The sequence below is a fragment of the Ipomoea nil genome, unplaced genomic scaffold (assembly GCF_001879475.1).
Source record: "Ipomoea nil cultivar Tokyo-kokei standard unplaced genomic scaffold, Asagao_1.1 scaffold0688, whole genome shotgun sequence".
Taxonomy (NCBI): domain Eukaryota; kingdom Viridiplantae; phylum Streptophyta; class Magnoliopsida; order Solanales; family Convolvulaceae; genus Ipomoea; species Ipomoea nil.
Genome location: NW_017617116.1, coordinates 1,922,014 through 1,982,961, shown reverse-complemented (window position 1 = coordinate 1,982,961; position 60,948 = coordinate 1,922,014). Strand labels below are relative to the sequence as shown.

Below are 60,948 nucleotides of genomic sequence, written 5' to 3'. Positions count from 1 at the left end.
GAATATGAGATACCCTCCATTTCTTAGATAGTAGGGAATGTGAGATACCCTCTAATTTCTTAGATAATCTCACATTCCCTTGTCTCATTACTAATGTTGGGCATTGGACATTTTAATTAATTTATCTTATTACCTTTTGTCTTATTTATCTATCTTAGTTTTAAATCAAAAGAATCTAACATTTTCAGCCGTCTAACATTTTCTAAGATAATCTAACATTTCTTTAAATAGTTAAGGCTATTTAACAGTTAAAATAAAGCGAAACGTTTCCATAAAGCTAAAGTACTTTGACTTATCAAACGTTTATGAGGCATTGAATCAAACTTAAATTTCCACAAATAGCACCTTTATTGAGGCTATTTAACAGTTAATCTTGCCAGCTTCCCACTCGTACAAGTAATTTCAGACTTCGCCCATCATTTCCTTCAAGATTTCAGCTCTGAACTCCATTAGGGTTCGCCATTCGAGTAAACAAAGGTAAGTGGTAGCTCTAAAGAGCAATTTAAAAATGTTAATGATTGGCTAGCTGCGTAGTGTTTGATAAAATGCCCATGTTAAACATATTATGTTTTTTCAATGTAATTTTTTTCAATTCCTTTTTGTCACTAGAATATATGGGAGGGTTCTTTCTAGTTTGATCTCCAAGTGATTAATCTTGTGTTCAATTAGGCGAGTTTGATGGTGCCTTTGTGCTTGAGCAGGTTCTGAAGCGGTGTAGTCTATACAAAATCCATTGGGGTTTAATTCCTTTCCCTTAGTTAGTAGTATGTATCATCTTGCTGTAATTTTAATCTATCTGCGCATTTATTGTTGCCTGGAGCTTAAAGGATTTCTGCGGCCATCAAATTAAGGCATATTGATTGAACATGGTCATCAAATTTGTGCATGAAAATTTCATTAGTAACTTTTCTTGCATTTGAAGTTCAATTTTTAAGTTTCTTTCTGCAAGTCTTGTCTCCAATGATTGACCAATCCAGTGCTGAAGTTTATGAATATTTGGTACTCTGTAAATGGGATACACTTAGAGAGTACTTTGTACATAATTAGAGAACTGCTTATGATATTCTTTGGATTTCAAGACTCTCTATATGGATTATACCTAGGGAATACTTAATTAGATAACTGCAGCTATAGATTATTTGGGATTTCAAATTTCAGCATATACTTTGTACTTTGATGGATTTTTCACAGGAATACTTTGTACTTTATGCAATTGAGTAATTGACCAATCTGCTACCGAGTGTTTAAATGGCACTTGGTATGATTTTTCCTGACAGTATCCTTATGTGAAGGAACTAGGAAGTCTATTTATGTAATTGATTAGGATATACATATGTAACCAAGTCAAGAAACTGCCAAAAGTGTTTCTATGTATTGGAGCTTCAGAGCTTTGTTTTAGTTTCACTATTTTTTTTTTTTTTTTTTTTTTTTTTATATCTCAGCCTTACCCTCTATTCTACAGAGGTCGTTATTTCAGTCTTCACAGAGTAGCATTCCATTGAGAAGAAAATGGTAGCCACAAGCAATGGAAATCTTCAAGAAGATTGCATGCCTGAATATGATAGGAGAAATGAAGTTCAAGCTTTTGAAGATTCAAAAGCCGGTGTAAAGGGCCTCTTTGATGCTGGGCTGACAAAGATCCCACGGATATTTCTTAACAAACAGTCCATCCTGGAAAAGAACTCAGCTGGTGCTACACCTCAATTCGTTATTCCAGTCATAGACTTTGAAGGCTTGGGCAGTAGTGTTGCTAGGCGAGTTGAAATTGTTAACATGATTAGGGATGCCTGTGAAAGCTGGGGTTTTTTCCAGGTGATCAACCATGGTATTCCGGATGATGTCATGGACAAAATGCTCGAAAGTGTGCAGCATTTTCATGAGCAAGACTTTGAGTTGAAGAAACCTTTCCATTCACGTGATGTCAAGAAGAAGGTCACATACAATAGCAATTTTGATTTGCTCGTGGCACCAACAGCCAATTGGCGGGACAGTCTTTACTGTATCATGGCTCCAGATCCCCCTGAACCTGAAGAATTACCCAATGTCTGCAGGTTAGTGGGTTACCTTCTTCTGTTCATTTAAAACCTCTAGTATTCCTATAATCCTATGTCCTACTTATATACCAGCCATTGTTTTGAAATAAAAAAATTGTTCAACTTTCAGGGATATCATGATCAAATATGCAGAACATGTCATGAGTTTGGGTTATACACTGTTTGAATTGCTATCAGAAGCTCTTGGGCTTGATCTAGATCACTTGAAAGGAATGGATTGTGCAGAGGGGCTTTACATTATTGGCCATTATTATCCTCCATGCCCTGAACCGGATTTGACTTTAGGCCTTAGCAGCCACACTGATAGTGGCTTCCTCACTCTTCTTTTACAAGATCAACTGGGTGGCCTCCAAGTTCTGCATGAAGATGTGTGGGTCGATGTTCCTTTCTTTCCCGGATCATTGATAGTAAACATTGGAGATATGTTACAGGCAAGTAAAACGACGTTAGTGAATTAATTTATGGTACAAACCATATCATTATTATGGTTATTTTGATTTACATTCTTTCTACAGCTTCTCACGAACGATAAGTTCAAAAGTGTTCATCACAGAGTGCTAGCAAAGCCGGTAGGTCCCAGAATTTCGGTGGCTAGTTTTTTCAGAATGCATTTTCAGGAAGGCAATGGCACAAAAACTTATGGTCCAATAAAGGAGTTGTTATCAGAAGAAAAGCCTGCAATCTACCGGGAGACCAGCAGGAATGAGGTTACAATGGTTAGGTACAACAAAGGGCTTGATGGAAGTACTTTGCTATCTCATTTCAAGTTGCAAAACTAGTGGATAGATATAAAATCCCCTGTTGAATAAGAAGGAAACCTTGAGTTTGTGGTCACAGGTGAAATGTTCTAGCATAAATTTTCTCACAGAGATTACCACTGCTGCTGGTTTGTGTATCAGCATGTGATAAATAAGGTAATCCTATATAAATGGAATATTTGTAGTCTGTATGATTTATTAGGACTCTATGTATTTGAGTTTGATTATAATTCTCTATCCCAGTCTCACTGAGACTTCCTTCTTAGATATACCTGTAATATGTACATTGTATTATTTTTATTGAATACAACTCTATCAGTTCTCATCTGGTATCAGCTAAGCTAGGGTTTCTTTCCAATGACTAACGAATCTGTTAATTCCTCTGAACGGACCGTCTCTAATGTTCCTCTCTCTTCTGCTACATCAGTGGTTAATTCTTTGTCCACCGCTCACCACTTCATCAGCATTAAGTTGACCTACAAAAACTACTTGTTCTGGAGAGCTCAGGTTGTTCCGTTTCTTAATGGTCATGATCTTCTTGGATTTTTTGATGGAACAAATCCATGTCCATCGGCCACCCTCCCCGTTGACGGCGATGATTCGGCGGCAACACAAAATTCGGCACCCCGTGCGTGGGTCCGACAAGATCAAGCCTTATTATCTATGTTGATGTCATCTTTCTCCGACAAAGTCATGCCTCTCGCGATCGGCCACCGCACCAGTCGTGCTGTCTGGACTGCTGTGGTTGGTGCGCTGGCTTCATCCTCTCGTTCTCGTGGTCTAAATTTGCTCGGCCAATTGCAAACACTCAATCAAGGAGATATGTCTGCGACTGACTATATTGGCAAGGCAAGGGTTTTGATCGAGGAACTCACTCTCGCCGGCCGACCTATGACGCTTGAAGAACAAAATCTTTACGTTCTTCGGGGGTTACGACCAGAGTTCAGGGGTCTCGCGTCGTCTCTCAACGTGCGCGGCCAGCCGGTTACTTTCCAAGAGCTTGCAGATCTCTTGGGCGCGGAGGAATTCTTGATGCGTGGTGGTCCCGGGGGTGGCTCGCTGGCTGCCTTCACGGCGCATAAAGGCGGCCAGAAGGGTCGCGGCTCCGGGCGTCATAACGCCGGACGTGGATCTGGCCAGACCAACGGACAAAACAGCTGCCAGGTCGAACAGTCGCGGGGTGGCGGCGGCGGCCGTGGACGTAGTGGCGGGCGCAATGGCAATTGGTAACCCAAGTCTCAACTTTGTCATGCGTTCGGTCACACTGCTTCTACCTGTCATCTTTGGTGTACCAAGGATCATCAAGCTAATGTTACTTGAACGAGTGATACTAGGAGAAATACTATTTGAATTGCTATCGGAAGTTTTGGGTCTGAAACCGAATTACTTGAACGAGCTAGAGTGTTGAGAGGTTGCACGTTAGTATTATTAGGACTTTATATATTTGAGTATGTTTAAGATTCAAAATCCTAGTCTCTCTTTGTCCCCTTTTGTATATATACCTCGAATCTGTACTCTTGTAATCATCACTGTTAATATATTCAATAACAGTTATCATCTGGTATCAGAGCTAGCTAGGGTTTCTTTCCCATGACCAACAGATCTGTCAATTACTCCGAACGGACCGTTTCCATTGCTGCTATCTCATCGGTCACTGCGACCATAACCACCCTATCCACCGCCCACCACTTCATCAATATCAAGCTGACCTATCGGAACTTCTTATTCTAGAGAGCTCAAGTTGTTCCTTTCCTCAACGGCCATGATTTAATATGTTTCATCGACGGCTCGAACCCTTGTCCGCCGGCCATGATCTCAACCGGCAAAGAGGGTGCGTTGCCGCTGCTGAATCCCGCTCGTTCCGCATGGGTTCTTCAAGATCAGGCGCTCCTCTCTATGCTCATGTTGTCGTTGTCGGATGAAGTTATGCCCTTGGCGATCGGCCATCACACTAGCCGTGCCGTATGGACTGCCGTCACCTCTGCACATCGAGCTTGGGTTCGACAGGATCAGGCCCTCATGTCCATGCTTATGCCGTCATTATCCGATGAGGTGATGTCGTTGGCCATCGGTCATCACACTAGCTGGGCGGGCTGGATTGCCGTCATCGGCTCCCTTGCGTCGTCGTCTCGCTCTCGCGGCTTGAATTTGCTCGGCCAGTTGCAGTCGCTTCACCAAGGAGATGCGTCCGTCATCGACTACATCGGGATAGCGAGGATTTTGGTTGAGGAGCTTACCCTCGCTGGCCGGCCAATGTCTCTCGAGGAGTAGAATCTTTACGTCCTCAGAGGGTTACGCCCTGAGTTCCGGGGGCGCACGTCCTCCCTCAATGTTTGCGGCCAGCCCGTACCCTTCAGGAGCACTCTTAACTTTAGAGTTTTGATGGGATCCGTGTGTCACTACTATTCACTATGCTCGCGACAAATTGAACGAAAGACCAGATGTGAAAGAAATTAAATAATTATGTACTAAAATTGTAAATTGAATGAAGAATCAAATATAAAAGAAATTGAATAATAATACCCTAAAATTTAAAATTTAATAAATCAAGGGGCCAAAAGTGGAAAAAAGAAAACTCATAAAAGGTTGCCTGTGAATAGTATTTTCCATATCGCATTGAGAAGACAATTAAGGTGTGTTTGGTTCGCATATAGGAATCGGAATGGGTATCAAATAATTGGTAATGGTAATGGGTTTTGGTGAAAGTATTTAACATGTTTGGTAGTATGGTGGAATGAGAATGGTTACTAATAGTAGTGCTTGAGAATGAATAAGGGAATGAAACCTTTATTTTATTTGGATATGGGTTTTTCAATTCATGGGGTATTCGAAACCCATAGTAGTGTTATAAAAATCTATCAACCAAAAAACAACAATCACTTTCATACCCATTCCTATGGACAAAACCCACCAACCAAACACACCCTAATTGTTGTCTCAGCCATACCCTCTTTTAATTGTTTCAGTCTTCACATATTAGAGTAGCATTATTATTCCATAGAAGAAAATATAATGGTGGACACAAGCAACAATGGAAACTTTCAGGAAGGCATGCAGGCTGCAGAATATGATAGGAGAAGTGAAATTGAAGGATATCACTTAGAACAACTTCAATAATTGAAAAGATAACAATCAACATTTTGAAAAAAATTACTATTTTAAGGGACAATATTTAAACGTGTTTTTTTTTTTTTGAAAGTATTTAAACGTGCTTAATTCTCTAGGAAAAAGAGATATTTTCCTGCCTCGCTATTACAAACACTCTTTGAGCTCCACATGTCACAACCGTGTGAGGTGTGCTAATACACCTCTACTACGCACCTCAAACTTATAAAAAATATTTGAAGAAAATAGTTTCAAATTACTCTCCTAACTCTAACTAATTGTACAATTATGTGTTTTGATTGAAAAAAAAAAAATACTTTGATGAATTTTAATTAAATAATTTTTACTATGACTAGTGATTGTTTCTATCAACATACAACTTGTCAGCATCAGAATATCTCAAAATATTATTTGTGAAATTTAGTTAACAGTACGTTAATGATAACATATTGAGTAGGTAATAATATAACATCATTGCATTATTTTATTTGTTTGATGAGTCATATTAAATTTCTTAATCCCAATTTATCATACTTTAAACGTTTATAAAGGCATTGAATCAAACTTAAATTTCCACAACATCACAAATAGTACGTTTATTGAGGCTATTTAACAGTTAATCTTGTCAGCTTCCCACTCGTACAAGTAATTTCAGACTTCGCCCATCATTTCCTTCAAGATTTCAGCTCTGAACTTCAATGGTATCAGATTCAAGGATTTGATTAAACAAAGGTAAGTGATAGCTCGAAAGGGCAATTTAAAAATGTTAATGATTGGCAAGCTGCTTAGTGTTTGATAAAATGCCCATGTTAAACTTATTATGTTTTTCAATGCAATTTTTTTTTCCATTCCTTTTTGTCACTGGAATATATGGGAGGGTTCTTTCTGGTTTGATCTCCAAGTGATTAATCTTGTGCTCAATTAGGCGAGTTTGATGGTGCCTTTGTGCTTCAGCAGGTTCTGAAGCGGTGTAGTCTATACAAAATCCATTGGGGTTTAATTCCTTTCCCTTAGTAGTATGTATCATCTCAAAGTTGCAAAAATTGCGTCTAAGCGCTGATTAATCGCCGTTCTAGGCGGTTGACCGCCTAATCTTTTAAATTTTTGCATAAACCCAATAAGTCAATATTGCCTCCACTGAGACACGAACTCATAACCTCTTATCTGGGAGAGTAACTTACATGCTCTTGACCACAAGGTCTTTGGCAAATTAAGGCATATTGATTGAACATGGTCATCAAATTAGTGCATGAAAATTTCATTAGTACAAAGAATCAATCTAGTCAGCATTTTGCCCCTTAATTGGACCGACCCGATGTGAACAGGGATTTGTCTGACTATGGTACGGGCTTAAAGGTGCCTCATACAGTTAGGGGTTTAGGGCATGCTCAGGACACCTCGTGGTCTGACAAAAAAAAATTGAACTTCAAATGCAAGAAAAGTTACTAATGAAAATTTTAAACTGCAGCTATAAATTCTTTGGGATTTCAAATTTCTCCATTTAGGTAATTGACCAATCTGCTAGCGAGTGTTTAAATGACACTTAATATGCTTTTTCTTGGACTGTATCCTTATGTGAAGGAACTAGGAAGTCTATTTATGTAATTGATTAGGATATACATATGTAACCAAGTCAAGAAACTGCCAAAACTGTTTCTATGTATTGGAGCTTCAGAGCTTTGTTTTAGTTTCAATAATTTTTTTTTTTTTATCTCAGCCTTACCCTCTATTCTACAGAGGTCATTATTTCAGTCTTCACAGAGTAGCATTCCATTGAGAAGAAAATGGTAGCCACAACCAATGGAAATCTTCAAGAAGATAACATGCCTGAATATGATAGGAGAAGTGAAGTTCAAACTTTTGAAGATTCAAAAGCCGGTGTAAAGGGCCTCCTTGATGCTGGGCTGACAAAGATCCCACGGATATTTCTCAACAAACAGTTCATACTGGAAAAGAAGTCAGCTGCTGCTACATCTCAATTCGTTATTCCAGTCGTAGACTTTGAAGGCTTGGGAAGTAGTGCTACTAGGCGAGTTGAAATTGTTAACATGATTAGGGATGCCTGTGAAAGCTGGGGTTTTTTCCAGGTGATCAACCATGGTATTCCAGATAATGTCATGGACAAAATGCTTGAAAGTGTGCAGCATTTTCATGAGCAAGACTTTGAGTTGAAGAAACCTTTCCATTCACGTGATGTCAAGAAGAAGGTCACATACAATAGCAATTTTGATTTGCTCGTGGCAGCAACAGCTAATTGGCGGGACAGTCTTTACTGTATCATGGCTCCAGATCCCCCTGAACCTGAAGAATTCCCCAATGTCTGCAGGTTAGCGGGTTACCTTCTTCTGTTCGTTTAAAACCTCTAGTATTCCTATAATCCTATGTCCTACTTATATACCAGCCATTGTTAATTTTGAAATAAAAAATTTGTTCAACTTTCAGGGATATCATGATCAAATATGCAGAACATGTGATGAGTGTGGGTTATACACTGTTTGAATTGCTATCAGAAGCTCTTGGGCTTGATCCAGATCACTTGAAAGGAATGGATTGCGCAGAGGGGCTTTACATTGTTGGCCATTATTATCCTCCATGCCCTGAACCGGATTTGACTTTAGGCCTTAGCAGCCACACTGATAGTGGCTTCCTCACTCTTGTTTTACAAGATCAACTGGGTGGCCTCCAAGTTCTGCATGAAGATGTGTGGGTTGATGTTCCTTTCTTTCCCGGATCATTGATAGTAAACATTGGAGATATGTTACAGGCAAGTAAAACGACGTTAGTGAATTAATTTATGGTACAAATCTTATCATTATTATGGTTATATTGATATTGATTTACATTCTTTCTACAGCTTCTCACGAACGATAAGTTCAAAAGTGTTCATCATAGAGTGCTAGCAAAGCCGGTAGGTCCCAGAATTTCGGTGGCTAGTTTTTTCAGGATGCATTTTCAGGAAGGCAACGAAGCAAAAACTTATGGTCCAATAAAGGAGTTGTTATCAGAAGAAAAGCCTGCAATCTACCGGGTGACCACCAGGAAAGAGGTTGCAATGGTTAGGCACAGCAAAGGGCTAGATGGAAGTACTTTGCTATCTCATTTCAAGTTGCAAAACTAGTGAATAGATATAAAATCCCCTGTTGAATAAGTAGGAAACCTTTGTTGAGTTTGTGGTCAAAGGTGAAATGTTGTGGTTTGTGTATAAATAATAAGGTAATTGTTTATAAATGGAATATTTGTAGTCTGTATGATTATCATAAAAGGAGAATATTTAAGCAAATCACTCTTGTTTTCACCAGCTGGCCTGGCATTTTTATTTTCATTTGAACAAGTGTTTATCATTTGAAAATATTGAAACGTGAAAAAAAAAAGTTAGAAAAAATAGGAAAAATTTGGATGTTTATCCCAACAAAATTATCCAGATAATGTCATACTAAATAAATCCTAAGGGTTCTGCAACAAAGAAGATAATGTCCGACTAACCACAATGATTTTGGATGTTTATTGACTAATAATAATTTAATGATTTCTTTTCGACAGAGGTTGCCGGGCAAATTAAACAAGTAACCAAAAATAAAAGAAATTAAATAATCGTACACCAAACTTAAAAAAATTTTATAGCCAAAGATCTAATTTGAAAGAAGTGTCATAGCAAGTATAACTGCTGTAATCTTATGGCTTTATATTGTATAAGATACGGGGTATAAGATTTTCATGTCGGTTGGTTCCTTTATATTATCATGTGATTGATTACAATGATTGGGATATGCATTTATAAGCAACTCAAGAGCGAACTGCCAAAAGTATTAGTTCCAGTCTAGCTTCAATTCACAGATCAGAGTAGCATTCCATAGAAGAAAATGGTGGACACAAGCAATGGAAACCCTCAAGAAGATAGCATAATGCAGGGTGAATATGATAGGAGAAGTGAAGTTGAAGCTTTTGAAGATTCAAAAGCCGGTGTAAAGGGCCTCTTTGATGCTGGGCTGACAAAGATCCCACCCATATTTCTTGACAAACAGTACATTCTGGAAAAGAACTCAGCTGCTAATAATGCTGCTACACCTCAATTCACTGTTCCAGTCATAGACTTTGAAGGCTTGGAATTGGGGGGAAGTAGACGAGTTGAAATTGTTAACATGATTAAGGATGCCTGTGAAAGCTGGGGGTTTTTCCAGGTGATCAACCATGGTGTTCCGCAGGATGTGATGGACAAAATGCTTCAAAGTATACGCCATTTTCATGAGCAAGAGTTTGAGGCGAAGAAACCATTCCATTCGCGTGATATCAAGAAGAAGGTCACATACAATAGCAATTTTGATTTGTTCGTGACACCAACAACTAATTGGAGGGACAGTCTTTACTGTATCATGGCTCCCAATCCGCCTAAACCTGAGGAATTCCCTCAAATCTGCAGGTTACCTTCTGCTCTTCTACAATCTACTTTTATGCCAGCAGCCATGCATTATATTGTTTTGAAATAAAACACACACACACACACATACTAGATCAGATGTGGCAGCCTCCTCTTAGGGATGACAACGGTGGTTCGAACCGAACCGTACACTGTATTAACCGGACCGGAACTGGAACCAATCATACGGTACTAGTACCGGTTCCGGTTAATGTTTGTGAAATTATGGAACCCATTCCGGTTTGTAACCGTATAATATATATACATTAATATATATATATATACATATATATATATATATATATATATATATATATATATATATATATATATATATTTGATATTATATGTATTATATATTATATACTCCTTCCATCCCATTTTACGTATCTGATTTGGTTAATGAGGCTTGACTGAAGTTATTTTTAATCTAATTTTTTATAATATAAAATTTAATATTAATATACAAAATTTATATATTTAAAAACTACACAGTACTATTAAACATAAAAAATTAAATTTAAAAATAAATAAAAAATACTAAACAAAATAAATAAAGAAGAAAAAATTAGTTTGACATATGAATAGAAAATAAGACATATAAAATGAGATTAAGGAATTATTATATATTATTATTATTATTATTATTATATAATTAGGCGTGGGAAACTGGTCCATCCTTTCCCAGTTTCCCATGTCGCCTAAATTCTTGATAAAAGGTGACATGGGAAATTGGGAAAGGATGGAGACATTGGAGTCCCTCAAAAAAAAATTAAATTAAATTAAATTTTAAAAAAATAAATAAAAAATTAAGTTAGAACTGGAGGTTCTAACTGGAATCGTCGGTTCTAGAATTAAATGAGAATTGTCCGTAGAAGGTTCCAGTTATATTAGAATCGTGAACCGGCGATTCCAAATTGAAATCGAACCGAGCACCTTTACTTTTTCTGTGCGGCAATGCGAACGCATCTTAACAGTTGGATGAGCTCAGATCAATGGTCATAAATCAATGAAAATGAGAAAAAACTCTGTAGTATTTTGGTAATTTTTAATGTATATTTTTGTGGTATAGTAAGTGTTGGTTTGTGGTGCACTACTGGACTGTATTGCATTAAGTGTTGGTTTATGGTGCACATGGGAATGTCTAATGGTGCATTAGACTCAAAGCACCATCTAGCATATCTAAATGCACCAGCATAACATTGAGATAACCAAAATGCCACCCACTTTTTTTCACTTTTTATTAATTTTCAACCGTTGATTTAAGCTCATTTAAGTGATCTAACGGTCTCGATCTGTCTACACGTCGGCACAAGAGGAGTCATACGCACCCGTACCAGAGCCTATATATATAATATAATTTGTTGGACTTTCAGGGACATGATGATCAAATATGCAGAACATGTAATGGGTTTGGGATATACTATGTTTGAATTGTTATCAGAAGCTCTTGGGCTTCATCCAGATCACTTGAAAGGAATGGATTGTGCAGAGGGGCTTTACATGATTGGGCATTATTATCCTCCATGCCCTGAACCGGATTTAACTTTAGGGTTTAGCAGCCACACTGATAGTGGCTTCCTGGGAATTGTTTTACAAGATCAACTGGGTGGCCTGCAAGTCCTGCATCAAGATGTGTGGGTTGATGTTCCTTTCTTGCCTGCATCATTGATAGTAAACATTGGAGATATGTTACAGGCAAGTAAAAAGATACAACTAAATTAATTCCTATATACTAGTACGTACAAATCATATCATTATTATTATATTATTATTGTTTCTATATATTGGTTTGCATGTTGTTTTTGCAGCTTCTCACAAACGATAAGTTCAAAAGTGTTCATCATAGAGTAGTTGCAAAGCAGATAGGTCCCAGAATCTCACTAGGAAGTTTTTTCAGAAAGCATTTTCATGAAGGCAGCGACTCAAAAACTTATGGTCCAATAAAGGAGTTGTTATCGAAAGAAAAGCCGGCAATCTACCGGGAGACCAACATGACTGAGGTTTTAATGATTCGGTACAACAAAGGGCTTCATGAAAGTACTATGCTATCGCATTTCAAGTTGCAAAATTAATGGCTCTGTGTGATTATCTTAAAAGTGTCGTTAGGAGTGTTAGCGAACAGAGCTTTCGGTAAACTACTCGTGTTCGTGTTCGGTAAGCGTTCGTTTATGTTCGTTTATTAAGGTAAACGAACATTAACAAACAAAATTTAGAGCTTGGTTTATAAACGAACAGAGTCTGAACAGTTGTAAGCTCGTTTGCTAAGAGATCGTGAACAAGCTCGGTTGTGTTCGTTTAATAATGTTTGCGAACAAGCTCGTTTAGTGTCCGTTTAATAATGTTTGTGAACAAACTCGTTTGTGTTCGTTTAATATTTGTTTGTATTCTCTTTGTAGTTGTGTTACTTGTTTGGTTATTTTTAGTGAACATATATTATTTCTTGTTCACGAACGAATTTTGATCATTAACATGTTCATATGTTTGGTTATTAAGCATTCACAAACGTGTTTATGAACGTGAACGAATATGTTCGTGAACGTGTTCGTTAATGTTAACGAATATGTTCATGAACGTGTTCGTTAATGTGTTAACGAACACGTTCGCGAACACATTAACAAACACTAACGAACGCTTAACAAACGAACACGAACAGGATTTTCAAAAACCTTAACAAACGAACACGTTCACGAACATTCCAAAAATCTTAACAAACGAACACGAACAACCTTCGTTCATTTATGTTCGGTTCGTTAACAGTCCTAAGTGTCGTAAAATTCGACTGTAGACACAGAAAATTTGAAATTGATAAATGGACCGATTAGATTATTATTGGGTCCAATTTCAGGGTTGATTATTGGACCAATTTAATTAAATGAGTCATAATAATTAAATTAATTTAATTAGCCCAATTAAATTTGATCTTGAGTTATTAAATTAATTAATTAATCCTAGCCTAATTTACATTTGAATTTAATATGGTACTATCTTCATGAATGTCACTAAAGTAAACATTTTGTATAATAATCTTGTGACTCTCCTAGAGCTCACATGCGTTGAATTTGGAGCTATATATGCTTTGTCAAAAATTCGTTAACATACACATTTCTCATTTGTGCAACACAAGCTTTATTGTTCTCATATAGGACATTGGGGGTAAGACATAGCATAACCAGTTTGTGACTTGGGCATTATGAGGATCAAATAAAATAGTCAGTATCCAAGTAGCCCATCAAAATCATATATTGCTCTCTCACAAAAATGCCAAAATCTTTGTACCTCAAAAACACTAAAGGATATGTTAAACACTATTCCATTGCAAAAGGAGCATTAAATGATGCTAGTAATTTAATCGCAGATGCTATATCAGTCCTGATGCGATTATGGAACTTCTGGTCCTAAATTAGTACTCCAACAACAATGAAGTAATGGACTCTTCGCTGCCCGATTCCTAAACATGCTTGGAGGCAGGACTTATTCATGACATTGAGCTCCTAGTCACAATTTGAAATTTCATTTCTCTTGTTTGCTTTAGCTGCATCGGTTGGGCATGCCAACTCTAAAATGTCCTATAATCTACAAGCAGGTTTTTGAAACCAAATTTGTCAAGAAATTTTGAACTGGATTGCTAATGAGCGCATCTATTCTATTCATTTTGGATGTGCAAAGTGTCTAAGTGTTATAACTCACCAACTTTTCACGGGCACACAAGGGAGAGCCTAAATGGTAGTGCAAAGTCAAAGAGAAGCTGTTGATTTTGTTTCCAGATCGACATCTACGATGATGGTGGTGATGATGAGGAGAGAGAAAGTAGTGGTTTTCTCTATGTCTGAATGAGTCAACAACGAAACAAGTCATCAAATTACTTTTATTTAAATTTCATGTCAGCATTATGAAACAATTACCGGAGAAAATGTTAAGGGAACACAATTTTAAAAGTAAATCTGGTCAATTAGATCTTATTTTAGAACAATGTGTTAATTGAACACTTGCAAGTGATAGATGATTGGGGGGGGGGGGGGGGGGGGGGGGGGGGGGGGGGCAAATTATGTCGTGCAACAGTGGGCACACTGCTGCAAAAACGGCGTCGTTTTGATGTCCAACTTTATAAAAAAAATCAATTGTTGTTAATGGCGTTATGCTGTGCATAATTTGAACTATATATCCAGAATTAATGAATTATATATCCAGAATTAGTGAATGATATATATCCACACCGGATACTGGTACTCTGTTTTGGCTTATGCCAGTTCGCTGCGTCTGTGTATTCAGAATGAATGAACTATATATTCAGAATTAATGAACTATAAATTCAGAATTAGTAAACTATATATCCAGAATTAATGAACTATATATCCAGAATTAGTGAACGATATATATCCACACCGGTTACTGGTACTCTGTTTTGGCTTATGCCAGTTCGCTGCGTCTGTGTATTCAGAATGAATGAACTATATATTCAGAATTAATGAACTATAAATTCAGAATTAGTAAACTATATATCTAGAATTAATGAACTATATATCCAGAATTAGTGAACTATGTATCCAAAATTAATGAACTATATATCAGAATTAGTGAACTATATATCCACACCGAAAATGGTGGAAATCCCGTCAATTAGAATTTAAAAAAAAAAAATTGGTTGGTGGAGTTAAACGATGTCACTAAAACACCATTACTCCACCATAGTAAAACGACGTCGTTCGCAACCGTATGCACCATGCACACGGTTGCACATCATAACGATTGTAGATGGGGCTATTGGGCTATACATGCTTGGATTTCTTAATTCTTTATTTTTCATGTGATTTTCTACACCAGCATTATGTCTTCCTAATAGCTAATTAATGAATATAAAATAATTATTACGACCATTTTTTTTCCTTTCAGAAATGCATCAATGGAGTACATCACTCACGTTACAATGCTAGGAGAAATACTATTTAAGTTGCTATCGGAAGCTTTGGGCCTGAAACTGAATTACTTGAACGAGCTGGAGTGTGCGAGACCTAATTCAAAAAAGATATTATAGTCACGTAACTCAAATAATCAAGGACCAAAGTGAAAAAAAAAAAAAAAAAAAAAAAAAAAAAAAAAAAAAAAAAAAAAAAAAAACTCATAAAGGTTGCATGTGAATTGTATTTTCCATCGCATTGGGAAGACAACTAATTCTATCAGCCACATAATTTGTTGTAACCTTATCGCTTTATATTATTATTATTATATATCAAAAAGATATTTATGTCGGTTGGTAAGTTGGTTCATTTATGTGATTGATCTGATTAGGATATGCATATGCAACCAACTCAAGAACGCTGCCAAAAGTAGTACGTGTTAGTTTATATAAACTACAGAGCTTTGTTTTAGTTTCATCAATTAATTGTTGTCTCAGCCAATATTGTTTCAGTCTTCACAGAGTAAGTAGCATTATTCCAAAGAAGAAAATATAATGGTGGACACAAGCAATAATGGAAACCTTCAAGAAGATAGCATAATGCAGGCTGAATATGATAGGAGAAGTGAAGTTGAAGCTTTTGAAGATTCAAAAGCCGGTGTAAAGGGCCTCTTTGATTCTGGGCTGACAAAGATCCCACGGATATTTCTTAACAAACACTCCATTCTGGAAAAGAACTCAGCTGCTAATGCTGCTACACCTCAATTCGTTATTCCAGTCATAGACTTTGAAGGCTTGGGGGGGAATAGACGAGTTGAAATTGTTAACATGATTAAGGATGCCTGTGAAAACTGGGGTTTTTTCCAGGTGATCAACCATGGTATTCCGGATAATGTCATGGACAAAATGCTTGAAGGTATACGCCATTTTCATGAGCAAGACTTTGAGGCGAAGAAACCTTTCCATTCACGTGATGTGAAGAAGAAGGTGACTTACAATAGCAATTTTGATTTGCTGGTGGCACCAACAGCTAATTGGAGGGACAGTCTTTACTGTGTCATGGCTCCCAATCCGCCTAAACCTGAGGAATTCCCTCATATCTGCAGGTTAATTGCCTTCTTCTGCTCTGCTCTTTTACAATCAAGTTTTATGCAAGCCATTGTGTTGATTTATTTTTTCTACTTTCAGGGACATCATGATCAAATATGCAGAACATGTGATGAGTTTAGGTTATACTCTGTTTGAATTGTTATCAGAAGCTCTTGGGCTTGATCCAGATCACTTGAAAGGAATGGGTTGTTCAGAGGGGCTTTTCATTATTGGGCATTATTATCCTCCATGCCCTGAACCGGATTTAACTTTAGGGTTTAGCAGCCACACTGATAGTGGCTTCCTGGGTATTGTTTTACAAGATCAACTGGGTGGCCTCCAAGTCCTGCATCAAGATGTGTGGGTTGATGTTCCTTTCTTGCCTGGATCATTGATAGTAAACATTGGAGATATGTTACAGGCAAGTAAAAAGACACAACTAAATTAATTCATAGTACAAATCGTATAATATCATATATGTTTACATGTTTCTACATGCAGCTTCTTACAAACGATAAGTTCAAAAGTGTTCATCATAGAGTGCTGGCAAAGCAGATAGGTCCCAGAATCTCGGTGGCAAGTTTTTTCAGAATGCATTTTCAGGAAGACAGTGATTCAAAATCTTATGGTCCAATTAAAGAGTTGTTATCAGAAGAAAAGTCGGCAATCTACCGGGAGACCAACATGGATGAGGTTTTAATGGTTAGATACAACAAAGGGCTTGATGGAAGTTCTTTGCTATCGCATTTCAAGTTGTAAAACTAGTGGGTACATAAAATCCCGTGTTGAATAAGTAGGAAACCTTTCTTGATTTATGTTTGTGCTCAAAGGTTAAATGTTGTAGCATAAATTTTCTCAATAGATGTGTTGGGCTGCGGCTCAAAAAATCGACTTAAATATCTTACTATCAAATCGTGGACTTGACTGCTACGCAATTAAAAAAATAAATAAAATTACATCTTCGTTACTAGTTATAACGAACTTGTGGTATAGTGGTAAATGTTTGATCTTACAAGATGTTATTACGGACTAGTTTGTATATGTAACCATGTGATTAATAAGGTAATTGTTTAGAAATGGAATATTTCTATTAGAAAACCCATCTTGAGAATATCTCATTATCAAGTGATATCAACCTTTCATAATAAGTACGTCAACCTAATAATCTTACTTGTCTTATTAAAATAAGATTCTATATACAATGCACCATTCTAAAGTGAATAACATTTGACTCACGAGGGTGTTAAGAAATATTTAAGAGTGTGCATTAGATAAATTTTACCTTATGATTTTAGCTAATAAAGAACTAAAAGAATGTAAACCAATCTAGATTGTACATAACTAGCTTGCCAACTCAAAACAAAAAGGCCAGTCTTATTTTCACTAAGATCCGAACATGTAACATTGTGATTACCAAGTCAACAAATTGATCAATTGAAGCACAAATCATAACATTTGAACACTTGCTGATGAGACTTGAGCCAACTCGGAAGGATGGTTAGTGTTGTTAGGCGAATGATTGAAGAGCAAAGTCTAGGGGTCGTTTATTAACTTGGAGAAATGGAAGATTTTCTGAAAAGTTGGAGAATTGAAAAAATAAAAAAATAAAAATTAGAAAATTTGTTTACTAAATTCATTCTTCCAAATTCTTACTCTATCTCCATTCTCCATATTTCTTTAGGATTTTGAAAAAAAAAAAAAAAAAAAAAAAAAAAAAAAAACCAATTTCTCCATTTAAAGAAATGGCAAGACACGCGCCCTTGAGTTCCCCCCTACTGCGTCCCACTCTTCTCCTTGTTGGCTGCTGCAGTGCTGCTCATGCATTCCCTTATGCACACAATTTAGTACTAATTAAATTATTATTATTATTATTACCATTTTTTCTTTTTCTTTTTCTTTTTTTCCCCTCATCCTTATGCACACAAATTATTATTATTATTATTATTATTATTATTATTATTATTATTATTATTATTATTATTGTTGTTGTTGTTGTTGTTGTTGTTGTTGTTGAATTGTATAAATGCTATATGGGGATGATCGTATTTCTAAATATAAAAACATAATAAGTGTGAATGAAAGTTATATCCTTCATTTATGTCCGTTTTTTTTGTTAAGTTTTTTTTTTTTATACATTATGCAATAAAAGTTGTACTATACAATATTTTGAACAAACATACTCTTACCGTTATAACTTCCGTTACTATACACATACATCCATCATATATTTTTCTTATATTCTTCAATAATAATAATATATATTATATATTAGAATTATATGTTTTTTATTTTTCTAAAATATAAATATCAAATTTATAAAAATGTTTTACATTATTATTATTATTATTTATAATAATTTAAATATCTAAAATCTAAATAAATTTAAAATTTTAATACAAAGGACTAATATTGGGAACCTATTTTTTGGACATTGGCGCATAAAAAATACTAGTAATAAAATAAAAATTTGAGAAATTAAAAACTAGAGGAATAGAGAATTGAAAAATTGGAGAATGGAGAAATGGAAAACTGGAAGAATGAAGAAGGAAAACTAGATAAATGGAAAAATGAAAAATTAAAAATAAAAAACAGAGAAATGAAGTAAACGACCCCTAATATTCTCTTATCAAATATAATATGAGTTTTGGTAACGTGTATCCTAATTAACAATGCAACGTAACCACGTGTGATAATTTTGTCAAAGTTTTGGGTCCTTACAGCATCTTTAGAAAATTAATTCATAAAGTCATGTTGAATTTTTTTTTTTTTTTTTTTTGAGAATAAGAAATTATGTCATGTTGAATATTATATTGTCAAGTATATATCTTATTTCAAATCTATGTTGATATGAGTTAATTCTCAAAATAGTTCTCTGACAATAGCATTTTTTTTCAAATTAGTCCCCTGACTTTTAATTTTGCCAAAGTGGTTTTCTGACTAGGGATGTCAATTGAACCCGCACCCGACGGGAACTCGATTCCCCGCCCCTACGGGGACGGGGATGGGAACAGAAATAGGGGATCGGGGATGGGGATGGGGGCAATTTTGAATTCCCCGCCGGGGACGGGGGCGGGGATGGGGAGTACTCTCCCCGCCCCGCCCCGTCCCCGATATATATATATATTGCCACACAACACACACAAATGTAGTACTTTGTATACAATATATATAATTTTAGAAGTATTCTTGTCATTGTATGTCATGCATATTTTTAAATAAAATGTTTAATTATAAAATATTGAATACAACTTTGAGTTGGGGATGAATATATATGCGTTATTTATTTAAATGTTTTTTAATGTTTAATTTTTATTTTTTTTTTATAACTTGTTAACGGGGTGGGGATTCCCCGTCCCCGAATAATCCCCGTGGGGATGGGGATGGGGGGAATTTTTCATTCCCCGGCGGGGATGGGGATGGGGACGGGGAAGGGGATGGGGGGTATGTCCCCCGCCCCCACCCCGCCCCGTTGACATCCCTATTTCTGACTTTTGAATTTAGGCTCTGTTTGGCAAACTTAGCTGAAAAGCTATAAGCTAGGAGCTGAAAGATGAAAATGAGCTGAAAGCTGAAAAGCTATAAGCTCGGAGCTAAAAACTGAAGAGCTGTTATGATTGAATGTGTTTGGTAAAATTAACTTGTTGATAAACTGATAAATGTAAAAAGACTAAAAAGGACATCTTCATAAAATTTAAATTAGTTTGTTTACATATTAAAATTTAACATTTCGTATTTAAAAAAATTAACATTTTGAAATAAAATTATTAGCATAATCATGATCTAGCATCTCATAATAAAGTAGCAATATTGTTGCAAATCTCATAATAATAATAATAATAATAATAATAATAATAATAATAATAATAATAATAATAATAATAATAATAATAATATTTGCGGTGAAAATTGTGGATAAAGGAGAAGAGAAAGGAGTTTTAATTGGGAATGGTAAATTATGTCATTTCTTTAAAATAATAAGGATAAAGATGGAATAAAAATTAGGAAGCTAGGAGCTTATTTTGAAACGCTACCTAAAATAGCGTTCCAAAATAAGCTCTTATTTTAAGCTAGGAGCTTATTTTGGAAACATTACCAAACAGAACTTATAGCTTATTAGTAGCTTAAAATAAGCTATAAGCTCCTAAATAAGCTCTGCCAAACAGAGCCTTAAACCAAAATGGTTTTCTGTTAGTTTTGCCGTTAAGTTGGTGTTAAAATAAAGGGTAAAATTGAAAATTTAGTTTTGCACTCCAATTTAAAACAATCTGTAATTCTTTCAACAGTCTGCACACGTATTTCTTCAAATTAGGTTCTTGCTTTCCAAAATCTACAATTAAAATGTGGGATAATAACCTAGAATGCATGCCAGAAATCTTTGCATTGGAAAGTTTGTGGATGAAGTTGAAGATGAACTTTTTTTTACCTTCTAGTTGATTATCTCACATTTTGATTTCAGATTTAGGAGAGAAAAATCTAATTTGAAAAAATATGTGCACACACTACTGAAAGGAATCACAGATTGCTTTAAATTGGAGTGCAAAACCTAAATTTTCAGTTTTACCCTTCATTTTAACACCAGCTTAATACCAAAGCTAACGGAAGACCATGTTAACTTAAAATTCAAAAGTTAGAGGACCACTTTGAAAAAATTAAGAGTCAAGGAACCAATTTGAAAAAATATTATAATCGGAGACCATTTTGAGAATTAACTATTTTGATATATATATATATATATATATATATATATATATATATATATATATATATATATATATATATATATATATATATATATATATATATATATATATATATATTGGAGTTAATTACCAATTTGGTCCTTTGACTATTGCAAAACTACCAATTTAATCCTCGACTATATTTCTTACCAAATTAAGTCCTCAACTTTTTAATTTTTACCCGATTTCGTCCTCCGTCCAATTGACCGCTCCATCAAAACCAAGGATAAACATGTAAATACACACCTTAGTTGAATGGAATTGCATATTTAATAGAGATTGAGGATGTCGGAGAAGGTGCAGGTGAATTGTAATTGCTCCTCCACTTTGGTCATGTTGCAGGTGTCGCCGTTGAATACGCACCACCGCGACGGCATCTTCACGGAGCCTTGGGCGGGTACCGGGAAGATGACGCGGCCTTTTCCGAGGAAGTCGATTATGAACTTGGGCGTGCCGTCGAAGTTGTAGATCCCACGGTACGTTGCGACGGTCCAAATTGCAGCGGAACTTTGTTCTCATCCGTCACTGAAGAAAGTGTATTTGTCGTGGACGATGGTGAAACTGGAGTTGTTATCCATGAAGGCGAATTCGATGGGCCATTTGTTGACTTTGACGGAGAAGATGGGGAGCATATTTTACATGAAAAAGGAATTGATGGGCAATGATGTTTGCACCTGGAAATGAAGCAGAAGCAACGGTGGCGAGCTGAAGAAGAGAGAATGTTTTATTGCGTGCATATGTGAAATAGTATGGGCCAAAAGAATGGCACCTTGTGTCACAGCGCATGAACACACCCCTCAACCGAGATGCTAAGTTCTGCTTGAAAAGGTGGAAGAACTACCTAAAACCAGGAATTAAAAAGGGATCCCTTACTTAAGAGGAACAGCGCCTTGTTATCCATCTTCAGGCCAAACACGGCAACAAAACCAATAAAAAAAAAAAAAAAAAAAAAAAAGGAGATTGGGGATGGGGAAATGGGGTGAAGCTGTACCCAGTCATCTGCGACAGTTCAAGCAACTTCAAGATCACTAGAGCTGCATTAGAAGCAGCCTACAATCTACACAAAAACATCCACATAGAATGCGACGAAATCTACACGTCCACCGTGTTTTCCCAGCCCGAATTCGTCAGCATCGCCAAGATAATCCAGGAAGAAGAAGCGGATTAGTCTAATCCTAACTGCAACCGCAACCTCGTTCACATCGTCTACAGTCTTTCCAAGGATATGGGGTTCCAGTGGTTCCGGGGGGATAGTGTACTTCTACAACGACGCCATGGTCTGGTGCGCCCGGAAGATGTCGAGTTTCGGGTTGGTGTCCACCCAGACGCAGCGCCTGATGGTGGCGATGCTGTCGGACAAGCGATTCGTGGACAAGTTCATCCAATAGAGCGGAGCGGCACATTGTGTTTACCTAGGGGCTGACTAGATGGGTAGTTTAGAAGAAGGTGTGTGTATTTACATGTTTATGCTTAGTTTAGACGGAGACGTCACAGTCAATTGGACGGAGGACGTAATCGGGTAAAAATTAAAAAGTTGAGGACTTAATCTGGTAAAACATATAATTGAGTACCAAATTGGTAGTTTCGCAATAGTCGGAGGACCAAATTGGTAATTAACTATATATATATATTGTCTTATAGTCAAACTTTTAAACTAAAGTTATGAGATAAGATTTGTAGGGAGTGGATTTGGTTTAACTGAACAACAAGAATTGGAACACTTCCAAGAATGGAACTGTCTGAATACACAGAGTCTCCCGATTATGATCGAGCAAAAGAGTTAGAGGCTTTCGACGATTCAAGAACTGGAGTCAAAGGCCTAATCGACGCCGGAATCCAAAAAATCCCAAAAATATTCGTCCGGCCGGCGGACGAGCTCGTCGAGGAGCTGAGCCTGCAGTGTCCATCCCACGATCTCCGACCACCCGTCATAGATCTCGCCGGCGTCGGAGTCAAGGACCAGCGCGAGAAGATCGTCGGTCAAGTGAGAGAGGCGTCGCGAGAGTGGGGCATTTTCCTGGTGACCAATCATGGGATCCCGTCCGGCGTCCTGGACGGAATGGTCGACGGGATTCGCAGGTTTCACGAACAGGACGGTGAGATTAAGAAAACGTTTTACTCTCGCGACCGGACCAGACGGGTGAAATACTCGAGCAACTTTGACCTGTTTCAGTCCCGCGCTGCGAATTGGAGAGACACGTTGACCATTTCCAAGGCGGCTTCACAAAATCTTGAACCGGAAGACTTACCAGCTATTTGCAGGTTATGATTAATTTTTATATAACAAATTTACTAATAAAACCTAAAGTTCTAGACTTAGTTAACAATAACCTAAATAAATAATATAGTGTGGTGGAATAAATTACTCCATCCATTTTATCTCTCATACTTACTATTTATGGATCAAATCAACTCTTTCTTCTCTATTTATTTTTTTATAGTATTTCTTTTACTTATTTTTAAATTTAATTTTTTATATTTAATAGTATTTTACTGTAGTTTCAAAATATATAATTTTTGTATACTAATACAAACTTTAATATTTTAAAAAATTGGATTAAAAATAATTTTAGTCAAACATCGTTAATCAAATCAGACACATAAAACGAGACGAATGGAGTATTATTTTAAGTTTGGATAGAAATTTTATTATTACTTATTGAGATCGTTGGAATTCAGATATTCTGGAGATCTTTAAAAATTTGAATAAAACTTAGGTTAGGGACCACCCCTCACTAATGCTATGACAAATGACATACATATTATTCACAATTTAATATAGAGTTAATTTCAGCAATGGTTAATTGGTCTCTGATTTTTAATTTAGACAATTTAGACACTTATAATTACAAAATGTTACTTTTTAGGATCAATTTTGAGACATTTTGTGCTTAATTAGGATCACTTGTGCTTGATTTATGTGGAATAAGCGATGAAGACTTTCGAATTCTTTTCTAATGTTAGTCCTTCCGTCAGATTAAGGTTAAGTGACCCTTAATTTGAGGGGTAAAAGGTCATTACTTTTTTCCTACCAGTTAATTAATGAATATAAAATAATTATTACGACCATTTTTCAAAAACTTTCAGAAATGCATTAATGGAGTACATAACTCATGTTACAAGGCTAGGAGAAATAGTATTTGAGTTAGTATCGGAAGCTTTGGGCCTGAAACCAAATTACTTGAATGAGCTGGAGTGTGCGAAAGGCCGCTCGTTGGTGTGCCACTACTATCCGCCGTGCCCGCAGCCGGAGCTAACTTTGGGCGCCACCAAGCACACTGACCCTGCTTTTCTAACCATTTTACTACAAGACCAAATCCAGGCTCTCCAGGTTTTGCACGACAACCTTTGGATCAATGTGCGACCCATTCCCGGAGCCCTCATCATAAACATCGGCGACCTTCTCCAGGTTTATTTAATCGTGTCATTTCCGAGTTCAATGACTTATTTGTGGGTTATTTAAGTTCGATAGCAGGCTTAATTGTTGTTTTCCAAATAGTTTAGTGATTTATTTATACTTTATCCCAAAATAATATTCTATACGTTACGTTCTTTCTCAGTACTACTAATGAAGTTTCTTCAAACTATTAGTAGAAGTGACAAAATTACAAGGATTTGAACTAATTTATACTAACATTTGCTGATAATAATAAGGAACTAAAATGACTGACCTCTAAGGGCATCCTCAATAGTGTGAATATTTTGAGGAGATTTTACAGTTGTGATTATGAAAGAGAAAATGAGGGGGCGAAAAAAAGAAAAAGAAAATTAAAATCTGAAAAAAAAAAACAAAAACAAAAACAAAAAAATAAAAGAATTACCCGCCCATGTTGGCCTGGGCGCGAGAGTTGCGCCTCACGTGAGGTGCAACTTTCTTCCCTAATGTGGGACTCATTATCTCTCCAAAATTTTCATTATAACTGAACAACCTCACATCTTCTCTCTCTCCTTTCTCTTTTTTCCAAATCATCTACTTTTTCTTAAAATTTGTGCATGAACACCTTAATGGGGATGTCCTAATAATTGAAGGGTTAAAATCACACTCTTTTTTTTTTTTCATATTTGATCTAAATTATTAAGATTATATGTGGACTAATGTTATGAAATTTGGTTTGGATTTTAGATTTTATCGAACGATGAGTTTGTGAGCCCTATGCATAGAGTAATTGCTAACAAGGAGGGACCAAGAACTTCAGTGGCATCCTTCTTCACTGGTGCTGTTGAGCCTCCGACAACCTACGGTCCCATCAAAGAGCTCACATCGGAAGGAAGAACTCCTGCGCTGTACAAGGAATTTACGGTGCCGGAATACATGAATAAGTTCTTTGGAAGGGCTCTTAATGAGTCCGGTCTTCAACTTTTCAGGCTGTGAGCAAAATCCCATCATGGGTTACGTTTGTACCACCATGAAATTCATACATTGTTAGTTACGTTGCCTAAACTCAAACTTTAGTATGTGTTAATATTCTTAGAAAATCACACATTTAACATCACAATCGTTTAAATTTAGCCTTTTAATTGTTAAATAAATTATTGATGGCGACATGGGACCATAGGATCCACTTTATTGGAAAAAATTTAGTCTAAGTGGATCTTCATTTTTATTTATGAGGTGATGGCCCAACAAGAATAATGACAATCGTTATACCGTGCACAACGGCGTACATAGCACTGTGCGCCTCGCGCCTCCCAAACCGACGTTGTTTTGTTAAGTAGCGTGGAGAGTTGACGCAACATAGTGTATGTGTATTTTGTTATATAATTATGTACATTATATTATAACATTATGTACATTATGTTATTCAATTATGTACATTTTTTTAATACAATTATGTATAGTTTTTTATACAATTATGTACATTTTTTATACAATTATGTACATCTGAAACATGGAATTTATGTGTATTATGTTAAAAGTTTATGTGTATTATGTATTATGTTAGATTATGTGTATTATCTTTTCAAAAAAGAGAGTGTGTATTTTGTTATACAAATATACATTTTCGAAACATGAGATTTTTTTTAAGAAGTTAACAGCCAATACACGGAAAGCAGAATTTCCAAAAAAAAAAAAAGTACAAAATGACGTCGTTTTGCACCAGGGCGCATATTGCGGTGCACGATATAAATTGCCAAATAATAGAAATCTATTGTGCTAAGTAAAAAATGAAGTTTGGTGCAAAATAGTATAAGAGATGCTATCATGGGGTACTAAACCCGCGAGTTTCACAAGGCAACATAAACACTAACCACCCAAGCTATTCAAATTTCATGTATTAAAATTAAAGGCAGGATAATTTACTTATCCATATGAAGATCGTTGGAATCCAGGTGGTGGGGCGACACGTGTACGACCAAGATTGAAGACTAGCCGATGTCGTACATTTGTCAACCATCCGGAAGGCCTTCAACACTATATAATGCACTCTTGTCTCCCCAAGATAAATCCCTTTGATTATAATAACCTCCCAAGCTTGGTTTTTTGGTCCTAGCCTCTAACCCATACACTTGGGTTCGATTCCTAGCAGTAGCATTATTATTATATTCCTAATCCATTCCTTATGTCTATAGTATGCATTATTTATTATTTGGACTGTCATTTTGGGCCAGTATCCCTTGTGCAACAAATACTTCTCCATAGGTTCCTGTTCGTGTTGTCAATGACCAGAGCAGACCACACTGCCAGCAAAAAGACATGATCATGCCACCAAGACAGAAATGGGCACACTTGTGACAACCCCTAGACATGGCTATGTCGACCCCCCCCCCCCCCCCCCCCCCTCCCCGGATCCACACCTCGAGCATCCTCATGTTGTTCGTTCGAAACCCCCATAGCTCCGACTCAATGAACAAATCTTCTGGTGCTTCACCACAAGACTCATGGCTTTACAGGTAATAAAACATTGATTGCATGTGTAGAAGATTCTGATCCCACCTGCTACTCTCAAGCCGTGAAGAGCTCTGAATGGTAAACAACAATGCCTAAGAGTTCAATTCCCTACTGTACAACAACACTTGGAAACTAGTTCCACTTGACGGGGATATGAATGTAATAGGATGCAAGTGGGTTTTTCGAGTCAAGGGAAAGGCTGATGGATCAATTGAACATTATTACAAGGCTTAACTTGTTTCCAAAGGGTTCAATCAAGTTGAAGGAAAAGATTACTTTGACACTTTTAGTCGAGTGGTCAAGCCATGTACAATAAGACTTCTCTTATCTCGTTCAATAACCAAAAATTATTTAATCCACCAACTTATGCTCATAATACCTCCCTAAATGGCTCCGTAAGTGAGAATATTTTTATGAAGCAATCACTAAGGTACATAGACAAAGATTTTCCTAATCATGTTTGGAAACTACAGAAATCACTTTATGGCTTGAAACAACCACCTTATGTGTGGTTCAAGCGTCTTCATGATTGTTTACTTTCAATCGACTTCAAGGCTTCAAAAACTACTGTGTCTTTGTTTATCTATTCAGCTGCTAACACTAATATTTATTTATTGATTTATGTTGATGATATATTATTAATAATGGGTAGTGACAAAGGCCTCTTAACTTCTATTACAAACATGCTAGTTGATGTCTTCAAAATAAGAGATATGAGACCACCGAGCTTCTTTTTGGGAATAGATCAGAGACAGTTAACAGCAAGGGGGCGATGATGCTGTCACAAAGAAGGTATATGATTGAAATACTCAACCATATGAAAACCAATCTCAACTCCAATTTTAGTTAACAGTAAGCTAAGTGCAACAACCACAAATAAACCATATGAAATCCTACACAGTACCACGGGCTTGTTGGAGCACTTGAATACCTAACCATCACTTGTCCTAATCTTTCCTTTATAGTCAACAAACTTTGTTAGTTCATGCACTCTCCAAACACTAAGCACTGGGTGACACTCAAACGAGCTCTAAGATATGTCAAAGCGATTATAGACTATACATTATGATGGGGTATGGACACAATGGGTTGATGTTCATCATTGATAGTAAACATTGGAGATATGTTACAGGCAAGTAAAAAGACACAACTAAATTAATTCATAGTACAAATTAAATCATATAATATCATATATTATTGTTTCTATTGTGGTTATATTGGTTTACATGTTTCTGCAGCTTCTCACAAATGATAAGTTGAAAAGTGTTCATCACAGAGTGCTGGCAAAACAGATAGGTCCCAGAATCTCGGTGGTAAGTTTTTTAAGAATGCATTTTCAGGGAGGCAATGATTCAAAATCTTATGGTCCAATTAAAGAGTTGTTATCAGAAGAAAAGCCGACAATCTACCGGGAGACCAACATGGATGAGGTTTTAATGGTTAGGTACAACAAAGGGCTTGATGGAAGTTCTTTGCTTTCGCATTTCAAGTTGTAAAACTAGTGGATAAATAAAAGCAGGGTCAGATACTAGTGTACGCAAGAGATTTGTCCAGGACATAATTCTCACACTGTCGATACTTAAGCCAACTTGGAAGGATGGTTAGCATTGTTAATTAGGCGGATGCTTGAAGAGCAAAGTCTAATATTCTCTTATGATCCTATCAAATATAATGAGTTTTGGTAACGTGGATCCTAATTAACAATGTAACGTAACCACCTATGATATCTTTATCATCAAACCCCAATTTGTCAAAGTTTTGGGTCCTTACGGCATCTTTAGAAAATTATTCATAAATTCACGTTGAATATTATATTGTCAAGTATATATCTTATCTCAAATATATCTTGATTATATTGTCTTATAGTCAAACTTTTAAAATAAAGTTGTGAGATAAGAGTCTAGAGAGTGGATTTGGATTAACTGAACAACAAGAATTGGAAAACTTCCAAGAATGGAACTGTCTGAATACACAGAGTCTCCCGATTATGATCGAGCAAAAGAGTTAGAGGCTTTCGACGATTCAAGAACTGGAGTCAAAGGCCTAATCGACGCCGGAATCCAAAAAATCCCAAAAATATTCGTCCGGCCGGCGGACGAGCTTGTCGAGGAGCTGAGCCTGCAGTGTCCGTCCGACGATCTCCGACCACCCGTCATAGATCTCGCCGGCATCGGAGTCAAGGACCAGCGCGAGAAGATCGTCGGTCAAGTGAGAGAGGCGTCGCGAGAGTGGGGCATTTTTCTGGTGACCAATCACGGGATCCCGTCCGGCATCCTGGACGGAATGATCGACGGGATTCGCAGGTTTCACGAACAGGACGGTGAGATTAAGAAAACGTTTTACTCCCGCGACCGGACCAGACGGGTGAAATACTCGAGCAACATTGACCTGTTTCAGTCACGCGCTGCGAATTGGAGAGACACGTTGACCATTTCCATGGCGGCTTCACAAAATCTTGAACCGGAAGACTTACCAGCAATTTGCAGGTTATGATTCATTTTTGTATAACAATTTTATTTACATAGACCAAATATGAATTAATTTCACTTTTTTCTCACAACTTTTGAGATCTTATCACTTTTAATGCACAACTTTAAATTTTTTTCAATTTTGATCATTCCGGACAAATTGACGGTGAAATGTTGTCAATTTTATATTTTTAAGGACAAAATCATCGTCCCAAACTCCCAAAAGAAAGATCTTCAATATCTAAACAAAATAAAAATCATATTCAGAGAAAAAGAAGAGTTTACTAATCGTCGACGCTATAAATCTCTTAGATCTGTGTCTACTTTCTGTCCGTCTTCCCCATTATTCTCATCTACCAAACATCTATAGATTTGATTGTCCGTTTTTCTCATTATTCTCATCGACTAAACACCTACAGATTTGATTTTATTTAAATATTGAAGATCTTTTCTTAAGATGACGATTTTACCCCTAAAAGTATAAAATCCTTTAACATTTCGCCGTTGATTTGGGTGAAATGGCCAAAACTAATAAAAATAACAAAATTAGCACTAAAATTGATAAATTTTAACATTATGCACCGAAAATGATAGAACTTAAAAAGTCGTAGGATCAGAAGTGAAATTAATTCACCAACTATTGTTTATTATGTAATTTTACATAGTACTCCACCTAAAGTTTTAGACTTGGTTAACAATAACGTAACCTAAATAACATGGTGCGGTTGAATAAATTATTATTTTAAGTTGGATAGAAATTTTATTATTTGAATAAAACTTAGGTTAGGAACCACCACTCACTAATGCTATGACAAATTACATTCACAATTTAATATATTATGTGCCTTCAGTAATAAATTCTGACATTTATATTATATGTCTAATTCAAAATAACATTTCAAATTACTCCATATTTGTGTTTTATCTTAAGACCCAAGCCACCCAAGTGACATATACATGCTTGGAGTTCTTGATTATTTATTTCCGCTGTGATTTTCTACACCCACATTATTATTTTTCCTAACAGCTAATCAATGAATATAAAATAATTATTACGACCATTTTTCAAAAACTTTCAGAAATGCATCAATGGAGTACATAACTCATGTTACAAGGCTAGGAGAAATAGTATTTGAGTTAATATCAGAAGCTTTGGGCCTGAAACCGAATTACTTGAACGAGCTAGAGTGTGCGAAAGGCCGCACATTGGTGTGCCACTACTATCCGCCGTGCCCGCAGCCGGAGCTAACTTTAGGCGCCACCAAGCACACCGACCCTGCTTTTCTAACCATTTTACTACAAGACCAAATCCAGGCTCTCCAGGTCTTGCACGACAACCTTTGGATCAACGTGGAACCCGTCCCAGGAGCCCTCATCATAAACATCGGAGACCTTCTCCAGGTTTGCTTAATCGTGACATTAACGATGTTTTTAGGGAAAAGTATGATTTTAACTATTATCAAAGTTGCAATTTTGACGGATTTGTTAAGGACGCCTTGTTTGGTAAATGGCTATTAGCTGTTAGCTAATTGGGTTAATTAGAGGGTATAACTAGTTGATAACATTAGCTGGTTGTAGAAAAGTGTTTGATAAATTAACTGTTAGTTGATAAGTGAATTGAAAAAGCTATTTTTGAGCAGTTTTTTGAATTTTAGCATTTTGGAGTTACAAAAGGTTAATTAACCAAACACTTATATTGCTTTTTTTAACAAAATCTAACAATTAATAATGGTCAAATAAGTCAAAATTGATTGATAGGTCAACTATTTTACCAAATAGGGCTAATAGTTAGAAATTAAAAAGATAACACCTTAATAATTGAAGAGTTAAAACATTGTAGACCTTCTCTAGGTCTCAGTCCTATATATTGAGATTTCTTCAAACTATATATTAGTAAAAGTGGCAAAATCACAACTTATAGTCACATTTGTTCATAATAATCAGGAACTAAAACGACTAAACTCTAATAATTGAAGGGTTAAAATCACACTTTTTCTCACGTTTGGTCTAAATTATTAAGATTATATGTACTAATGTTATGAAATTTGATTTGGATTTTAGATTTTATCGAACGATGAGTTTGTGAGCCCTATGCATAGAGTGATTGCTAACAAGGAGGCACCAAGAACTTCAGTGGCATCCTTCTTCCGTGGTGCTGTTGAGCCTCCGACAACCTACGGTCCCATCAAAGAGCTCACATCGGAAGGAAGAACTCCGGCGCTGTACAAGGAATTTACGGTGCCGGAATACTTGAATAAGTTCTTTGGAAGGGCTATTAATGAGTCTGGTCTTCAACTTTTCAGGCTGTGACCAAAATCCCATCATGGGTTATGTTTGTACCACCATGAAATTGATACATCATTACGTTGCCTAAACTCAAACTTTAGTATGTGTTAATATTCTTAGAAAATCACACATTTAACATCTCAATCATCTATGCGTTATAAATTTAATTTCTCTTTTTATAAATTTAGCATTTTAATTGTTAAATAAATTATTGATGGGACCTCACTGCGGGAATTATGAAATTTCTGACCACGTGAAAATGATCTTATATCCAGTCAAAAGCAAAAAGTGGTTGGAAATAGCAACAAGGGTTTTTCCGGATACCAAAAGAGCTTTCGACTTGATTTAAGATCATTTTCAGGTGGTCGAAAATTCCATAATTTCCAGCAGTGCCTAGGGTCCATTTTATTGGGAATGTCTTAGTCTAAATGGGGTGTCTATTTTTATTTATGAGGTGTTGGTCGAACAAAAATAATGAAAATCTATTGGGCTAAGTTAAAAAGGGAAGTTTGGTGCAAAATACTACGTAATATAGGAAATGCTACCATGAGGTATTGAACCCACAAGTTTCACAAAGCAACATAAACACTAAGAACCACCCAAGTTACTCAAATTTCATGTATTAAAAAGCACGATACTTTACTTATCCATGTGAAGATCGCTGGGAACTTGGAAACGAGGTGGTGGGTGACACGTGTGTGACCAAGATTGAAGACTAGACAATACCGTACATTTGTCAATCATCTGGAAGGCCTTCAACACTATATAAGGCACCATTGTCTCTCCTTAAAGATCATCCATTAGATTATAACAACCTCCCAAGCTTGATGGTTTCTGGTCCTAGCCTCTAACTCATACATTAAGGTTTGATTCCTAGTCCATTCCTTATGGTTATAGTATGTATTATCACTGCTGAAAATTATGAAATTTCCGACCACCTCAAAGTGATCTTAAATCAAGTCGAAAGCCGTATTCCGACCATTTTTGTATCCGGAAAAATCTTTGTTGCTATTTCCGACCACTTTTTGCTTTCAACTTGATTTAAGATCATTTTCAGGTGGTCAAAAATTTCATAATTTCCACCAGTGTATTTATTTATTATTTGGGCTGTCATTTTGGACCAATATCCCTTGTGCAACAAATACTTCTCCATGGGTTCTTGTTTGTGTTTGAGATACATTACCGTGGGTTGTTGTCAATGCCCCGAGCAAATCGCACTACCAACAAAAGGACACTACCATGTCACCAAGACATAAAGGGGCACAATCGTGACAACTCCTAAACTTGGCCATGTCGACCCCCCCCCCCCCCCCCCCTCTCCCTCCCCCCTGTGGGATCCACACCTCGAGCATCCTCATGTTGTTCTTTCGAAACCCCCCATAGCGCAAACCACTAGCTCCGACTCAATGAACAAATCCTATGGTGCTTCGCCACATGACTCATGGCTTTACAGGTAATAAAACATTGATTGCATGTGTAGAAAATTCTGATCCCACCTGCTCCTCAAGCTGTGAAGAGCTCTGAATGGTAAACAACAATGGACCAAGAGTCAACGCCCTACTGTACAAGAACACTTGGAAACTAGTTCCACTTGACGGGATATGAATGTGATAAGATGCAAGTGGGTTTTTTCAAGTCAAGGGAAAGGCTGATGGATCAATTGAACATTACAAGGCTTAACTTGTTTCCAAAGGGTTCAATCAAGTTGAAGGAAAAGATTACTCTGACACTTTTAATCAAGTGGTCAAGCCAACTACAATAAGATTTCTCTTATCTCTTTCAATAACCAAAAATTGGTTAATCCACCAACTTGGTGCTCATAATACCTTCCTGAATGACTCCCTAAGTGAGAATACTTTTATGAAGCAATCACTAAGGTACATAGACAAAGATTTTCCTAATCATGTTTGAAAACTACAGAAATCACTTTATGGCTTGAAACAACTACCTCGTGTGTGTTTCAAATGTCTTTATGATCGTTTACTTTCAATTAGCTTCAAGGCTTCAAAAACTAATGTGTCGTCTTTCTTTATCTATTCAGCGGCTAACACTAATATTTATTTATTGATTTATGTTGATGATATATTATTAATAATGGGTAGTGACAAAGGCCTCTTAACTTCTATTACAAACATGCTAGCTAATGTCTTCAAAATAAGAGATATGGGACCACCGAGCTTCTTTCTGGGAATAGAGACTGTTAACGGCAAGGGGGGGATGATCCTGTCACAAAGAAGGTATATGATTGAAATACTCAACCATATGAAAACCAATCTCAACTCCAATTTTAGTTAATAGTAAGCTAAGTGCAACAACCACAAGTCAACCATATGAAAATCTTACACAGTACCATAGGCTTGTTGAAACACTTGAATACCTAACCATCACTTGTCGTAATCTTTCCTTTATAGTCAACAAACTTTGTTAGTTCATGCACTCTCCAAACACTGAGCACTGGGTGGCACTCAAACGAGTTATAAGATGCGACTATAGACTATGCACTACATTTTACAAAATTTGACTATGAAGATACCCATGTTTTCTCGTACTCTGATTGGGCGGGGTGCTCTGATGACCGAAAATCCGCTAGTAGTTTTGTTGTCTTCATTGGCAAAAAGAATTAATCTCTTGGGCTTGTTGCAAGCAAAAGACAATTGGTAAATCCTCAACAGAAACATAATACAAAGTCATGATAGATGTCTAAGCAAAAGTAACATGGTTAGTTACTCTCATTCGTGAACTTGGACTCACAGTAGCAAAAGCACCTCAACTCTAGTGTGACAATCTTGGTGCTACATATCTATGTGCAAATCCTGTTTTTCATGCCTAAACTAAGCATGTAGAAATAGACTACCACTTTGTTCGTGACAAAGTAACATCAAAGGAGCTACAAGCTAAGTGAACTACACCTCTACGACAAACCAGCTTAGCTTGCAGACATCTCCATCAAACCACTCACACTGCTAGATTCAATCTTCTAATAAAAGGACAATCTCAATGTTCTCTCTAGAGAACCTTAAGCTTGAGGAGTTGAGGGAGCATATTAGGGCTCTGTGTTTATTAGCTTTAAGATTCTCACTCCATCTCTGCATATTATTGTAACTCTACCAATCTTGCTCTAGTTAATTAGGACTATCGATCCCTTATATCTCTTATATCTCTATAAATACATCCCTCCATGTACTTTATAAAAACGATTGATCAATAATAAAAACTACCTGTACAAATTCTTGTTCCATCCTTTTCTCTAGTTTTTCATAAAATGGGGTTATTTTTCCTATTTGTAAACACAATTTAAGATTTTTGAAGAATATATAATACTCCGTAATAAATTTCAATAGATCAGATTTGTTAATTAATAAAAGAATTGAAAGCACCACTTGACAACTCACGAACCAAAAGTGGTAATAACTATAACCCAAGAACAATATAATATCCACTATTGCCCAATAATTCATGGACTAAATTAGCAATTCTCATCATAAAATTAAAATTATCTGAATATAATTATCACATATATCGCTAATAATCCTTCCGCCGGAAACTGCATTTACTGCTATTTAAGAAATAATTTAATTGCATGATCACATCTGATCTATATCTTATCTTCGTAATATCATAAATGCAATATCCTCTTTCTATCCTAACTGCAACGAACCGCTTAGCTTGCAGACATCGGCTAGATTCAATCTTCTAATAAATAGATAATCTCAATGTTTTCTCTAAAAGGACATTTGATTCACTATATGAGAAGAATTATTAGTTTCTTGTGACAAATTTTATTCTGTAACTAGTTAAGCTATTCATATGAGTTTCTATTTGGCCTATTTCTAATTCAGTAGGATACTGTAATTTAAATTTACTTTTCTGAAAGGGAATTCAATGTTTTAATTAATTATTGAAAAAATTACATTTTTGATCCTTTAATTATACTCCTAGTACAAACTTAATTAGTTCATGATTTAAGTCCCTTGGCGATTACTTTTACCACCAATTTGTCACATAATAAAGTGGATGATTTGGTCCTTTAAGGACTAAAATCGTTACTCCATTCATAATTTAGAGGTTAAAGATATAAGAGTAAATACTCAAAATGGTCCTTTGACTATAGTTAAATTCACAAATTGGTCCTCGACTTTCAATTTCAACCAATCAAGTCCTTAACTTTGTAATTTTAACACAATTTGGTCATCTGTCTATTTGACCGTTTGTTGACCGTGATTTTTGAGAATATATATGTAATTTCATGGTCCATCATCGGTTTTTTAAGGTTCCGGTTGCATTTCCAGATCGCACTGTTACATTCGAATCTACTGCCGAAAGCAATCTACCAAATCTGTTCGCCTTTCTTCATCCTCCCTTTGTATTCAATGTAGTTGAGTTCGTACCAGAGCGAAGAAGATGACGTGTTTCCGAACCGGTGCAACGTCATCCTGGAGGCCTCCACGTGCTCCGACGAGAGCTGGAGGTTCTTCTAGAGATCGTCGATCATGGTCAACAAACGGTCAAATAGATGGAGGACCAATCGTGTCAAAATTGCAAAGTTAAGGACGTAATTGGTTGAAATTGAAAGTTGATGACCAATTTGTGAGTTTAGCTATAGTCGAGAGACCATTTTGGGACCAAGTTTGTACTATGAGTATAACTGAAGACCAAAAATACAAATTTTCCTTAATTATTTGGATGGATTGACAGAGAGACAAGATATGAATTGAAGATTGTGATACATTGAAGTGGCGCATGTAATATCTTATCCATGTACTGAGAGACAGAAAGAAGATTCATGTTCAATGCACAGTGCGTGCGTGTCTTCATGTTTTTTCCATTTTGGGACGGATCGGACTAATATTATTTCAGTTTCAATTCAGAAAACGCAAACGTCAGATCAGTGTACAGAACATAAATGATAATAATCACTAAAAAGTCAAAAGATCGAAGAACAAGAATTATATTATGACGTCAAAGCTAATTTAAGGTTCCGAATGAACCTGCAGTTTGAACTGAATTTTTTGATCCTCGTCCATACCCAAAAGAGAAAAACGACTTCTTGTTAATTCTGCTACTGCTACTCTCGCCGGAACTTATGATCTCATCTTCCCGGCGTTTCTGCTGCTGAACTGCCTTCTGAACCGCCAAATAAATCTGCCGGTCCGCCGCCGAGTCCATCGAGAAAGATCTCCTGATCGGTTGAACCGCAAACTGCTCATCCTTTTGCCTAATGTCAATGCACTCATCCCCAACGCTGGTAACTCGCCTGAATTTTCTCCGATTTTTTCTCTCAAATTTCGGTGTGGGAGACAGATCCTCATCAAGTTCAATAACAACGCCGTCGTCGTCTCCATTACTCCCGGCTGCCGTGAAATCGCCAGTAGAACCGCCGGGGTTCGAAAAAATCGCCGACGAGGAAATGCAGTTTCTGCAGATTGGGCAATTGGCGTTATTACGAAGCCAAACATCAATGCATTCGATATGGAAGCCATGGCCGCAGTGCGGTATAACTCTCAGCTTCTCCCCTCCCTGAAACTCGTTCAAGCACACAGCGCACGACGATGAATTCCCCTCTCCTGCAACTCTCTTGAACTCATACGTCGGGATCGATTCGATCACCGATCGCTCCAGTCCTCCTCCGTTCACCACGTCCGGCGAGCTCAGCACAAAACCCTCATCCACGCCGCCGCCGCTCCTTCTGGAGAACGAAAACCGCCGTAAACGGCTGATTCTCCGGCAGTTGCTGTAGCACTTGATCACGTAGAGGCTGATTAGAAGCAAAGAAGACGCCAGAACTACCACGGTGGCCGTGATCAGGAAGGTGGCGCGGCCAGATTGCGGCGGCGAGGTAGAGAATGAAGGAGGAGTTGGGATTGGAGAAAAAAGTTTCCGGCCATGGCTACTGAGATCCATAAGAGGAGATTATCAACTTTGGCTATAATACAGTGATATATATAAAAGGAGCATAAGATTGTCAATTAAAAAATGTTATTGCCATTATATATATTCAAAAATTTTATACTCCTTATTGACACTGTTTGCTAAGTTAGTAATAATACTAGATAGAAATATAGAATCGTGTATATCTTAAAATGAAAATATTTCCTATATCCTTAGATTTACTATTCATTTACTTTGGACAAGAAAATTATTATGTATAATTTAGTCACTCTTTTAAATATTCTTTTCTAAATTTGTGTTTGGTTAAAAAAAATACGGAGTAATACTTTTCTGGATGGGAGAATTTGACTTTATTTAGAGGAATTTAATTGGTTGATAAAAGACACTAATGTGAGTCGATCTATATTTGATATTTACGTCATTAAGGCTTTCTTAATTGGGCTACGATCAAGCATTTACTTCACACAAAAAGTTAAATCCCCAACTCCAACAATAGTTATGTTATGGAATTGTGTTCACCATGTGTATGGTGAACACATGATAAATTCATAATTTCTAAGCTGTAGATTCATAATTTATATACTGTAGATTCAAAATATCTATACTGTAGGTTCATAATTTCTATACCGTACTGTAAATTCATAATTTCTATACTGTAGATTCATAATATATGTACTGCGAAGACGAAATAATGCGATTGCGAAGAGAGAAACGTCGTTAACAACAAATGAAAACACAAAATTATGAATCTACAACATAGAAATTATGAATCTACCCCTGTATTCACCATGCGCATGGTGAACATGTTTCCACAGCATAATTTGCATGCGCAACTCCAAGGGTCTCATACCCTGACAGAGCATTTGGGAGAATATAAATCACGATGACTCAATACTTAACAAACAGGACCAAATGTCAATACGCACAAGAGATCTGTTCACTTTGAACAAAATCACAATAACCACCTTTAAACCTTATTATATAAGGCAGTGTTAAATGCTTAAATGATAAAAATTTTGGTGAAAATTTTGTGGGTAATGTAGCATGGGTTATGCCAATTGACAATTTATATAATGTTACTATTTTAGTAAACTTGTGATGAATCATCCAATTTATAAGTATATGATCAATATAATATTTGTGATTTTTTTAAAGCTTTGTCAAATGGTATAACATTTATTAAAAAATTATTTGGTAGATATCATTTTTCTTGCTATAGAAATATATTACTAATATATAAGAATATATAGCTCAATTTGATTTAGTGAACATTTGTCATATCCTATGCATATATGCGTAGCTTGTGCAAAATATATGACAAGATTTTTTGTTTTGTTTATTTTACGTCAAAAATACAAAAATGGAAAAGAAATAACAATGATCTAAAAAGATCAACAAGGTACATAATTATCAAAATTTACCAAACCCCAACCACCAACTTATTATCCATAGTTGCTATGATGGACACATTTATTGTCTTTCGTAAGTGTGTTAAAATCCTTCAAATTCGAATCCAATTTTATACGATTTACCAACTACTTATAATACATTAAAAGAGACTATGAACCGAGACGTCTTCTTATTCCTTATTGAATCACCTTCACCTCAACGTTTGAGTTTATCTCCACATACATTCCTAAACCATGCTTCTTGGTAACCATTAGTAGATCCCACCCCCATAACTCTACACAAATGAGGCTGTTTTTTTAAGTAAAGAAATGGCGCGCCGTTATAGTTAACGGAGTGCGCATGTTTGGTGTATTAATCACCAATTGAAACTACAGTGTATCTAAACTAACACTGCCTCATGTATTATTTTTATATTATCAAATGAAACTGCAATTGAATTGAAATGAAACTGTAGTTGTGTTGAAATGAAACTGCATTGTATATATAAAATGAAACTGAATAACATTTCACATATTTGAGTGTATATTGTGCAATGAAACTGTAGTTATATCGAAATGATAATGTAGTTGTGTTTTAATGAAATTATAGTGTATATAAAATAAAATTAAATAACATATTTGAGTGTATAAATATCGAATGAAGTTGTAGTTGTGTTGAAATGAAACTGCAGTGTATACAAAATGAAATTGAATAACAGAGTTACATTTTACGAAACAGAGCGAAATGGGTACTGTTTCTTTTCATTAAACAAAACGACGTTGTTTAGAAAAGCTCGGTGTATAATTCATTATGCACCACGGTGCATGATATAATTTGTCTTTATTGTGAGGATGGACCATAATCATAGGAGGACAAGTCTAATTGGATCTGCGGTCCTGCCCCATACACAAATAATCCAAAGACAATGATCACCTATGAACTATAAAATTAAAAATAAATAAATAAATAACTTTTATGTGCCTACTTTCAAAATTCAAATAATGATTGCACATTTATCTCGTCATTTAAAAAAACAACAATTATATACTTTAAATGAGTCTAAAATCTTAATATCTACATACAAAACTTAACAAAAAGTTAACAATATGCATAAGTATGAAATTGAACTCCTAAAACAATGTTTTTAAGAAAACTTTCGAGTTCAAATGAGACCCGACCCAAACTCTATTGAATTAGTCTCATTAAGTAGGATCAAATACTAAGATCCACTATATAAAAATTATATATTGGCCCTGTTTGGTAAAAAATTTGCCTATAGATCAATTTTGACTTATTTGATTACTATTAATTGTTTGATTTAGTTAAAATATCAATATAAATGTTTGGTTAATTAGCTTTTTGCAACTCCAAAAGGCTAAAATTAAAAAAGCTACTCCTATCAACTTTTTCAATTAGCTTTTTGAGAAAAGAAATTATACCAAACAGCTATCAGCAAACAGCTAATTTACCAAACACTTTTCTAATGTTATCAACTATTTATACTCTCTAATTAATACAATCAGCTAACAGCAAACAGCTATCAACTAACAGCCATTTTACCAAACAGGACCATTATATATATTAATTACACTATGCATCAAGGCTCCAAGTGAACTGGTATAACAGAGCTTCTTGATCCCCTTCTATGTCCAAAGGAGAAACATAACTTTTTAGGTCTGCTACTGCTACCTTCACTACTACTAACCTCGGCCCGGTTGAGCCTTTGCCGCTGAACGGTGTTTTGGCTCGCTAGCTGCCGGCGGTCCACGGCGGAGCTCATTGACAGAGATCTCCTAATGGGCTCAACTGCAAACCGCTCGTCCTTTTCTCTGCAGATATCAATGCACTCATCCCCCAAGCTTTGGCTGTGTAATTTCAACGCTTTTTCTGGAAATTTCGGGATGGGAGATGGGCTAATGGATAGAGTCGGTGATAGCTCGCCTGGAATAATATTACAGGTACCAAATATACCATTATCCTGCCCAATTTCAATGACAACATAGTCTTCATCCCTGTCTGAGAAAAATGGATCTTTGGGTGCAGAAATTGGGTTTCTGCAAAGTGGGCAATTTGGGTTGTTTTGAAGCCAAACGTCAATGCAATCAATGTGGAAAGGGTGGCCACAGTTTGGTATAACTCTCACCTTTTCACCTTCTTGAAATTCATTTAAACAAACGCAGCATTCCCTGCTGTCTGACCCTTTCTTGTACTGCAAAACCGGGATCGATCGGATCGTGGATTCGTCGAGCCCTCGCCGGATTTCCCCCGCCGGGGAGTACACCGAGAAAGGGTCGTCGACGACACGGCGCCTTCTGGAAACGGAAAATCGCCTGAGAAGATCAATTCTGTGCCAGTTGAGACAGCACTTGATCACAAAGATGTAGTAGCTGAGTAGCAGGAAGCCGGTGGCTATAATTCCGATAATGGCGACGGCCGTGATGGGGAAACTGGCGGCGTGAGAATGCCTTGGAACGCCGAAGAATGGAGTGGGAGGAGGAGGAGGAGCCGCCGCCGCCGCCGGTGAAACGAGTTGTGGTTCTTGGCTAAGATCACCCATGAGATGAACTGAGCCGAGCCTCTATGTATTATTGGGGAGTTATTACAATTGTGCGCAACATTCATTATAATTTTAAGCAATGTTCATGGATCATTGTTGCGTGGAGTTCATAAATACGTGTATATGTGGGTTTTTAAGTGCGGCTTGAGTGTAAAAGGAAACAAAGTTTTTATTACATATTTGAGAAATGTCATTGTACATCACAATGGGTACGTGTGATTTAGTATTTTATCACCTTCGAAATCCTATTCAATACTAATATGATTAATTTTAGTGTGTGTGATCCTAATATTCGTTTCAGTTGAATATCTAATAGTATGGACTACAACCCTACAACATACTAGGTATATCGTTTTCTGTTGTATATGATATTGTTGATTCTAGTGTTAATCAACATTGTAACCTAAAGTTATACGTGAATAATGATACTAAATCACAGTCCTCAAAGTAACTACAAGGAGGGGCAATCCAACCAAGCTGGTCAGAAAATTAGTTTGGTAACTTGAACAATGATTTATCTCCTTAAGCTCCTTATTAACCGATTAGAATTGATTTACAAGTTTTATTCAGTGTATTTTTGAATCAAAGAACATTGAAGTCATGATATGGTTAAAAACTTGTGCATACGTGCAAGGATGTGAGATGTGTGTTGAATGATTTGTCTAAGAGTTGGTGACCTAAAAGAATTAAAAGCACCTAACTAAACAAGTGGTTAAATGAGATTGAATTGAATTAGGTAGGACTGCAGTGAACTAATTAATTATGTGGAATGACACAAGCTTCTCTTCCACTCAAGGAAAACAAGAAAATGGTTGTTTGGCTTCATCCTAAAATTTTGCATGGATCTCTATTTTCCTCTCAGCCTAACTTACTACGTACATTATATCCAGTAATAATTTGGCATTGACCTTAGAACAGTGATACCATGAAGCCAAGGACGACTAAGGAATTTAGGTATGTTACAAGATCTTAGGTGGTTACTCAATACTTTGCAACAGCAACGATTCCAATGTAAATTTATTAATTATATTGTGAATCATTAAGTTTGGATATATAGTGCTCCAAATAAAGGTAATGGGCTTTCAAGTTTGGACAAACTCGTCTAATGTATACGATAAGAATGTTTATGTTTAGAGAAATTTAATTGGATTAAACGTTATTATTCCATCCAATTTTGTTTATTAAAACTTGAAAAACTAGCATATTTTTGAGTTTTGAACCTGCCATAGGATATATTAGTGTGTGAGGGGCCAAATGAAATCATTAAGAAATTGAAATCCACACGAAATAGGCAAAGCAGTTTGGGGAGAAATTCAGTTGGTAGCCAAACTCAGATATATATCGCGCGGCGCATCAAACGTCAGATACGAAACCTACATATCCCATCAATTCAGAATGTCAATATCATAAATCCAACCTAACATTTTCAATATAGATAGCATTGACAATTAATTTCACAATGTAGAATGACATTGCATCTTCTAATGAATTTAGATTTTTCGTTCATTTTATAAAATTTATCATGCTTGCATATATTTTTTTTTTTTTTTGAAACAAATGAACAAACTTCATTAATGAACCAATAAATGAGAAATACAACCGGGTGAGGTATCAACCCACAAGTTAGAGTCAATCCCAAAATCAATCGCCCGTACTAACACATGAGCCGCTTGATTAGCTGATCTCTTGACATGATAAACACTCACGTTCCCAATGTCATTAGCAATCAAAACACATTGCTTAACAATCAAATTAACATAAGAGAAATCTAAGCTAGTGGAATTAAAAGCTTTGCAAAAATTTAAACAGTCTGTTTCAATGGCCATATAACCGCGACCAAAGTTGTGCAACCAAGTGAGTGACTCCTTTACTGCCGTCCGCTTCATGCTTGCATATTTAGTTGTTAAAAATTGCATAATTAAGTGTTCAAGTTTTCATAGTGAAGTTGATGATAATTACAAAAATGTCACCGTATTTTTTTTTTAATTTGATAAGATCCGTCGAATTTTTACAAAAGTAAAATTAAGATTGATTCTTATTTATCTCCTATAGTATTATTCTCAAATGATCCTTAGCATACATTTTATATACTAGTATTTCTTATGCGCAATGCGTAAAAAAATAGGTGCCCAATATTAATATTTTATATTAAAATTTTAAATTTATTTAGATTTTAGATATTTAAATTATTGTAAATAATAATAATAATGTAAAACATTTCTATAAATTTAATATTTATATTTTAAGAAATAACCAACATATAACCCTTTTTCAAAAAAAAAAAAAAACACTAACATATAACCCAAGTCCCCAATATATAATGTGTATATTATTATTATTATTATTATTATTATTATTATTATTATTGAAAATAAGAAAATATATGGTGGATGCATGTGCATGTTAGTAATAGTAGAAAAGATAACGAAAGTTATAACGGTAGGGGTATGTTTGTCTAAAATATTGTATAGTACAACATTTATAACATAATGTATCATAAAACTTAACGGAAAAAACAGACATAATATATATATATATATATATATATATATATATATATATATATATATATATATATATATATATATATATATATATATATATATAAACACACACACAATTTGACTAAACTCGAGGGTTCACTTCTAAAACATAACTTATAATCCGCATAATAAAAAAACTATATTATGGTAATAGGACATAATATGCAAATAAACGCATATTAAGCAAATAAATTGCACAATAAATCAATAATAACAATTTAGGGTCCGTTTGGAAATCCGGAAAAATGACTTTTGGAAAATGTTTTCTGAATTTCTAATGTTTGGATGCAATAGGAAAATCCAGTCAACTGAAAATATTTTTCATTGACGGTGGAAAATGAGGCATTTTCGCGAACAATGACTTCTGCCAAAATTTGGTGAAAGTCATTTTCCGCCAACACTCAAAACATGGTTCCCGCCGGAAACCACGGTTATTCTGGTTTCTAGTGGAATTTAAAAAAAAAAATTGATAAATAATATTATTATAAATATTTTTATATTCTAAATAAAATGTTTAAAATGTTTAATTATACAATTCTACTCATTTTCAGAAAATGAACCAAACACAGCAAGATAGTTTTCCAGAATGCAACTAAACACTGTAAAGAAAAATGTTTTCTAGAAAATGACTCATTTTTATAAAAAACATTTTCCCGAAGTCATTTTCATCCTTTCTAAACAAATCATTTAATATATAAGCATATCCAATAATAAAATTCAAATAATAATTTAAATAACAACATAATCTCAAATACAATTTACATACTGAATGTTTACAATTTGAATTGTGAACATTTAGTATGCAAATTTATAAACATTTAGTATGTAAATTGTGTTTTTTGAACGTGCGTCTACCTAGCAAGGTGAGTACGGGTCCACATAATAAATTACCTAATACACGGAAGGAAGAAAATGTTGAATCTTTTAATTCCTTTGTGTTTTACTTAAAATTGGGCCATATCACAAATGGACTTAAAATAATACTTAAATCAGACCAAAGAATTGCGCTACAAATTTGTTGGGCTCATTATTAAATAGTCATTATTATATAATACTTATTTAATTAATTGATTATTAAACTCTAAAAAAATAATTATTATATAATAAAAAATAATTAATGCTAAATATGTACATAAAATAAAAGTATAAATTATACCTATCACTAACCAAAAAGCAGTCCCAAAAATAATAATAACATGAAAAGGACCCAAAACATTTATAAAGACCAAGGCACACGATTTCTATATATATATATATATATATATATATATATATATATATATCAGACTGGGCCAAAAGGCCTAACTAATAAAACTCAATGGCCCAAAATGACGTCGTTTTTCAAAAAAAAAAAACGCGTCATTTAGTTATAAAAAAAAAAAAATTCGCGCGTGTTTTGCCGTTAACGGCGTTATTTTTTTTTTTTTGGATTATGAATGTACAGTTATGCCGTTATGAATGTACAGTTATGTCGTTATGAATGTACAGTTATGCAATTATGAACATAGAGCTCTAACATTATGCTCTAACATTATGAACTTACAATTATGAACATATAGTGATAAAATTATGACCATGGAGCTTTAAAATTGTGAATATAGAGCTTCGAAGATTATGAATGTACAGTTATGGAGTTATGAATGTACAGTTATGGAGTTATGAATCTACGGTTATGAGATTATGAATCTACAGTTATGAGATTATGAATCTACAGTTATGGAATTATGAATGTACAGTTATTGATCGAATTATGAACAAAGAGCTCTGACATTATGAACTTACAATTTTGAACATATAGTGATAAAATTATGAACATAGAGCTCTAAAATTGTGAACATAGAGCTTCGAAAATTATAAATGTACAATTATGGAGTTATGAATGTACAGTTATGGAGTTATGAATGTACAGTTATAGAGTTATGAACGTACAGTTATGGAGTTATGAATGTACAGTTATAGAGTTATGAACGTACAGTTATGGAGTTATGAATGTATAGTTATTAACATATAGTAATAAAATTATGAACATATACTCCTATAACGAAGCTGTCTGAAATTATTTAAAAAAAAAAAAAAAAAAAAAAAAAAAAAAAAAAAAAAAGGAGATAACAGTGCCTAACAGCACTGTTACCCGTGTCCAGCATGCATGCTGGACATGGGTCCATAGCATAACGATTGGCCAAAATGGGCAAATTATGTTGTTAACACGTGTCCACTTTGTAAGGTGGATCCGAATTATATTCAACATTTTTTAATTTTATACTCACAATTTTAGAATTGAATATTCATAATTTTAGATCTCAATACACAAAATTACAAAACTCAATATTCACAATTGCATAATTTTATATTCACAATTTTTGAACTCTATATTCACAATTACAGAACTGAATATTTACTCGATGAGTTGTTTTCAATAATTTTTTTTAAAAAAATCATTGGTTGTGAATATTCAGTTCTAAAATTGTGAATAAAGAGTTCAAAAATTGTGAATATAATCTGGGTTTACCTTGCAAGGTGGACCCCGATCTATGGTGATGAGGAATATACCCCGGGTTCAGGCTCTTCGTAAGCTCCGTGCTCCTGTTTGGGTCGGGGTCAAACGACTCGGGTCTTGGTCCACGGGTCAAAGTCAAACCCGCCCACGCTTGGGCCTATAAAAGGGGTATTGACCCTCCATTTTAGGGGTTCCTCCTCTTCCACTCTACACGCTCTCTCTCTAAAAGTGTATTACTCTCTAAACACTCTCACATCTCTCTACAAACACACAATTATGAATAAAAGAGGATCCCTTTGAGCTACTTTCTTATTGGCTACTCTATGTTATTCATACATACATCATGGTTCATACATACATCCTAGATACACGGGGATTAACCATATCATATGGCATAACTATCCACCAAAATGGGCAAATTATTGTGTGGACCATGGTCCACACAATGCTTTGTGGACCATGATCCACACAGTGTTATGTGAACCATAACAAAAAGTAAATTTTAATATATTAAAAGTATATATCAAGTGCATGGTTTTAAGCTTTCAAGTGCACATTTCGTATATAATTTATTTTAAGAGAGTCATTGATCATTAGGGAAGCCTATCACACCACATTTTTGCACAGAAGAAGGCTTCGCACTGGATCCTAAACATATATATATATATATATATATATATATATATATATATATATATTAGGGCATAAACATATATCATATCAAACAATATCTAAATAGCATATAAACTGAAAAGATATCAACAAATTCCAGAATACAAATATGCAATTATAGGTAATTTGAACAACTAGGAAGGTAGCAAAAAAATAAGCATATCGTTCATCGAAAAAGTATATCGTACTTATAATGTGTTGTAATTGTTTCCTTCTCGCCCATAATGTTTCCGGTGAAACAAATTACAGTATGGCAAACGGGAGAGATGAATAGCAAGAATGAAACGAGACAAAGTGTATATTGTAATAGCAGAGATATTATTCTAACATTAACATCATTATATTACAAAGCGTATATATAATTACCATCGTAACATAAAAAAATAATTACAGACATAAATACAACTATTACACAATCAACTCATAATGTCCACACTTAATTATATTTATAACATAATAAAAATTATTGAAATTAATTTTTAGACAATCATAACTTATCAAAATCAACTGAGTTTATCATGATATTCAAAATAATTGAAACTTTTCAATCAATTATGATTGTTTAAAAAGTACTTTCAATTATTAACTGAAAATTGACAAATAAATATTTACACAATACACTCCTAATTTTATTTAAGTGACAGAGTTTGTGTATAAATTAAAATGTGACCCACACTTTCTCCAATTGAAAGACTGCTCATTTTCAAGAATTAATGCGATGTTGGACTTTCAAATGACAAATTATGCTACACTATTCTAGTCAAATATCTTACCAACACCCACTACACTAATAACAACATTATTCTGTTCAAATGGTTTAAGACTTTACGCTGGAACTTTCTATGCTTTTTTTAAAATCCCTTTTTCATTTACCCCACTCTTGTTAAATCTACCTTAATTGATTGAAGTGATGAATCTCTAACTTATTATTAAAAGTCAAAAAGTTTATGCCTACCTGGCTCATATTTTGATTGTTAATGATTCATTCATACAGATATCGTTTTAAAATATAATATACGATGTGTCAAGAAATCGATATCTCACGGTTATGTAAGTATCAAATTTTTATTTTTCTTCTACATACATGTTTTTTTTTTTTTTACTGTATTAATCCAAGTTAATTAAACACATCATTTCATACTATTTAACGATTCAAATGCATTGAACCTTTGCAAGTTGGCATGATATATGTACAGACATTAATTACTTTCATTATATAATTACCTGTCTAATCATACATTAATTAGTTAAATTATGTCAGTGCATGCATGCATGAACTTAGGCATGGTGGTAAAATATAATTAAATACATATAATGCATACTATATGTACACAAGAATGACAAGAAGGGACCTACAATCCTTAACCTAGTATGTAATTGAATGGAAGTCATTCATCCATCTTTAATCAAAGTTTAAGGTCGGGTTAAATTTTTAGACCAACTGTCCAACTTAAAAAATGTGCCTACCATTCAGCGAGGAGATTAGTGTACTGTGAGGTTGACAAGATGGGTTTTGTAAGAATATATATTTAGGGAAAATAAAACTTTTTTTTCTTAAATTATAGGTTTATAGTACTTTTTTCCATGAGAAAAAAAATGTCACTTTAAGAATATTTAAAGGAGTAAATATGAGTACATGAATAACACGAAGAGTAAGTGCTATAAACTTAAAAAAATGTAATTTACTCATATATTTAACCTACTTTTTTTAGGTCAATGGACTAATGAAAGCCTATATATCTAGAGGTTACGTGTGGTATATATCCATTATCCAATTACAGTGATGGATTAGTCGATTAGATATTAAATTTCGAGCATATATAAAAGATTTATGCGTTTACTTTAATTTTTGGCTTAATTCTATTTTTAATTTTGTCATAAATTTATAGGTGATATTCCATATTTTTCTCAGAACATCATCATTTGATCTTAATATTATTATGGCATGATCATTTTTAGTTATTTGTTAATAAAATTATTGAGATGATATTAAATATAAGGACATTTCGATTTTTTTTTTTTTGGTACAAAGTGGATTGACCTGTTATAATTTTATTTTTAGTTTTTTTTTTGGGTTAAAATTTTATAATTGAAAACCTAAATGACCTTGTATTTTATGGAATTTAAACTGTTTTGTTGATGGAGAACAAAAAAAAAGATCATGCATGTCACAATAATACTATGACCCAAAGGGGATCTTATGACAAAAAATAAATAAATAAAAATAAAAATAAAAATAAAAAACTAAAAGTGGATTGTCAATTGTCATTTGTCACCTATAAATCTAGGACTAAAAAAGAATTAACTTTTAACTTTTTTATTTCATTTTTGTGTTCTCTATTATTTATTTTATGTTTTTTTTAAAAAAAAAAAATTATGAGTATGTGTGTTTTTAGTTTTTATTTGGTAAAATTGCACTTTTCGTCCCTAAGTTATAGGAAAATTGTTGAATTTGACTCTAAATATTGGTTATACTTACTTTTTGTCCCTAAGTTATCGTTGACGTTGCATTTTTTATCCCTTTACTAATTAGATATTAAGGACGAAATTTACAATTTTAGTATAATTCAGGGACGAAAAGTGTAACGTCAATTATAATTTAAGGAGAAAAAGTGAGCATGACAAGCACTCAGGGACCAATTCTACAATTACCTTATAATTTAGGGACGAAAAGTGCAATTTTTTCTTTTTTATTTAAAAGTGCAATTTAGGGACGAAAAGTGCAATTAGTAAAAGCACGAAACTTATGACAAAATTATTTATATAAAAAAAAAATTATAACGGTGTTATGATTTTAAGATTTTTATCACTTGAATAAGGCTAGTCAAGCTAAGTTGCCGGCTATGATCACTCAAATTATGTTGAAAATATGTAATTAAGGATCGAGAATAGTGCAATTGGAGAAAAATAAAACTTAATTTCTGTCTTATATATATCTGTAAAAATTTGATTAGATTTTTTTTTTTTTTAAATGTTTGATATTTTTGTAATTATCATCAACTTTAATCACTATGTAAATTTTAACACTTGAATACATTATCTTTAACAACTAAATATGCAAATCAGGTAAATTCTATTAAATCAACAAAAAAAAAAGTAAAATTTAAATCTAAACCGTAAATGCTAGACCGTAAGCAGTAAAAAATGAACCACTAAACAACTTTTATAGCATAATGTATTAAAAAAAAAATTTAACGGAAAAATAGACATAAATGAAGGATATAACCTTCCTCCACACATATTATGTTTTTAGATAATTAAAAGATACATAAGTCACATTTAGAGGTCTCGTCTCATGTTACAAAAATAGCATTCATGTATATGTCTCATTATTTAACATTCTCAAACTCTTTGTTGTACTCTGATCTATTCCCTTAATTTCCCATTACTCCATTAGTTTTCGATTTATCTCTTGGCTCACCTAAGGTTAGGGTATTAAATTCTATTAATATATTATTATATCGGTGATATTTATTAATTAATTGAGATTTTATAATATGATTTGGTAATAAATTATACGGCTTTACTGATGGTAGACTTGATTTCAAATTCATCACCTCTAATTAGCAGGACGGAGCCAAAAATTCTGTTGAGGTGGGCGAAGGGACAGATTCAGAAATTTTTTCAGTAAATGTGAAACATTAAAACAAAAAAGATCATTTAAAAAATAAATAATATAATATAAATTACCTAAGAAATATAGTTGTAAATATTGTTGGATATGGGCGAGAAATAAACACATCGAAACTTTATAAAAATATTCATAACAAAATATGAAACATAATTAATTTGATAAAATAATTTGAATAGAAAACACATTATAAATTACACAAACATCTCATTATCTACTATACTAATAAGAGCCCAAGAGAATTAGGCCTATAATGGGTAGAAAAAATGGCGGTCAAATTTTTTATCTATCTACTATACTAATAAGAGCCCAAGAGAGTTAGGCCTATAATGGGTAAAAAAAATGGCGGTCAAATTTTTTAATCCAATGAATGGCTCAGATTGATCATAATTTTAATTTTTCCTTTGAGATTTCTTAATTTATCCTTAATGAATATAATTATCCGTTAACTTTTCCGTTAAATATTATCTTTTCCGTTAATTTCTGTTAGTTCACCGTTAACTTACTCATTGATTTCAATAAGAAAGGTCTTAGGTTCGAACCTCATCCCAATCAAAGTTGGCATAATTAGTACTCTATTTTACTCTTATTAAATTAAATAATAATAATAATTTAGTAGCTACAACAAAAAACAATACATATGCATTTCTTTAATTTAGAATTATGTGTCTACAATGCTTTTATTAAAAAAAAATTATTCATTATCAATAAATTAAATAAGATAAATAATTTCATTAGTTATATTATATTTTCTTTATTTTTCTCCAATATAAAAATTCTTTACATTCAAAATTTAAATTCATCAATTGATTATATTCACTACATTGTCCCTATAATGTCTTTATTAAAAAATATTATTGATTATCAATAAATTAATTAAGAGAAATAATTTCATTAGCTATATTGTCTTTATTTTTCTCCAATGTAAAAATTCTTTACATTCAAATTCATCAATTGATTATATTCACTACATTGTCTATTATATTTTTTGTGCACTATTTTTTAATTAAATATCAAAGTTATAATACAAAATAATGCTATATATTTATTTACCAAGTATTTTATTAATATCATGAAAAAAATTTAAAAATTTAAATTTATAAAGCCAATCATAATAACTACTTGAGGGATTTGTTAACAAATAGAGTATTCAAATCACACAATAAATTGAAGCGAGAAACTACCTCGCAATGTCCTTGTTTGACAATCAGTAGTTAGCAGTTAGCGTTAGTGGATTATATTAGCGGATTTGACCTGCGAATTATATCAACGGTTGGTAAAAAGATATTTGAAAAAATTAGCTGTTTAAATTAACATTTAAAATGATCTAAGGGTATAATAATAATAATAATAATAATAATAATAATAATAATAATAATAATAATAATAATAATAATAATAATTGTTTTAATAATAATTTTTTAAAAAATATAGATGTTTTGGGGAAATCATTTTCAAAAACGCTACGTGGAAATATTGTAAATTGCAATGTTTGTATTTTCAGTGGTTTGCAACAAATTGTTGCTTCAAATTGTTGAATAACCAATACACTTTCTTTAGCATTTTGATCTTTGGGTTACATCATATTTACCAATCGTCCAATATCTTTGGGTTGCATTATAATTAAATTAGGAATTTCTTTATCCATAATAATTTATCCATAATAATTTATTCATAATAATTTATTCAACAATAATGGTTGAACTAAATGAACACTAAGCAAAACACCTAAAGGACTGGTATCGTTAATTCATTCATTGATCTTGTACATATGTGCATTCATTAAATATATTAGAACCCTTTGCAACAAAAATACTTGGTTACTATTTAAAAAAAGTTTAGTAACAATTATAATGAATCGCATATATTACATTGTATTCATATACTATGAATTACATATTTAAATAAACAAATTAGACATTAAATTACTTATGTTGAACTTCTCATATATAATCTTGCAGTGATATACTTTCAAATATTTATTTAATTATAAACATTGGGTAGAAAAAATGCTGTCAAATTATTAAATCAAATGAATAGTTCAGATTGTTCAGATTTTAATTTTTCCTTGAGATTTCATACTTTATCCTTAATTATATGATTATCCAATCCGTTAACTTTTCCATTAAGTACCGTTAATTCACTATTAGTCTAATTATAATATTAAAGTCTAATATAGAATTATAACTACAACATTAATCTAATTCTAATATTAAAGTCTTAATAGAACTCTAATCACAAATCCTACTGCCGGAATCTCCTCAAACAATATTAGTATATATTTAATATTTTATGCTTTAATTTTTATTTGTTCTCCCTTATGTCCCGTATTTGGTTTCAACCATACCCATACAATTATTTTATTGACAATTATAATCAATTTTGACTATATTATCTTGTATTTGTAAACATGGTATTACCAATTTAAATACGTAAATTCAACATTTAATTATCTATGCATGAACAATTCTAATATAATATTGTCTTGATATACTTTAAAATACTTATTTAAGAAAAATATTGGGCATTATCTCAATCGCGCAATGCGCGTAAAAAACTAGTTAATATAAAAGAATGTTATGTGTGTGTGTGTGTGTGTGTGTGAGGAACTAAAAAAAAAAACAAAAAAAAAAAAACAAAAAACTATGTTGATGCCAAATGACTATTAAAAATGTGACTGTGTTGAAGCCATAAGGAACTGTAAAAAGTCAAAAAAAAAAAAAAAAAACTATGTTGATGCCAAATGACTATTAAAAACAGGACTGTGTTGAAGTCATAAGGAAGGAGTCAAAAAAAAAGTGGTAAAAAGTCAAAAAAAAAAAAAAAAAAACTATGTTGTTGCCAAAGGACTATTAAAAACGTGACTGTGTTGAAGCCATAAGGAAGGAGTAAAAAACTGTAAAAAGTCACAAAAAAAAAAAAAAAACTATGTTAATACCAAATGATTTGAACCCCAGACCTTTATTATAATCAAATATGTGTTTTACTAACTAATCTAACTCATCTCTTATTGACATTCAATAATCTTTTTTATACTAATACTAAAACGTGTACTATATATACATATATACACACAAAGGTTATATATGGGGTGAGAGTAGGGGCTACTCCCATGTCCCCTTTAGCTCCGTTCCTGTCCAATTCTCCATTAGATTACAAAAGAATTCATTAATTTTTTTAAATATATTATACATATTATAAATAAATATTTGTAGATATTACTAAATGTATTATATTATAATAATAAATCTGCATCATTTATAAACTTATAGTTAAACTACAATTCTGCACATCATGTACATTTTTGGTGTGACTAAATTAATGATATTGTTGTTTCAAAAGAAAAAAATAATAATGATATTGTATTTTTGTTGGGAATTTTTAATTATTGTATTTTTCTTTTTTTTGTTTGTACTCTTCGCTTATCGTTTTATGGTGATTGGTGGCCTTAAAATTATTGTTATTAAATACTTTCTTTATCGTTTTTGTGATTTTCATGGGACCCGCTAACGTTTTTGTTGTTGGCATGCGTCTGCGTGGGGCTAGATTTTTAAAAATGGTTATAATAATGGTTTAATACATCATTAGTTTTACGGAAATGTTTAATTTCATACCCTTATAAATATTAATATTTGATTATTATATCAATGAGTAAATTTGAATGAGTGATAAATATAAAGTAGTATAGCAAAGCTCTAATATAAAATATTTTAAGAAAATTTAAATAATTAAATAATATATTTTTTATTTTTATAATTACACAATGTGTAATCTTTAAATAGTATATTACATACAATAATACACGTGAATTACAAGGTCGCCCATGGGCAAAGGCAGGCTTATTTTAATAGAGAAATATGTAGCATGACTTATGATTAATTAAAATATAAAGGTTTGTAGTTTGTTGGTGCAAAAGGAAATATATATATATATATATATATATATATATATATATATATATATATATATATATATATATATATATATATATATATATATATATATATATCAAACTTTTATGTTGATAATTATATCTAATTCTTTAAATTTTGACAATTTAATATAAATTTTTGTATATTGTATGTCAAATTTAACAATTTAGATATAATTGTTATTGACTTTGTAATCACAAGGTTTCAAGTCACAGAGTGGCGTATTGGTCCTTTTGATTTGAACTGGTTAGTTATGAGTAACGTCGGCTGATTTATGTTTTTCTGTTCCTTTAATTTGCAGATTTTCTCATCACCAAAAAAAAAAAAAAAAAAAAAAAGATTTGTTTAGCAATAAGCCAAATATAAATCATCTAGTTGTGGCCACTAATTACAACACAAATATGTTTTGCGTTTTCCCATGAAGAGCACAATCTTCATTAGAATATTTTTTTTTTTTGAAGGGATCTTCATTAGAATATAAATCACCTGATTAACATGCATATATACACCACTACTAATACTTATCTTGATTTTCATGCCCTCTCTTTTTTTTTTTTTTTTTTTTTTTTTTTTAATGGGAGAGATTATTATTTTTTAAATAAAAGGGAAATGAAAGGAGAAAAAGACAATTAAGTTGGGCACATCCATGTCAAATAGAATGCTGGATATCAACTTAAATATATTTTGTACCATAATTTTAAAAGTTGTCATTGTTTGAGCCTCTATCATTAAAGTATGTAGCAACTAAACAATGGACCACCAATTATGCATTGTTATCTATCATCATTCATTTCTTTATATATACTCTAATTCAATTGGTTGATTAATTTTTTTTAACTAATCAAGTAATGATATTTAAGTGATTGTACGTCATAAAATGGGGATAAGTTCAAGGCACGAGTAAATGAGTATGTATGAGTTGTGTTAATTTTTAATTTTTAAATTTTAATTATATAAAAATATATAATTTGAATTGATACATTACAAAAATGATGTTATGTTGTAATTTTTATATAATTGTTGGGTCAACTCAAGAAAACTAGGTACATGTAAATGTAAATTTACCTTTAACAATTGAAAATTGTTATTGTTGCAAAATGTATATGCAAATTTTAAATTTTGCAATATATGCATAATTGTGTATAATTATTACAAAATACAAGAAAATGAGTTTTTCTTTTTTCAAATTTTCAAATTTTAGATAATTTATGACGATGCGTAAATGTTTTGAGTTTTTTAGCCAATAAGCTTTTCGTCTTTTTATAATCTCTTTCATTTAAATTTCAGTGTTATTAATAAAGGAGTACACAATTGAATGGTCAAGGGTGACTACTATAGTTGATGAAGAAGTTAAAGCATAGCAAAGATAATATACCCATCAATCCATCATAATCAATAATCAGTAAATTAATTTTGCATTTAATCAGCTATCAGCAGGTAACAACTAATTTGCCAAACACTTTTCTACAATTAGCTAATGCTATCAACTAATCAAACTCACTAACCCATTTAGCTAACAACTATTTACCAAACACCTCCTTTATCAATTTTTTTTCCAAGTAGGAAAGAGATGTTTGAGGAAAAGGGGAAAAAGGGCGAGCCCCCCCCCCCCCCCCCCCCCCCCCCCCCACAAAAAAAAAAGGGTTCAATGTGAGCACGCACACCAAAAGTGTTTTTTTTTTCTTTCCTTTTTTGGGTATACACCGTCGAACACAATGACTAATCCCCTCGCTGGATTGTAGGCACCTCTTTGGGTGGGACAAGTAGCCTGGAGATTTAAGGCTGTTCCATTCCAAAGCCAAGGATCGAACCCTTGACCTTTGGTTAAGGGTTATTCTTTTTCTTTCTTTTTGTTCTCTCTCTCTCTCTCACTCTCACGTAGGTCTCACCAAACACCTAACCCTCTAAAAAATTATTTTGTTCTATCTCTCTCTTCTATGGGAGTCTTTGACCAGCTGATAATATTAGTTATATAACATGTTTGGTAAATTAGATGTCTATTTTTAGCTGATTACATGTAAAATGACCTATAAAGGTATAAATATATTATGTTATTTGCTTAACTTTTAAAGTACTTTTACAATATATTGTTATCGTTGTGGTATTATTAATTATTTTTAATTATAGAGATATACACCATAGTTAATAATATCTCAATATTAAAAATATAAGTTCAAATAAAAATAGAATAAACATAAATTAATAATAATTTAACGGTTGACACACACACAGAGTTGTCTTAGGGTAAGAATCAATTCAAATGTCAAGTTTTAGGTTGTTAATATTAAAAATGTAAATTTGAATAAAAATAAAATAAATATAAAAACTACACTAACCAACAACTATTAAATGTAAATTAAACTTTTAAACGAAAATGTAATAAATTGATATCAATAAGCTATTTAAAATGTTTTATTTTTTTATTTCCAACTTATTGGCATCAATAAGCTGAGGGAAAAATGAAGATAATAAAACACTCATATTAATTATTTGACTAGTCAAACAAAATAATATTGATCAAACAAGTTAAACTTTGACTCATAAGTTATTTTCCAAACACCTGGTGAATAAAAAACCATATTAAAAAAAAAAACTGTTGGGGTTGTCTAATGACAATACAATAAAGCATGTATAGTTTCTTTTTTTTTTTTTTTTTTTTTCACACTATCTAGCATCTTTTGTGCTGATTCCCTTACTAATTAAACTCTTCAAAATTATGTAGCGAATCAAGTGGCTCATATTCTTGCAAGGGCAACTGATTCTATATCTATCTTAGGTTCGTGGGTTTCTACCCCCAGATTGTATTTCTCATTTCTTCGGTGATTAATGAATCGTATGCTTTTGGTTTTCAAAAACTCTCCAAAATTATGCCAAGGACCTTGTGGTTGCGGGTTCGAGTCTCAGTGGAGGCGGTAATGACTCTTTGTGCACCTTCCGTAGGTTGAGAAATTAGTTTATAAACATATACTACATTGTAACAAGTCAGTAGTACTTCAAAAAAAAAAAAAAAAAAACTCTCCAAAATTATTATCACGTGTTGGTGTATATAATTAACATCCTAGCTAGCTTATTCCGGTGACTAGTTGGGAAATTTTCTTATCTTGGTGATATGTATCTGGACGTTTCAAATACATCCCATCATTTTCCATAGAAAAAGTTTTTGCTATACTTAACTCTTCTTAATTTTTAAGGTTAAGTTTAGTGGAAAATCTTTTCTTAAGATTTTCATCCTTCCATATATATCAACTGTCCTTTTCTCTGCGAACGAACTGTCTTAATACTTTGTGGTAGAGAGAGAGAGAGAGGTGAACTCTGAGCTAATCTTTATCACAGGAATAATGCTATATTCCTTATTTCTAAATTATTACTTATAATAGATATTGTAATGATACATATATTGTAATACTTAGCTTATAACTCAAATTATCATACTTACAAAGTGTAATTTTAATGTAAATATTGTAATACTTATATGTGAAATGTTACTACTTATAAAAGAAATTGTAATATTTATTGTAAAAAATTTAATATTAATTTGAATTAAAAATAAATCGTTACTAGGACAAATATTGTAATAATTATATATGAATTTGTGATACTATTTAATTAAAGTAAAATTGATTATTACTAATGATAAACATTGTAATACATCTAATTATTCCTCGTAGCGTTTCTAATTTCATTTGTATGCACTCTTTTCATTAATATAAGTTTTTGGGTGTTTTTTTTTTAAATAAAATAAAATTATATGGTGATACTTACACATAAGTTGTCTACAATCCGACATGTCTAACAGACAATGATCTGTGAGATGATGATTTTACACAAGTTTTGTAATACCATAATAGTCGAAGACTAAAAGTAAAATTTGCTTATTAGAGTTTTATGAGAGCATATTTATAACTTTTGATTTATTTCTTAGTAAAGGACTAGATTTATAATTCGTGAACAATTGATAACCAAAGATTACGATTTTTCCTATCTTGAACAACATTTTCAACGTCATTAGTACATAAGATACATGATTTATGTGCAGTGAAAAACAATGCTTATAATTCACTTCGCGGGTGTTATAATAAGTTGTTTCGGAAATATTTTCATAAATGATGTGACTTATTATAAGATTTGCAAACTAATACACGAAATTAAATAATTTAATATGTTTCCAATTTCAAAGTAATATTGTGCCGAACTTGATATTGACTTTTGGTTCATGGATAATTGGATTGGCTTTGCAAGTGAGATAATACACGCAACTTAACACCAATATTCAGACTAAGTACGAAGCAATAATACAATATAATGGTATAATTTCACTTGGACACCCTATGGCTTTATTAGCATTATTTTGAACCATAATATTTTGTATTGTTCGTAGCTGATCGACTTAAATTAAAAAATCAATTCAATAAGCAATTTTCATGGAGAGTCAAACTGAAACTTTGCGATTTCTAGATCAATTACCCGATTAATTTGGTTGGAGTTGCTCCCGTCAAGATTGATACGGATCATATAAAAATATAAAATAAAGAGTTTGTAATTTTAATTGCACAAAATTAGAAGTTTGAAATTTTATATTTATTTTTGTTTGTTGAGGTACCAATTCAATTGTTATTTTTACTAGCAGTATAGGACCATATTAAACTATTTTCCCTAAAATGGGCCTAAAAAGTACACTAAACTTTAGGTTATTTATTTATTTTTTACAAAAAAAAAATGGTTTATATATTAAAAAAAATTAGTATATTATTCATAAATTACTTTTAAAAATTTTCAAGAGCACTAACATGTGTTCATGAACACGGTCTAAGAAACCATAGCAAAGTCTTGCACTACTACTCCGCTTGAAGCCGAGGCATGGGCACTTCTCAAAGGAATTCAATTGACAGCAACACTAGGCTTCAAATGGGTAATATTTGAGAGTGATTCAGATGAAGCTGTCAAGTTCCTCAACAGTTATAGTCATCCCCGTATAGCAGCACATAACATACTGTTAGCCTGCAGGAAAGAACTCCAAAAGTTTGAATCTTGGCAGGTTCTACATATCATCCGGGAACAAAACACTGTAGCTGACGCGTTAGCCAAACTCTCCAGTCAATACTGTGATGGCTTGCACAGGTTGCCAGATCCTCCAGACGCAGTTAGAGGATTCCTGGAAGATGATCTAGCTGGGTTCCCGCTTTGGCGCAACACTCATGTATTTGTGTAATTGTTACTTGGGTCTCCCCCTTCCACTTTCATATAAAAAAAAAAAAGTAATCATAAAATATTAAAATTAGTATAGTTCCAGCGGTATTTAAGTAATAATAATTTTATATTCTTTAATAAATTTATCATTGGACATTTTATTTAATTTATTATGTTTAAAATAAATAATTAATATTTATATTAAAATAAGTCTTGTGTAAAATAGTATCACATGAGATATGTAATATTTTTTTAGTTAAAATCTAACATTTTTATGAGTACATAAAAAAAATCACATTTTAGTTAAAAAAAAAATGTAGTATTAAATGTCTCAAGTGAGGACCATATTACACAAGACCTAGCATTTATATTAATACATATAGTGAGTGCGTACTTATCTCGTGACGGTTATTAAAACTTCTCACAATAATGCATGTGTTGAGAGTTGGTAGAAAAAATATATGTATATGTTTATATATTTCAATAAATTTTGTGTAAGAACGTCTCACGTAAGATGTTTATTATTATTTTAGCTGAAATATATTATTTTTCTATAGACAAAAAAATTACATATATATATATATATATATATATATATATATATATATATATATATATATATATATATATATACACACCTTAACTGAGACAATTTCGCATAAGACAAACTCTATGTATTTTACTTAACTCACTTTTATATTATACTATAGTGATTTTCTATGTTTCCACCTAATAGTACGCATACAAAAAATTATGTCCACATGGTCTTTCGAGTATTGAGGTATTATCAGTTGTGGTCCCTCAACTTTAAAATGACTAGCAGACATCCTACTAGTTTTAAAAAATAACCACCAGTGATCCTCCATTAGCTTTTCTGTCAAAAGGGCGTTAAGTGGAAAGGTCAAGGTGTTCTTTCACCATTACATTCCCACAAAATTGCTTCCTATAGAG

At 33.5% G+C, this 60,948-nt stretch overlaps 8 protein-coding genes across 10 annotated transcripts; 6 read left to right on the top strand and 2 right to left on the bottom strand.

Moving 5' to 3' along the window:
* The first annotated feature begins 303 nt into the window (after positions 1 to 303).
* On the top strand, positions 304 to 9,212 carry LOC109175700 (1-aminocyclopropane-1-carboxylate oxidase homolog 1-like). 2 transcript variants are annotated; one of them, XR_002053308.1, is made up of 5 exons: positions 304 to 477; positions 1,463 to 2,051; positions 2,164 to 2,485; positions 2,570 to 2,968; positions 9,131 to 9,212. XR_002053308.1 is itself a non-coding variant. In XM_019325028.1 (4 exons), exons 2-4 carry the CDS (start codon positions 1,510 to 1,512, stop codon positions 2,831 to 2,833), a joined length of 1,128 nt encoding a protein of 375 aa, XP_019180573.1. In that variant the 5' UTR covers positions 304 to 477; positions 1,463 to 1,509; the 3' UTR covers positions 2,834 to 2,999. The 2 variants fall into 2 exon arrangements, 1 of the variants encoding a protein (XP_019180573.1); XM_019325028.1 differs by lacking the exon at positions 9,131 to 9,212 and having other exon boundaries at positions 2,570 to 2,999.
* Positions 5,775 to 12,464, top strand: LOC109175697 (1-aminocyclopropane-1-carboxylate oxidase homolog 1-like). Its single transcript, XM_019325024.1, has 4 exons — positions 5,775 to 5,785; positions 9,770 to 10,334; positions 11,708 to 12,029; positions 12,143 to 12,464. Exons 2-4 carry the CDS (start codon positions 9,778 to 9,780, stop codon positions 12,404 to 12,406), a joined length of 1,143 nt encoding a protein of 380 aa, XP_019180569.1. The 5' UTR covers positions 5,775 to 5,785; positions 9,770 to 9,777; the 3' UTR covers positions 12,407 to 12,464.
* LOC109175699 (1-aminocyclopropane-1-carboxylate oxidase homolog 1-like) lies at positions 6,514 to 9,124 on the top strand. The gene is made up of 4 exons (XM_019325027.1): positions 6,514 to 6,649; positions 7,655 to 8,243; positions 8,360 to 8,681; positions 8,772 to 9,124. The coding sequence occupies exons 2-4, from the start codon at positions 7,702 to 7,704 to the stop codon at positions 9,033 to 9,035; spliced, it is 1,128 nt and encodes a 375-aa protein (XP_019180572.1). The 5' UTR covers positions 6,514 to 6,649; positions 7,655 to 7,701; the 3' UTR covers positions 9,036 to 9,124.
* A 3,256-nt stretch (positions 12,465 to 15,720) lies between the features above and the next one.
* On the top strand, positions 15,721 to 28,455 carry LOC109175698 (1-aminocyclopropane-1-carboxylate oxidase homolog 1-like). Of its 2 annotated transcripts, none has more exons than XM_019325025.1 (3): positions 15,721 to 16,334; positions 16,417 to 16,738; positions 28,185 to 28,455. In XM_019325025.1, exons 1-3 carry the CDS (start codon positions 15,784 to 15,786, stop codon positions 28,440 to 28,442), a joined length of 1,131 nt encoding a protein of 376 aa, XP_019180570.1. In that variant the 5' UTR covers positions 15,721 to 15,783; the 3' UTR covers positions 28,443 to 28,455. The 2 variants fall into 2 exon arrangements, with proteins under 2 accessions (XP_019180570.1, XP_019180571.1); XM_019325026.1 differs by lacking the exon at positions 28,185 to 28,455 and adding an exon at positions 16,819 to 17,214 and having other exon boundaries at positions 15,724 to 16,334.
* Positions 22,689 to 25,503, top strand: LOC109175704 (1-aminocyclopropane-1-carboxylate oxidase homolog 1-like). The gene is made up of 3 exons (XM_019325031.1): positions 22,689 to 23,318; positions 24,144 to 24,465; positions 25,180 to 25,503. Exons 1-3 carry the CDS (start codon positions 22,786 to 22,788, stop codon positions 25,426 to 25,428), a joined length of 1,104 nt encoding a protein of 367 aa, XP_019180576.1. The 5' UTR covers positions 22,689 to 22,785; the 3' UTR covers positions 25,429 to 25,503.
* Positions 28,456 to 28,795: 340 nt separating the features above from the next.
* Positions 28,796 to 31,847, top strand: LOC109175702 (1-aminocyclopropane-1-carboxylate oxidase homolog 1-like). The gene is made up of 3 exons (XM_019325030.1): positions 28,796 to 29,432; positions 30,494 to 30,815; positions 31,476 to 31,847. The coding sequence occupies exons 1-3, from the start codon at positions 28,900 to 28,902 to the stop codon at positions 31,722 to 31,724; spliced, it is 1,104 nt and encodes a 367-aa protein (XP_019180575.1). The 5' UTR covers positions 28,796 to 28,899; the 3' UTR covers positions 31,725 to 31,847.
* A 4,818-nt stretch (positions 31,848 to 36,665) lies between these two features.
* On the bottom strand, positions 36,666 to 37,675 carry LOC109175405 (RING-H2 finger protein ATL16-like). Its single transcript, XM_019324668.1, has one exon. It carries the CDS (start codon positions 37,599 to 37,601, stop codon positions 36,666 to 36,668), a length of 936 nt encoding a protein of 311 aa, XP_019180213.1. The 5' UTR covers positions 37,602 to 37,675.
* A 2,451-nt stretch (positions 37,676 to 40,126) lies between these two features.
* Positions 40,127 to 41,683, bottom strand: LOC109175707 (RING-H2 finger protein ATL16-like). Its single transcript, XM_019325040.1, has 2 exons — positions 40,555 to 41,683; positions 40,127 to 40,224 (listed from the first exon to the last, which is right to left on the bottom strand). Exon 1 carries the CDS (start codon positions 41,533 to 41,535, stop codon positions 40,576 to 40,578), a length of 960 nt encoding a protein of 319 aa, XP_019180585.1. The 5' UTR covers positions 41,536 to 41,683; the 3' UTR covers positions 40,127 to 40,224; positions 40,555 to 40,575.
* Between the last annotated feature and the right edge of the window lie 19,265 nt (positions 41,684 to 60,948).

Excerpts from the sequence above, each read along its gene's own strand:
- LOC109175700 (XM_019325028.1), top strand. The coding sequence starts at position 1,510 with ATGGTAGCCACAAGCAATGGAAATCTTCAAGAAGATTGCATGCCTGAA. Across the intron at positions 2,052-2,163 it reads GAATTACCCAATGTCTGCAG|GGATATCATGATCAAATATG; the intron begins GTTAGTGGGTTA and ends TTCAACTTTCAG. Across the intron at positions 2,486-2,569 it reads ACATTGGAGATATGTTACAG|CTTCTCACGAACGATAAGTT; the intron begins GCAAGTAAAACG and ends TTCTTTCTACAG.
- LOC109175699 (XM_019325027.1), top strand. The coding sequence starts at position 7,702 with ATGGTAGCCACAACCAATGGAAATCTTCAAGAAGATAACATGCCTGAA. Across the intron at positions 8,244-8,359 it reads GAATTCCCCAATGTCTGCAG|GGATATCATGATCAAATATG; the intron begins GTTAGCGGGTTA and ends TTCAACTTTCAG. Across the intron at positions 8,682-8,771 it reads ACATTGGAGATATGTTACAG|CTTCTCACGAACGATAAGTT; the intron begins GCAAGTAAAACG and ends TTCTTTCTACAG.
- LOC109175697 (XM_019325024.1), top strand. The coding sequence starts at position 9,778 with ATGGTGGACACAAGCAATGGAAACCCTCAAGAAGATAGCATAATGCAG. Across the intron at positions 10,335-11,707 it reads GAATTCCCTCAAATCTGCAG|GGACATGATGATCAAATATG; the intron begins GTTACCTTCTGC and ends TTGGACTTTCAG. Across the intron at positions 12,030-12,142 it reads ACATTGGAGATATGTTACAG|CTTCTCACAAACGATAAGTT; the intron begins GCAAGTAAAAAG and ends TTGTTTTTGCAG.
- LOC109175698 (XM_019325025.1), top strand. The coding sequence starts at position 15,784 with ATGGTGGACACAAGCAATAATGGAAACCTTCAAGAAGATAGCATAATG. Across the intron at positions 16,335-16,416 it reads GAATTCCCTCATATCTGCAG|GGACATCATGATCAAATATG; the intron begins GTTAATTGCCTT and ends TTCTACTTTCAG. Across the intron at positions 16,739-28,184 it reads ACATTGGAGATATGTTACAG|CTTCTCACAAATGATAAGTT; the intron begins GCAAGTAAAAAG and ends ATGTTTCTGCAG.
- LOC109175704 (XM_019325031.1), top strand. The coding sequence starts at position 22,786 with ATGGAACTGTCTGAATACACAGAGTCTCCCGATTATGATCGAGCAAAA. Across the intron at positions 23,319-24,143 it reads GACTTACCAGCTATTTGCAG|AAATGCATTAATGGAGTACA; the intron begins GTTATGATTAAT and ends AAAAACTTTCAG. Across the intron at positions 24,466-25,179 it reads ACATCGGCGACCTTCTCCAG|ATTTTATCGAACGATGAGTT; the intron begins GTTTATTTAATC and ends TTTGGATTTTAG.
- LOC109175702 (XM_019325030.1), top strand. The coding sequence starts at position 28,900 with ATGGAACTGTCTGAATACACAGAGTCTCCCGATTATGATCGAGCAAAA. Across the intron at positions 29,433-30,493 it reads GACTTACCAGCAATTTGCAG|AAATGCATCAATGGAGTACA; the intron begins GTTATGATTCAT and ends AAAAACTTTCAG. Across the intron at positions 30,816-31,475 it reads ACATCGGAGACCTTCTCCAG|ATTTTATCGAACGATGAGTT; the intron begins GTTTGCTTAATC and ends TTTGGATTTTAG.
- LOC109175405 (XM_019324668.1), bottom strand. The coding sequence starts at position 37,601 with ATGGATCTCAGTAGCCATGGCCGGAAACTTTTTTCTCCAATCCCAACT.
- LOC109175707 (XM_019325040.1), bottom strand. The coding sequence starts at position 41,535 with ATGGGTGATCTTAGCCAAGAACCACAACTCGTTTCACCGGCGGCGGCG.